The sequence below is a fragment of the Peromyscus maniculatus genome, chromosome 10 (assembly GCF_049852395.1).
Source record: "Peromyscus maniculatus bairdii isolate BWxNUB_F1_BW_parent chromosome 10, HU_Pman_BW_mat_3.1, whole genome shotgun sequence".
NCBI lineage: Eukaryota > Metazoa > Chordata > Mammalia > Rodentia > Cricetidae > Peromyscus > Peromyscus maniculatus.
Window position 1 is genome coordinate 16,420,161 of NC_134861.1, and position 72,089 is coordinate 16,492,249.

Below are 72,089 nucleotides of genomic sequence, written 5' to 3' on the forward strand. Positions count from 1 at the left end.
CTTGAACAATGCATGTTAATCTAAAACAGGCACCTCTGAGCAGTGTTTCTCTTCTTTGTTGTTGTACAAGGGAAATTCTTGTTTGCTTCTTCATGTGTTTGCTTTTACTTTAGACTATAGCTATACTATTTTATATCAATTTCTTAATAAGATTCACTTAATTCCTCCACAAAGTACTAAAATTACTATCAGAAGTTTGGCTAGACATTTCTTTTCTTAATGATGCTAATAATTCCAGAGTTAGTTTCAATTGCTATTAGCCAGCTAAGTAGTAACAGAGATAGCCTATAATGTAATTGAAATGGGATTAGTACCTCAAAGAACATAGACATTATTTAGTTGTAAGGGGTTGAAAATAGCACTCTAAGGAGGAAGAAGTGCTATTATAGAATTTTGTGGTCTACTGGGATATATATATATACAGTCTTGTATATATTGATGGTGAGGGTGGACTCCATCAGTGGTGGTACCTGAGTGGAGATAACTATGGAAACAAGAGGCACTGCAGAAAAAAAGATGAGCCAATCAGCTGCTAGGTGGGAAGCCGGAGAAGTTAATGGAGGACAGTTCAGTGAACAACATGGCAAAGAAGGTGTTCAGACCTATGAATAAGTCAAGTCCTGGCTCATGGACCAAACTTTATCCATCAAAAATGATTAAATTTTGTACTTCACGTGGAAGAAAGAATGACAAGATCCACCTTTTATTTTAAGTTCGCAGTTGCTGCTCTGTGAGTTAATTGTAAGGTAGAAAATTTAGAAATAGAAATTCAAGACAGAAGAGGATGCAGTATAGAAAACTACACTTGTAAAAGAGAAGTAATATAGGGAGAGGAGAGAAGAGAAACATGCCAGGTCAGAAGGTATATTGCCAATATGAACTCATGAGTGAAAGTGGAAAGGTAAGTATTAATTGCTTTGTGATGGAAACTTAGCTTTTAAAAATAATTCAAGAGTAAATTAGTTAGTATTTTAGCAAAATAAAAACTGTAAAAATTACTTTGGAAATATCACAGTTAACCATAACAAAGTAGAGAATGATACTGGAGGAAAAGTATACAATACCAACAGCTCTTTATAGCTGAGCCAACATAAATGATACTGGTGTTTTCTCAGTTTTTCATGGTTGGGGAGAACAGCTTTGGTGTTCTTATTCTCAGTGACGTACATGGAAAAAGACATGATGTTGACATGCAAGCAAGTCTGTAATGCCACAGAAATCAAATTAGGATCTAGATTTCAACCACTGGTAATAATTTTAAACATAATTTTAGTAGAGCTCATCAGCACACAGTCCTCCAACAACTCACAGATGCAAAAACCAGGGAGAAACAAACAAAAATATAGTACTCCTAATAAGAGGAGGAAAAAAAAAAAGGATTATCTTAAATGTTGAGCAAGTTCCTTGGGAAGATCAATATGTATACTTTTTAAAAATTATTAATAAAAAAGGTAAATTCATAGACACACACATCTAGATTCAGAGTCTCATTTTAGCCTTCCTCCATGTTTAGAGTTTCATACTTTCTTGTTAACCTTTCAGTATTACATATGGCCTTTTATAACTCAAATGTCTATCTCAGATATGTAGAATACATACATTTTCTAATTAAAATGGTATGAAAACATTACTACTAGTGTTACAGACAAGCAAAGAACACAGGAACAAAACAAAGCAGGTTGGCAAAGCAATCTCTTTTTGTAAAAAGTGTGAGCCATGACCCAAACTAGGCTAGCAAGTCCACCTGGGAGGAGTTTGTTGTCACTCAACCTTACAGTCTTTCATAATTGGCTATTAATAAAAGCATAAGTACAAAAGAAATGAAGGATAGGGGAATGGACTCAGCTACCCGAGGCCATCAAATCCAGGGAATGCAGAGGGGCCATTGTGTAATGAAAAGTTTGAGCAGGTGAGGGAGATTAAAGGAAGTAATTAAAAGTTTTACAGTCAGGGAGGTTAATGGTTAAAAGTGGGGGAAATTTATAGAATTTTGACCCCTGCCAGGAATGTTAATTAGAAGCTACATTACATAAGATAAAAATTCTCACGCTCTAAGTATGAAATTGTTTAAATTATCCAAATGGAAGAATGTGATTGTTTTCTCATGACACAAATGTCAAAAACAATCCAATGTCAATAAGTTTATCATGTAAAAATGTAATGCAATTGAGGCAAATAATTGGTCAGTTACCCTTTAAAATTTAAAATAATGAACTATGAAGCTTTTGAATGTTTAATTGGAGCTAAAATTGCAAGTTTCCTGATTAATAAGGTTATAGACAATAAGAAGCAAGAGTTCAGCACAAGAGGCTAGAAGCATAAACAATAGCTTACAAAAATTTATAAATGCCCTATTAAATATGAAAATAGCAGCTATAACATTCATAACAAGAGAAATGCAAATTATGGCTTTAATGAGATACTAATTTGCAAGTGTCTGTTTGGCAAATAACTGCATGCTAATCGGAAGGTAGGCAGAGGGGTCTTGGGTGAGGGCAGTTTCACGTATTTATCAAAATCAAAAACAATCATCTTAAAACTGAAATGTATTCCACCAAGAGGATTTAAATGTGTAAAACTCACAATTTTTCTAAAATACTGATTTCATAAAGCAATGAACAAGAAAGGACATGAATTTTATCAATACAGAATTATCAAATGGCCACATTTAAAAGTTAAGTTAATTCTTAAGAGGAGATATAAGGATGTATCACTCTATCCTTTGGGGTAGTATGCAATTATCATTGAGAGTTTTATATTTTTATGAACCAGTAAAATATAAGATAGACAGTAGTGCAAAGGCTATTTACATAAAAAAAACTAATTTTCTAGCTTTTCCATGTGAGTGTTTATCTACACAGGCCAATGGGTAGTCAGGAACACCTTCTAGGAAGGTCTAAAGCATGAGTAGTTAATCCTAGCCAAGGAAGCAGAGGCCTTTGCTGTAGCCAAAGTTGAATTTAAACTCTGAGCTGCTGTAGTGAGATATCATTCTCTATATGCTAGAATTGGACTGGAGGTGTCTAATACAAGCAAAAAAGAGGCAAGAAGGCCCCTGTCTTTCCTTTTGTGACAGATTAGAGCTCAAGGCCTTTGTATGAATAGAAAAAGCCAAGATGATTCATCATGTGGCTGCTCTGTATTCCACGTTTCTTAAGTGGCTTTATTCCTACCCCACCTCCCTCCTCATGGTGAGGATAATATATCCTTTGCTGTGGGAACCGAGCTAAGAGAATATTTTTCTGTGAGCATGGCAAGCTTGGCATCTAAGAGGAGGCTGACAATGAAGCTGGCTATCTTGGGATATCACTCAGCTAGTTTGTGGGTCTGCAGGTGAATGGCAGAAGCGAATGAGTGATTGAGAATATTGCAATCTACCTGCAAAAAAGGGAAGGCAATCATCAGTGCCTCAGCAGGCTCGGTCCAGGAGGTAGGGCAGGGGGTGGGGCACAGGCTCATGGCAGGAGCACCTGTTGTGGATAAAAGCTTGGAATAAATGAGTGTGCATACTTAGAGCTGTAGAGTTTTCTCTTGCTAAGTGTTTTTGCTTTGCTTCATGCAGAGAAGGATTGCTTATAGTACCGAAAAAGGAATCCTATTAAAAAATAAATCTATGGAAGATTAGAAAGGGCCAAAATTTGAATTAATAGAAGTATCACTATTTCAAACAGGCCAGTAAAATTGAAATATACATTTTATGTTAATTTTTCAACCAAACTTTCAGTAGCAGGACTTTTTCTGTCCTGGAAAAAAATAAAAGCATGTGAACAGTAAATATTTGAGTAGTCATGAAATATTGACAATGGGGTATAGTGTAGACTCCAAGAGACAAGATAATGTAAATCCAATATCCGGCTAACTTCAGAAATAAAGTAGATTTGGGCTAGAGAAATTGTCCCGCAGTTAAGAGCATGTATTGCTCTGGCAGAAGCCTTGAGTTCAGTTCCCAACACTCACAACTGCCAATAACTTCAGCTCCAGGGCGAACTGTCACCTTTGTTCTCCACAGGGATCAGTATTCATGTACACATAACCCTTGCAAAAACACACACACACACACACACACACACACACACACACACACTCACATCACCACACTTAAAAATAAAAGCCTAAAAATCATAAACTAGATTAGACAATCCCTAGGTAAAACATATGGGGCGGAAGAATTTACATATTTGACTCAAAAGCAAAAAGGAAGACTGGGAGAATGAAGGAGAGGAAGGAAGGGGAGGGGGCATAGATAAAAGAGAGGTTAACTGGATGAACTGTCAAAATACATGAGATGCATAAAACAAGTTGTCTTGATAAAACTCAGAACCATGAATGATGGAAACACACTAATAAAACAAAGGAATTATATATATATATATATATATATATATATATATATATATATGTGTGTGTGTGTGTGTGTTTTGATGTTTTTAAAAGTATGAAAGTTAATATTATATGCAGTTATTAAATAAAAGTAGGTATGCTATTTATGTTTTCTGTTATTCATATTTCTTCTGTGACTTTCTGTTATTCATATTTTCTTCTGTGATTTTCTGTTATTCATATTTTCTTCTGTGACACAAGTTTGTGTGTGTGTGTGTGTGTGTGTGTGTGTGTGTGTGTGTGTGTGTGTGTACAGGAAGGAGGTGGGGGAACAGAAGAGACAGATGGGCATTCATTTCACATAGAACCGAAAAAAACCTGCTTTGTGGCATGTTGTAATTTTTCATGTATATACCCAGAGTTGGTGCAGCTGCATCATATGGTAGTTCTATTTTTGGACTGTGAAAAATGTCCACACTGATTTCCACAGTAGTCAGATTAAGTACACTCCCTCCCAGAGTCTATAAATGCCCTGAATCCCCACACATTTGGAGTTATTGGTTTTCTTGAAGGTACCTATGTTAACTGGAGCTGAATGCGATACAATGTCTTCAAAATATTTTAGTTTTAGTTTGCATTTCCTCTTTGGCCAAGGATTTTGAACATTTTCACAGCTGTTTCGTGGTCAGGTATACTTTATCTTTTAAGTACTATCTGTGAATTTCATTTTCTCACTTAGGAAGGAAGGAGATCAGTAAGAAAGGGGAATTAATGATTGGGTTGTTTCTTGAAGGAGGTGTTCACTTTTATTGAGTTCTTTATGTATTCTGGTTATTAATTCTCTGTCCCAGGTATAGCTGCCAAGGTTTTCAGCTAATCTGTAGGTTGTGTCTATGTTTAAATTAACAATAGTTTCATTCTCTGTGCAGAATCTTTTCAATTTCAGGCAATCTCATCTGTCAATCTTGTTTATATTTCTGATATACTGGAATCCTTTTTAGAACATCCTTCTTTATGCCCTATCTTAAAGTATTAGTCCCAATTTCCCCTCTAACAGTTTCAGAGATTCAGGTATGACATTAAAGTCTGTGATCCACTTTGAGTTAATTTTTATATAGGGAGAGAAATAAGGATCTGGGTTCACATGTAGTTATCAGTATTCCATTGTGGTACTAATAGCTTTTCTCCAAAGCATGCTTTTGGTATCTTTGTCAAAACTCAGAGGGGTGAGGTTGACTAGATTAAATACCAAGCCTTGTATACTATCAGCTGATATACATGACTGCTTTTGTGTGAACATCTGCTGTCCTCCTTACTTTGGATCTGTAATATAACTTGAAATGATTACTATAGTATAATATAGTATTAACATACCATGTTAATATAGCATAAAGTATTAGAAGTTGGGTATGGTGATTCCATTATCATTACATATTCCCTCTGGATTGCTTTCAATATTTGTGTTTTTTTATAATCCCAGATGAATTTTAGGGATGAGTTTCTACTTCTGCAACAGTTTTACTGCAAGTTTGAATGGATTGCATTGAATCTATGTATCACTTCTGGCAATACACTCATTTTTCACTGCATGATTTTGAAGACCCACGAGCATAGAAAATCTTTCTATCTTCTAGTGTCTTCTTCAATTACTTTCCTCAGTGTTTGGAAATTTTCATTAAAGAAGACTTTCACTTCTTTGGCTAGGTTTCATTTTAGGCATTTTATTTTTGAAGCTGTTGTGAATTCAGATAGCTTTTGTGATTTCTTTTGCAAAAATTTAATTACTGATGAGTAGATAGGAACTGGTTTTGTATGTTGATTTTCTATCCTGCCTCTTTGCCAAAAGTATTTATCAGCTTTAAAAATTTTAATGGAATCTCTAGGGACTTTTATAATCATTTCTGAAACAGCGATAAATTAACTTCTTCCTTTCTTACGTGTATCCATTTCTTTCCTTTTCTTACTGTTCTTGTTAATAGTTCAAAGACTTTTAAATGTATTTCCATTGCCGGGCAGAAGCTCTTTTAATTTTATGAAACCTTATTTGTATCTTTATGGAGAACTGGGAAACTCTTCATCTCTTTCCTGATTTTAGTGGAAGCAGTGTCGGTTTTTCTTCATTTATTAAAATGTTGGCTCTAGGTTCATCATGTAAATTCATTGGTATGTCTCTTTTATCTCTATTCCTTTAGGAATTGTAACATGAAGTAGTGTTAGACTTTGTAAAGGGTGCTTTTCGGCTTCTGTTGAGCTGATCTTGTGATTTTTGTCCTTGACTCTTCTCATGAGATGGATTGCCTTTATTGACAAACATATATTGAACCATCCTGGCATCTATGAAATGAAGTCAGCATGATCATAGTGAATGATTTTTTGATGTGTTGTTGAATTGGGTTTTCAAGTGTTTTATTGACAACTCATGCTTGTCAAGGGCATTGGGTTATAATATTCTATTTGTATGTCCTTATGCAATTTTGCATGAGGAAGAATAATGGCTTTGTAGAGTCAGCTTAGTATTTCTTTCCTTTGTAGTCAATGGAAAAGTTTTAGAAGCATTGGTGTTAATTCTTTAAGTATCTGGTAGAATTTAGCAGTAACTCCCTTTAAATCTTGTCTTTTAATTTCCATCTTAGAACTGCTTTGTGTACTATAGTTTCATGTTATTTCCGCATTTTTGATCACATGAATTTTTTTAAATTTCCCACTTGATTTCTTTGGATGCCCGTTTATCATTCAGTAGTGTATTATTCAGTTTCCACGACTCCATTATAAACTCTTTTTTTGCTATTGTTTCACCCTGAGCAAATGAGACACAAAAAAATTATTTCAATTTTCTGGTAGTGGCAAGTGCAGGGCCTATATGATGGTATCTGCATGTGGTTCATTCTAGCCTATATATCTGATACAGTATGTTTTTCTCCTCTATCAAATAAAATTCTGATGGCCACATTGACCAATACTCTTTTATGCTACTACTCTGAATTTCCAAATTGAGTCACACAGGAGGAACCTTGGCCTTTAGAGTTACTGAGCCCCAGGCTAGTGCCAAGAAGAGAACATTTGTCGAGCTCTCCCCCTTCCCTCACTCCCGCCCCTGTCTCTTCTGTCTCCCTCTCTCTCCCTCTTCCTTCTCCTCCTCTCTTATTTCTATTACTAAATGTTATGTAAATTTGGGGGATGTTTTATCTGAAGCCATGGTCCTACTTTCCTATAGCAATGCTGCCACATGCCCTTTCACTGGTAGGAGAGCTTTCCACAACTGAATGCACTCTGCAGTTCTCCCATGCTTTCTTCTTTGCTACTGAAACTAATGATTCTGACACCTACCTTGTAAGATGTTTGTTCCCCAATATTGGCTAGTTTATTCACCACAAATTTTATAGTCAGTGTTTGAGTAGCAACCATATTCCATATTTGAGTCTTTAGAAAACATTTGCAATATCCATTAATATTAAAATTCCAAACAAGAAGCAAGAAAATTCTCAATAGAAAGATAGACAAAGAAATTTTATACAATTTGCAAAACAAAAGAGAAATTAATGCTGATATTTTAATGTTCTTGGATTTATATGCATCTGAACATGCATAAATGTTTTTAGAGGAGTTAGTTTGACGTTAACATTAAAATTTGTAAATTGCCCATTTTCCCTGCCTTAACAGTTGCACTTTCGCAGTCTAGTCATAAACAAGTCTCTGGGTAAGGATGAAGATTTATCTGCCAGGCTTTTAACACTGTTTGTTGTCTACAATAGCTTTTCTCTTTTAAAGAAAATAACCCAAATGTCTTTAAAAACTGTATGTTAATTAAAGAAGTGATGATGTTATGATTATACCAACACAACTGTAAAAATGTAATATATATGACAAATTACAGACTTTAATTACTTTTAGTAGGAAATTATGGAAATTTGTATCTTCTCTTTTTGCACTTAATTCATATAGTTAAATAGGAAATTGAATACCATTCAGAAAAGACTTCACCAAGTGATATCTACATTACAGTCACAAACATGTACATACTTCTCTGAAAGGTACACATTTCAACCTTAATGTGAACACTAGACAGGCAAACTTACTCTTTGAGGATTTGTCATATTTGTTCTTATTGTAATGATGTTCGGTCTTCACTTTGCTATACAATGCTAAGAAGACATAAGACTGCTTAGAATCATACCTTGAAATTGAAATTTCTTTCTTACTAGGTTTTCATAGGTTTGTATATATAATGTAACCTGCATATTAGAAATTAAATCATATGAAAATTTAAAGTACTCTCTAAATGAACAGTTGACTTAATTGTCTTACGTTACAAGGTGTTGTCATGATTACCACAAAAATCACAGTGTTTTAATTGTTCCCTCTAAAATTATCTTCATTTGGAAACATTAATTTTTAGATAAAAGTATGTTAGAAATATATTCAACAGAAAACTATTATTATGAAAGCTTGATATTTATTTTATAATGGTATATTTTCTTCCATGTGGTAGATTTCATTTTCTTTTTACACAGGGAGTCTACAAATTATGTTAGATGTTATATAGAATAGTACTGGTTACATATTTGTAACTATATATGTTTTATATAAGTATTATTTATATATCATATATAATTTTTATATTTTAATTTGTAGCATAATGTAAATTATTTATTTTTAAATGTGATTATGAGTTATTATATAGTATTCTCTGTTTTCTCAATCAGTATACAAATCCATTCTAATCATAATGTTTTGAAAAACTTTTATTTTACTTTGGAAATATGGCGTAAGAGGAAAGCACAAATTATTTACTGACAAGGTAAGTAGATAGGAAATCCATAGAGATCTCCTGGTGAACCATGGGTCAGGTTCTTGGCTGGCAGTGCTGTATAAAATCAATAATTCTCACAAGCACCAGGTCTTCTCAGTCAATAATACCACTGTGGAATCAAAATAATACTATGTTTCCTTTGCTTCCTGATAAAACACTGTATCTTGAATTAGTTTCGTCTCCAATTACTGCAAGTTTAATGGCTTGGAACATACAAGCATATTTTCTTACATTTCTGTAAATCAAAAGTCACCCACAGATACCCAAGATGGGGTTCAGAGCTGGCAGAGGACTGCAACTTGTTACAGTTGCTATGCTCCTCTGAGTCTTAGACACCACAAAAATCTCATCTTTGCTATCATTCTTACCCTTTCTTCCACGTTCAAGACTATTTGCTGATACATTAGACTTATCTTGATAAAGAAGAATAGTTTGTCCACTTTAAAGTCAATTGTCAGAAATTTTAGTTCTATTTTCAACTTTACTTACTTTCTGTCATGTAATCCAATACAGTCACAGGTTCTGACAACTGGTATGAGGTCTTCTTGTTGCTGGAGGGCTTCTCTCCAGGTTCCCCAAGCCCCGCAGTCCCACAATCCACGTATAAAATAATCACTCAGACGCTTATATCACTTATAAACTGTATGGCCGTGGCAGGCTTCTTGCTAACTGTTCTTTTATCTTAAATTAACCCATTTTTATAAATCTATACCTTGCCACGTGGCTGGTGGCTTACCGGAGTCTTTACATGCTGCTTCTCCTCGCGGTGGCTGCAGTGTCTCCCCCCTCAGCCTTCCACTTCCCAGAATTCTCCTCTCTCCTTGTCCCACCTACTTCCTGCCAGGCAACCTACTTCCTGCCTGGTCACTGGCCATCAGTGTTTTATTTATATAGAATGATATCCACAGCATTTCCCCTTTTTTTCTTTTTTTTAAAAAGTAAGGTTTTAACTTTAACATGGTAAAATTACATATAACAAAACAATTATCGAGCAAGAATTACAGTTACAATATTAAAGAAGATGTCCTATCTATCTTATATTTGTGAATTTAAGGTTTTATATCTAACTTATCTTTTATCATAACTGAGGAAATTACAACTATCTAGTTTTCAACCACATCAAAGACCTGAGAAGGAACATAATGGTACCTGAGAAATGGTAGATGGATGCAAGCAACTTTCGGGAATCTTGCAAAAGTAGACCAAGACAACTGGCAGCCTGGACAGTCACCTAATGTTTTTTCAGCATTGTTGGTGCATTTAAATTGGCTACAGGCCTATAGAGTATCTGACAGACCATTTTCAGAAGCAGGATTTCTGAAAGACCATCTTACCCTGTCTTGGCAGAGTACAGTGGTCGCTTTCCTTGTGTCCCACTTGTCCAGAAAGGACAGCATTGCATTTGTACTGTCAGCCATCAAGGCAAGGGCAGTTCTTTGCCCAGTAGGCCATTTTGTGCCAAAAAGACAAACTTCCAAATGGAAATGTCTTAGAAGCCCAACATTCTCTCGGGATCAATTGGTGTAGCCAGGAGCAATTGTGTCTCATGTCAACAGAATTTTAAGTTATTTAAATGCCATATTCTCTAGGTCTATGAAGTGTTTGAAGATTACCTATCTATCTGAAATATATCTATGTATACCTAGAAAACTTAACTAACATGGCTACAGATATGATTATCATAGATGACTAATTATTAATCTATTATTTAATTATCCATTACAATTTTAAATGAGTTACATAAACATAATACGTCAAACAAGAATAGAAATATATATATATATATATAGTATAACAAAATTAACTTCAAGTTTGTATCAATAAACTAAAATTTATACCAATGTAAAACATTTTAAACATAAACTAAAATCTTTACCAATGTAAAACATTTTAAACAAGTTGTTCTTTAAAAGTAGGTTCATTAATCTACCCTTTTATCTTATCATCTCCATATCCTCCTATATATCTATATCATATCCCCTTTTCTTTTTTAGAAAGAGATCACATTTATAATCAACCTGTTTTAAATAAAAATATTGGTTTTTCTCTGTCCCACACCAGAGGGCTCTTCTGATTTGGGACACAAGAATCTCTTAACCATTTTTTTTTTAAAGCAATATGTCTGGGTTTAGAGGGGGAGTGAGCCAATTCCACCTCTAAAGCCAGCTTGGTATATTTGGGAATTTGGGCGTAGCATCTCTTACTACTTCCTGGTGGAGGGGGGCGCTGTATCTTATGGGGATGCAAAGAAAATTTTAGACCTATGAGGTAGTCCGTGAGGCTGTATTGTGTGAACCAGTTGCCTTGAAACCGCTCTGGATGTTGGATCATCTGGGCCATGGTGTCATCGGAGACCTTTCAGGGGGTCTTGGCTGGTGAAACCTGATGTATCTTAATCTGGAACAAATCCACAGCCTCTGACTTTCTGTGGAAACAAAAGCAGAACCTCTTTTCCAAAACAACATATCCTTAAATCCAAATTTTGAAGTCAAGGTAACTTTAAAATATACATTTTGGCATAACTCAACAGCTTTTGTAATCAAATGTTTTTCTTCAGTTACAAATATCAAAGACAACATAATCCAGATTCTCTGTGTGGTAGCCATCATTACGTGACTTATGTTTTATATTACCTTGAGCCTGTTGATTTAAACTGTACCATTCTAAAACTGAAACAGCGCTGTGCCTGCTGGCTCCGCCCACTTCAGCTTCCCAACATGGCAGTGGGACATTTTCCGCCAGCTCTGGGAGTCATCAAGTCTCAGAAATAGTGGGTCTAAACTTTTATCAAAGCAGCGTGTAGCCCAGAAACCTCTTTAAAAAAAAAAAATACTAGTAAAGACTAAATCTACAACACAGCGTAATGTGCCGCTGGCAGACGCCTCATTTCCTCCATACTGCCGGTCAAACGCACACGCCAGGAACCTGCCAGTGTTCAAACCTGCGTTTTGCAGCGTCTAGCTGCCTGTATGAGACAAGAAGCAGGAACCTGGTTTTGGCTCTGTTTAGAATTGGTTATTAAATATTGTCAGGTTTAAGGTGGAAACTCGAGCCGTTGGGCGCCATTTGTTGCTGGAGAGCTTCTCTCCAGGTTCCCCAAGCCCCGCAGTCCCACAATCTACATATAAAATAATCACTCAGACGCTTATATCACTTATAAACTGTATGGCCGTGGCAGGCTTCTTGCTAACTGTTCTTTTATCTTAAATTAACCCATTTTTATAAATCTATACCTTGCCACGTGGCTGGTGGCTTACCAGAGTCTTTACGTGCTGCTTGTCCTGGCGGTGGCTGCAGTGTCTCCCCCCTCAGCCTTCCACTTCCCAGAATTCTCCTCTCTCCTTGTCCCACCTACTTCCTGCCAGGCAACCTACTTCCTGCCTGGTCACTGGCCATTAGTGTTTTATTTATATAGAATGATATCCACAGCACTTCCCATGACATACTCTGAATCATTCCTATAATTCCTTAAGATCCAACTTCTGGACTTTCCTTGATAGAAATATCACACAACTAAAACTATGAGATACTACCAAAAATATAAAATAGTAAAAAATAGAATTAGAGAAAGCTCTTTTCATATTATTGAAACTGTGGTAATTCAATAGAAATAAATTCATTTATACACGTCTATCTCCTGAAACAGGAAATTTCTATATGATATGAGTTAAGGCTATATTACAACAAGGGCTGGATGAAAGACCAAGCACACAGCAGCTCGAAGAAGGAAGATGAGATGTCCCAGGCTGTTAAATCACCACACTACATTTTTTGTGTCTGGGCACTTGAAAATCTGCACTCTAACTGTGAATTTCTCTGTATGGGGAATTTCTCTGTTTGTGTCAGATCTATTTGTAGTGAAGGAGGAAGGGTCAAGAGAGAAGTTAACAAATGTGGCAAAGGAAAAATACCACAGGGCAAAGCATAGAATTATTACTCACTGTCTAGTAAGAAAATGACTCTGTGGATGGTTTACTTCTGTTTTTAAAATTCTAACAGTATTAACAATGATACAAATTATTCCATAGTTCATAAGTTGGTAAATTTATGCTGTAGGACAAAATAAAAAATAACAGAAATGAGTCACTGAATTGGGATCCACACTCAGATCATGATCACCGTTCCTTAGGCTGTGCTTCGTCTATGACTGAGGCCACGACAGTGAAAGTCCAGTCATTATTTCTCTGTTGCTGTGTGCACTTGTTATCTGGAAATCCTCTCAAATGATCAAAAGTTAAAGGAAATGAAAATGTACTTCAACCCTAAGACCCCTAAGAGCAGAACCTGCAGTCCATGGGCTAGATGACATTTTATAGGTATAAAATGCTGGAGATTTCTATAAAAACTCAGAGATTTCTTTTTATTATTACTCAGTGGGAACCATGCAGCACTTAAAGATCAGGACATCCAAAGCAGTGGATAGCATTGCTGAGAATCTAAGCAGGTCTTTGTGAAGCAGCTGCTCACTGCTGCAGACTCTTAAGTTAGTCCAGGCAATCTTTCCTCATTCTATTAGAAGAACAGCAACTATCAGTGTCCTCATTTTCCATGAGACAGAAGGTATGCTCCTAAAAGAAGGCAAGACAGGCGCTAGAGTGATGCAGATTCTAAGCAGGAAGGGTTTGCAGGACATTTTTCAACATCAATTGCAATTTTCAAGAACCTGCTTAGAATGAACTATCCTTAGCATCTCCATTGTCATCTGTTTGCTGAGGTTGATGAACAATGCTTTTCTTGTTTCTTGATGAACCATACTTTTCTGTCATAGTAACATTTGCCTTTAAATGTCGTTTGCCCTGCATTTATTTATAGTGCTGTAATAAAATGCTCTGACAAAAGCAACTTAGGAGAGACAGCGTTGTTTTTACCTCATAATTCCAGGTTAGAGTCCATCAGATCAGGGAAGTTTAGGTAGCAGGAATGTAATCACATCATATCCACAGTCAAAAGGAGCGGACAAAAATGAAAGCATGTATGCCTACAGCTCAGCTCACTTTCTCTACTTTTATACAGTCTAGAACTAATGCTGCCCACAATGGCTTGGGTCTTTTCAAATCAATTAATGCAATTAAGACACTCCTCAACATGTAAACCTTATCGAAAGGGTCCCTCATTGAGATTCTAGATCAGCTGTTCTTAGCCTTCTCACAGGGTCTCATATCCGATATCCTGTATATCAGATATTTGCATGATGACTCATAATAGTAGCAAAATTACAGTTACAATGTAGCAATGAAAATAATTTTATGGTTGAGAGTCCACACAACTTGAGGAATTGTATTAAAGGGTCACATATCAGGAAAGTCGAGAATTGCTGCTCTAGATTGTCTCAAACTGACAATCAAAACTAACTTATAAAGACATTCCCTAAAATTAATAAAATGAAGAAAGCTGTTGTATAATGGTGGCTATAGTATATTCACTATTATATATTTACTACCCTTTATGAGAGAACTGAGATGTTTGAAATATTGGATTTCTATGTGCAATTCTATGTACAAAACAGTTCTTTCTATGAGTAAGCCGATTTTCATAACAGGAGGAAAACCCCTGAAGAGTCCAGTGTTCTGTTGAGCTGATGTAACAATTTATTCTCTGGTTCTGCTGATACTCTGCAGTGCTATGTGAAAATGGCTTCATCAAATTCATAGCTGCAAGTTTAGCACTCTGTAAACATGACCATAGCCCTGCATTTGTCACCACTGCTTCAGCTCAGTTCAGCGGATGTTGATTTGTACAGTTCAGGACTCGCTATAGTATTCATGATTCCTTGCATCCCACACACCGGTTAAAATTTTGCTTTCCCTGCAGCAGCACTGCCTATAGATGTTTGCGTATTTGAAATGCTGACCGCTTCCTAGACTTCACAAATTTACTTTCAGCTTGTTCAAGATGGCATGCATTAGTCATGAAGACCTCAGCCTCCGAGCTATCAAACGCTCTTAAAATCTTACTCCTGTGAGGCCAAGCAGTCAGAGACTCCCAAATGGGCTATGAGTCATGACTGTAGACCAAATGCCTTATTATCCTAAAAAGAAGCTTAGGCATTCCCAGAGACAGTCCCTTTGAGATTTCTGATTTCTGCCTTGAGAATTGCCCTGCAATGATCTTCATTTGATGAGTTGCCTTCAGCTACAAATCATGCACTTGCAGAGTACAGCAGCAGGAGACAGTGCCCAATATTCACTATTCCATTAAGCTGACTTCAGAATGGATATTGAGAGGGAAGTGAGTCAGGGAGAGAAGGCTGTTTAAAAACTTCATCCTCCTTAACTTCACAAGCCCAGAGCCTATTGTCTGCTAGCTCTACAATCCTGTGTATCTTTCCTTGTTATTTGTTTCACACCATCTCTTTCAACTCTCCCATTCTTTTACTCTCTGCTGTCCAAGTGATTCCTAATTTTTCACCAACTTTGTGTTTTTAGCTTTGATCTAATTTCTTAGACCTATTAATATAGAGTCACCCCCACATTCTGATGCTTTATAATCTCTTCCACTATATCTCTTGCTCAACTTGAACAATGTTAACCAAGTCATTTCTCAGGAATACTTTGTGTGTGTGTGTGTGTGTGTGTGTGTGTGTGTGTGTGTGTGTGTGTGTATGTGTGTATAAAACACAAGATGCTCCTTTTTCTAATGATTAAAAAATCCTTTTGATTGAGGCACATAGTTGCCTTTGAAATTATCCCTGTCTTTCAGTGACAAACTTGGAAGTATTATTTTTCTTTGTAGAGATAACCCCTCACTGAGCCAGGAGAAGGACAAAAGAAGGTATCCTGGAAGTAAGACAAGCTAAGCTAGCCTTATGGCTCCTTCTGAGAAAAAAAATGGCTTATTGAGGCACAGCTATAAGGGATAAAGATCCACAGATAGCATAAAATTGTGGATTGGTAAAAATTGAAATAATTAGATAGAAACTAATGAAATAGTAATTTTAATTTACTACCTTAGAAAGTGAAAGATACCCGAGTGTGCAGTTATCCCTTGACATCTATGGAACATGACTTCTAAGATACTAACAGATGTATAAGTGTCTTCGTGCTCCTGTCATTTATATGAATGTTCTATGAATACTTTAACTTATCTAACACTCATAATACCTGATACAATAGAAAAGCTATGCACATATTAGTGGCACTGTGTATTTATGGAATAATAAGAATAACGGGATGTGTTTATCTTGAATATATATACACATTTTTCTAATACTGCTTGAAGTCATAAAATGTTACCCATGAATAAAAAGTTCTGAGTATATGTGTCAAAGCAACAATTTTGCAAATCTCCTCTGTCTCTTTATCTCACATTCATTTCTTCTGTGTCTGTTTGTCCCCTTTCTGATACATGTGTATTTGGTTTTTTCTAATCACATTTTCCCCACTCTTCTCGCTGTCTCAAACATACAGCTATCCAAACATTCCAGCAAATACTGCTTCAATTTCTTTCTGAACCACTTACTTGTTTCTCCAATGATGCAGAGGTACTTGCTTTTGAATTATCAATTGTGCTCTAACCTTTCAACAAATGAAAGAAAAAAATCTCTTTAATGTAGGCCTGATTTCCAATCCAATAACTAAAAAGCAATGTCATGCTTAAATCGACTCTCTGTAATCCTCCAAATGAGGTAGAGAGATTAGAGAGGACAGGAATTAATAGATCATGATATCGAAGGAGTGAGTGTTCTTTAACTTAATTCATAGCTCTGCTCTGATTGACTCTGATAGCATTTGAAAGCTTAAGAATGGAAAAGTGCACAGGGTGAAAATAGAATTGATAACAGCTTTGAAGTCGAACAGAATAGAGGTAAAAATGATGAATCTGATGAGAGACAGCATAACTACTAGAATAAAGGCAAAAATCACATCTTAAAACATGAGTTAAGAAAGCCAACTGACTGCAGCGCAGAATATGAGCAAAAGTGAAATACATAGTGCAAATTATTAAATGTTTAACTGAGATTTCAAATGTAAAAGAAATGATGCACATTAGGAAATTCAGAAGGGTATACAATATTAATTTAATGTAGCTCCACATTTCTCTAGAGAAATAGTTAATGCTAGTAGGCAGAATCTTATAAACTCAAAGTTAAGAATTGGGGCCTAATTTGAAATTAAGTTCATACTAAAGAATAATGGTTTCTGAATAAAGAAATCCTAAAAAAGGGAAATACTTTCTTAATAAGCCTCTGTGTTAGCTATTTATGTATCCTTGTAAGCAAATTCCTGACAGAAATCACTTAAGGAAGTATGTATTTATTTTGGCTCATTGATTCAATCCATCATAGATAGAAGATTTAGGGGAATGGTTCAGTTAATGTGTGGAGACAGCATCATGGAACAGAAACCGCTCAAATGATATGGACCAAGAATTACAACTGACAGGCTCAGATTCGGGAATCCCATATAACTTTCAAAAGCTTACCTCTAGAAATTTACTTCCACCAGCTATGGCCTACCTCCAAAATGTTAACCACAGTGTTGAAGATCCCAGGGACATGGGTCATCTAGCATGGAAAATTACAGGCAATGAGTAGAGTCACCCCAAGAGAAAAGTCATGTGAGCTGCATAAGGCAAGGTTGTTTAATGCTATAGGAGCTCATCTTGTAATGCTGCAATACCCAGATGCCTGACATGAAGTAACAGGGTTTAGTGTTGCTTTGCAGAGTTTTACTCCTGCTTTGGCCCAGTTCCTTACTTATCTTCTCCTGGTTCTTTTGGAGTGGTAATTCTTCCCTTTTGACATCACACAATGAAAGTATAATTTTTTAAAAAAATTTTATTTTACAGGGCCTCACAGTTTAAAGATTGCTTTGAATCTCAAAAGGTACTTTGAATCTTGGACTTTTGAAGAGTTGGAGCTGTCAAGACTTGAAGGATTCTTGGTGTCATCTAAGTGCATTTTCTTTTATATGATGCATATAAGTCTCTGAGGACTAGGAGTGTAATATGGGTTTAAAACCTCATGTATCATTGCTTTTCCATATGATGATGCTGTTTTAGAAGGCTGTGAAACATTTTGGAGGACCATTACTTTTGAATTCACATTCACATTCTAGGTTGTGTACCAGGTTCAATTCTTGCCTCCAAACAGGCACATGGATGCTGACCTCAGAGCATTATGCTGTATTAGGTCATAGGCATATGCACCAGGGGTTCAGCTCCAGGAAACAAAGGACTTCAGGAATCATTAGCATTGCCACTATGTGGCTGGAAGTCTGTACTCTACTCTTCTGGCTTTAGGTATTTTCTTCATTATGACTTAAGTTGCATTAAGGAATCACAGATTTTTTTTATGTTCAAATGGCAATAATCAGCCCATTTATTTAGACTAATATGAAATTTGAGTGTGATATATGTATAAATTTTAAGTTATTCCCTGTCATATAATAAATACAAACAATGGAGCAATTGCTATTCAAAATTAAATGAGTAAAGGAACTTCCCAAATATAATAGCCACATCTACTCCAATTTGAACATCAATGTGAGTTCCAGTAAACAAATTATGTTCATACCAATCTAATGCCATAACACTGGGTTATCTTGTAATATTTCACTTACAGTGGAAGAGATTTGGACTCGATTTTTTTTTTATTCTCTGCTTTGTTCTGCACTGCACTCTAGCATCCTGTGAGTCACTAAGAAAGGACAAAGGAAGCCTGGCTTCAAGAGAAGTTCATTAGGTTAGCTTGGGCCTTCTTACACATTTTCTTTTTACAAATCCGGGAATCTCTGGTTTCAAATTTGAGAGCCGTACAAGCTGCCTACTCAAAAAGCTTTAAATGTGTTGAAGGATGTATTTGCCTTCAAGGCAATACTGTAGTAGGTAAACATTCAGTAACAAAGCCCTTTTGATACATGGAAGATCGTGTTCTAAGAAAATCTTAATCCAGAAATGTTGAAAAGGAAATCTATCATTTCAACTAAATATTTCTGCACTTGTGTAGCATAAAATATTAGAGTATTTAATAATGTAGTAAATTTTTCTAAAAACAAGAGCTAATGTGTGCATTCCAATATTTGTGCCCCATCTTAGAGTATTCCATCATACTTACCATTTATGGTCCAGATCAAATTTATTTTTATTTTTCACTGTAAATACAAATCTGCTTGCTTACAATTCTCTGTATTGAGAAATCATGCAACATATATTTTGAGATATAACCACTTTATTGCAAATTAACTTGTTTTAAAATGTTCCCTACTAAATCCTCATTGTCTTATATTTTGTATTTAATTGTTATAAAATATATTTTATCATATTCTTTCCCATCACTATCTCTTCACATATTGTCTCCATCTCCCTAGCCACCAACTTTATGTTCTTTCTCTCTCAAATAAAAAAATGAAAATAAAAACAAACAAACAAACAAAACCCATTAAGACAAAAAATAACAAAATAATTTTTTAAAAAAACACATAAAAATATGGAGTCAGTTTTGTTTTGGCCAGCTACTCCTGGCCATGGAGCTTGTCTATTTTATTTTACTATTCTATTTTACTATTTTTAAAGGGACTTGGTGATAAAATAACTCCGAATGACATAGTGTTATAGTCACGCATCAGAGTATGACTCATGAGAGAAGCTTCCTCTTGCAGTAGACCATAATTAATACAAGGACCCACAACTGAACAAAGTACAGAGAGTGAGACACACTCAGCCCTACATAGAACATTTTATTAAACCTAAAGGCACAGGAATCTATACAGAAGAGGATAAAGGAAGATCATAAAAGCTAGAGGTGGAGGATGTCTCCAAGGAAACAGCATCTTCCAGACTCATTAGGACTAATACATACATAAAGTCATAGAGACTGTGACAGCATACACAAGATGTGAAAATCCCAACATGGAGAAGGGAAAATGTCCACAAAGCCCCATGCCTAATCAAGAGAAACTATTTATAACTGACAACTGCTAGGAAAGGGGAAAGCAATTTTCTCCAATGGAGTGACATTGGGTGTAACAAAAGTCATATCTTCAACAGATCATATTGATATCAATACCTATGCAGATATGCAAAATGTCCCTGCTCGTTTATGATGTGATCATCAGTACCTACTTTCTCAAAATGACTGTCCACTGGCTTATTGATCTGGCTTATTTCAGTTCTTGACTGACTTGCTTTGCCTTCCCATCAGCAGGAGTCACAGGTTGTATTTCATATTTTGTGAAAGCTATGTCCTACCAAATTCATATACTGAAACTCAACCCACCCAGAGTTGAGGTTGATAGTGATGGGGTCATGAGGGTGGAATCATGTGAGCTTTTGTGCTGTGATAGAAGAGGCCAAGGGGAGTTCACTTGCTTCTCCTAAAATGTCAATACAAATAAAAAAGCATTCTTCACAAAGAAGAATTTAACAAGTACCAAATTGAACCTGAATTTTGTAGTCTTCAGGATTATGAAAATAAAATATGTCCCGATAAGCCACCAATTCACTGTATCAGTTCATTACATTCCCCAGTCCATTATAGCAATATAAGCAGATTACAATATATAGAATGACAAAATTAATATTCACTGGATAAAGAAGAAACCTAGTGAACTAGGAGTGCCTTATCACATGTTGTATGTATGTATGAATGTCTGTATGCATGTATGTATGTGTGCACATATTTATATGTGTATAAAATACAGAGTAGTCACTATCTTTAAAATCATATGGCTAAGTGCACTCACATGCACACACACACATTCTAATTATTCTTTCCATTTTTACAACAAAATATCTGTGGTAATCAACTGAAAAAATAGAAAAGATTGGTTTTGACTCACTATTTTGGAGACTTCAGTTTCTGTTCAGTTAATGACTTCCTTTTGGGCCTCTGATGAGTCAAGGCATCATGTTAGAAATGCATTGAGACAGAAGACCTGACCTTGGCTACAGGAAAAACAAAAAGCATAAGACCATGAGGATTCAATATTTCTTCTAGGGCATATCCTCCAAGGCCTCTCTCTAAAACCCTATCTCTGGTGCATACCATCATCTCCCATTAGTTACATAGTTTGGTGATCAAGCTTTTGAAAGACAGTTAACCAACACATAATGTCCCATGCACAAAGTTAAGCAAGCCAGAAAGACATCCCACACATACTGCAGAGGGAGAGGGAGGGCGGGGGGATGGGTTACTTAGGAAAGTAACTTCTGTCAAGTTCTAAGACTATAACTAAAATATTACAATGATTCTACTGTTCTGTTCTCTATTCCTATTGTGGTTACTCCATCCCAACAGGATCTTAATTATACTTTAGATATAAATATACTTTTAAATAGTATACATTTGTATAATAGTGTATAATATCTATTCATACCCGGTAAGCTTTACTGAGAATTCTCAACAATTTTGAACATTTGCTCTCCCTTTGTCTCTGTCTATCATCTCTCTGTCTCTATCTATCCTCTATCTATCTATCTATCTATCTATCTATCTATCTATCTATCTATCTATCTATCTATCTATCTATCTATCTATCTATCATCTATCTATCTAACTATCTATCTATTTCCCTGTCTGTCTATCTAAACATATAAGTCTTATGAAGCAACTGAGGGTGATTTGGGAGATGATAGACATCCTTTCTTTGAAATTTTGTCCTATATTTTCTAAGAACAAGTGCATTAGTTTAAATACATTAATAATAATCTAAGAGTACCAAAAGTGTCTTAGTGTTACATCAAGGAAAATGAAGTGTAAGGCACTTCCCCATGGGGCAATTTAAGCAAGAGCAAACCCGCATTTGAATTCTCTACTTCTCTTTCCCTGTGTCTTGCATCAGTTCTGTCTGTAGCTTATATGAACCTGAATTTGTGCCTGCCTGAATGCTGCCTAGGAATCTAGCTGTCCCTGACTCTGTGTTTGGGGGCACACACCTTTGTCTGTGGCTCTAAAAAGGGCTTTACTCTATTTATTGAACCACATAGAAACTATCATATGGAGAATGAATGGGGGATACATTATAGACAACCTTAAAAAATTTTTACAAGGGATTGAGTCGCTGTTTCTTATTGACCCTAATTGATCCAGATAACAAACAATCAAAAGCTGTGAAGCAATATTCATATGTTGCATCCAGCAACTATGGTGGATATTCATTTTATAAAGTCACTTGTATTCTATTTTCTGTTTTTAGCAAATTATTAACACAGCATACACGTGCATTACTGACAGGTCAGTGGAATAGAAGAGCACTTAAAATTACAACTATGATTACCTTCAGTTATAAAGGTTGATCACAGAGGAAAACCAAGGCAAGAAAATTTTCATTGCTACATTATTCTCTTAATGGCAAGTTTAACAAAAAACAAAAACAAACAAACAAACAAAAAAAACCAGAATACACAGCTGGATGTCAGTCTTAAGTCTCACGTGACCTTAAAGTTTATTATTAACTTTGGCTGTAAAGTACAGCAAAAGTTCCAGTCTCTTTGAATATAAGATATATTTTCATCATAATGCATTGCTACGAAAAGAGTACAGCTTCTTTGGTACTTTTCCTTAAGTGAGTGCTTGAAAATTTGTGCTCAGTGTTCCCTTTGCTTTAGATTTAGTTGAAGAGAATGGAGTGATACAGTATGTAGATTTCGGACCCTACTCTATGCTGCTGTCAGAATCACCAATGATGCGGCTCAATAATTTTAATGTATCTTAAATATGAGATGTACTCTGTGGCATTTAACATAAAGAGTCAAAATAGGTACTTATAGCTTAAATGGTATATACAATATAGGAAGGTCTGTTAAAGCTGCAGGCACAAACAGAAATAAATCAAAGTATTATATGAAGTGTAGTTGAGAGCCATTGGATTAAATTTGTTACATCAAAAGTTTTAAACCTCCCCTTCTCTCTCTCACACACACTACATTATACTACTTTCAAGTTTTCAAACAGAAGAAAAAATGTATAAAAACATAAAGGCATGCAAAATACTTCAGAATACTAAGCCTTATGAGTGTCCATGTACTTTCATGAATCATCCTTTTCTTCCTGAAACTTGTGAGATTTTTATCTGCACCTGTCATTTCTGTGGTGGATTTTGTAGTTATGATGATATCATTAACAACTGTGAGCACATGAAGCACCTTCTTATTCTGTTTTTTTTTTCCAGACTGTACAATGCTTTTGCAAGAAAACAACTGAGAAGGGAATTTTGGCTGCCATTTTCAGTATTAAAATGGTTCACATTACTCTGATGCCTAATATAAGATTGGTTTATAAAGAAAAGTACCATCTGTAAGAACTGTCAATCAAAGGCTTAGCCCATCTCTTCATTCTGGGAACATTCTTATCTAATGATGCAGAAACATGTTATAGAGGAAGATTTCACAATTGCTTTCATTTTCCCTGATGTCTTTGAAACAATGCAAATCTCCTTGTACACATTCATAGGGCTCTTTCTTTGAAGGGGAAGAAACAGGCATTTTTCCAGATTTTACAGAAACCGACATGGGGCATCCAAAAGATATCTACTGAACCAAAATGATAAAACCAAAATATTTGAGTTTCCAACCAGGTTTATGATTTGAAATGATTTATAGCAGAAAAGAATTTCCTGAGCAGTTGTCTTATAGTGTCATGGACACTTCTGTGATCTGGATTCATTCTTCCTGAGCATGAAAGGAGATTCTCAGTGTAGCCATATCTAACCTGCTTTCCTTCCCAATAACCTTTGGGTGCATTCTTATTTTCATTTATAATGTACAACCATTTGGATATGAAAGTGTATAGAAAATAAATATATCAGGTTTTACTTGAACTGATGAGCCGCCCCTTTGGACTGTGACTGTGTTATGAACCTCCTCTCATTGCTGGTATGTGCTGTTTAAAGCATGCTTGCCCTGATTCCATGAAACAACCCCATCAGAAATGGGTACTAATTTTTTTTTTCTGATAGAGTCCACCTGAAACAATTTTCATTCATTATCAGCTCCTTTTGGAATTAGATTATTTCTACTTTTTTCATGAAACAATAGGTAAAGTAACAACATATATTGACCATTTTAGGTATTTACTGAAGTTATTTGTATAGTTAGTAATTCTACTTTTTTTTTGCATAGAATAAGAAATGTATGCTGCCCAGTTGCTAACACCACACTTCAAACAGAGATAGTCAAAGCCGTGGCTGTTGGCCCATCTGTAAAGTCTATGGTGGTAATGGTGTGGTATGTGTTCTGTGTCTGAATTGACAGTGAAACAGGATATTAATCATTGTTGAAAGGTAACAGGGTGATTACATTTCAAAGGGCCAGCCTGAGTTTCACTTCACAATGCAGTTATGTCCTATTCAAACCATTGACAAAAAAGTGGTCCAACAATGGCAAGCAAATGACAGAGAGATGCACTTGGTCTTAATTAATCAGAACGTAGAGAAGGCAAGCAGTGGAATGAATTAAAGGTGCCATCAATAGTCTCAGAAACATATTCTTATATCACTTTCCCAGCTATCTCTTTTATAGGCAGTATTCAGAAGTGATTGATCATTGGAAATATAACAAATAAGCCTAAGGAATAAAATTCCAAGTTGTGAGATATAAATCATTTAGGTACAAAGTGCACTAAAAACATTAGACACTGACTTTGACTAAATTACTTATAATTTATTTATAATAACAATAAATAATAATAAATGTAAATGATTATGCCATGTCTAGTGTTAATTTGAACATTCTTTCGTCAATAAACTGTACGAATCTGGTCATGGTGTCACCACAAAGTTCTACAGACTGGGTAGATTAATAAATAGGAATTTATTTTTCACAGTCTGGAATATAATTTCCCATGCTGAGGTCTGGTAGTGCTTGGTTTCTAATGTGGAATCTTTTCCTGGTTAGTGGTCAGGAATGTTGTTGTCACATGTCCATTCCCTAGGGTACACTCAGTGTGAAGGAGTGGATAGCTCTGGTGTTATTTATCATAAGTACTTGAGTCCTGGGAAAGGATGGTCTTGCCTTTTCCACTTTATTTACTCTGGTCTGCACTTTGTTACGGCTTTAACATACGATTTTGGTGGGCAAAAGGGAACAAATATTGATATTGTGTTCTACTCTACCTTCCAAAATGTACATGTTTTTGCATGTGAAATCTATTCTGTACATTTCTACAGTCACCAAATTCATAATTCTTTCTAGTGCCAACTCCAAAGCTTCAAGATTTTTTTAAGATTAGACATTGGTAAAACTCAAGGTAGAGTGCACCTGAGACAAATTTCCATCTGCTGAACTCACCAAGCCAGACAAACTTTTTTCTTTGAAAAAGATAGTAAGTCAGAGAGCAGAAGTCAGCAGTAAGAAAGGACAGAGGCTTCCAATCCAGACCAAACTCTACAGAGTCAACATCCATCATCTCTCAGGTTTAGAGAATTATCTTTTTTAGCTTACTGTCCCAACCTGCACCTAGCAGATGTTGTTCCTGTCCTCCAGAGTCTGTGGTCAAAATGGTGGCCCTGATGGCCCCTGGGTTGACTTTAGTGTTCTTCTCCTTCCCTGAAGAATAAGCCATGCTCCCCAGTAACTGTCCCTTCAGTCCAAACTTGTGTTTTCCTGCTGTTACGATGCCATCCATAGTTCTGCCTTCTATGCAAATGACTGGCTGAGAATCAAGGCATTCTCTTTAAGGAGTGACTGTCCAAAAACAATTTTGGTTTTGCCTCCAAAACAACCTTTCCAATTTTATTGCAAAAAGGTTTTTAAGGACCTATATGATAAGAACTTTAAGACCCTGAAAAAAGAAATTGAAGAAGGTATCAGAAAATGGAAAGATCTCCCATGCTCATGGATACGCAGGATCAACATAGTAAAAATGGCAATTTTACAAAAAGCAATCTACAGATTCAATGCAATCCCCATCAAAATACCAACACAATTCTTCACAGACCTGGAAAAAATAATACTCAACTTCATATGGAAAAACAAAAACCCAGGATAGCTAAAAAAATCCTGTACAATAAAACAACCTCTGGAGGCATCACAATCCCTGACTTCAAGCTTTACTATAGAGCTACAGTAATAAAAAACAGCTTGGTACTGGCATAAAAACTGACATATGGACTAATGGAATGGAATTGAAGACCCTGACATTAACCCGCACACCTATGAACATATAATTTTTGACAAATAAGCCAAAAGTGTACAATGGAAAAAAGAAAGCATCTTCAACAAATGGTGCTGGCATAACTGGATATCAACGTGTAGAAGGCTGCAAATAGATCCATATCTGTCACCGTGCACAAAACTTAAGTCCAAGTGGATCAAGGACCTCAACATAAATCCAGCTACTCTGAACCTGCTAGAACAGAAAGTAGAAATGTTTAAAATCAAGTTCCTTTTGAATTAAGAATCTACCATTTTAATCTCTCATAATTACTATAAAGAAACAAGGATAAACCCAGGTTTTCTTTATACATCTTACACAGTAATCACCTTATCTAAGATCATAGTTTGTTATTTTAACTTTCCAATACTAGGAGTAAGTTTATCCAAGTCTTCTGTCACTTTATACAGTGGTTGTAGTCACTGATGTGTCTTCATTCCCTTCCACTGCCCTCCTTTCTGTCCTCTTCCGTCCCCCCTCCTGCTCCCTTTTCTTGTTTGCTCTCTCAATCTCACCCTTGCTTTCTTGCTCTTGCATTCCCTCTTTCTCTCTCCCAAGTTCAAGGACTTACTATAAACCAATACTATTGCTATTATTGTTAAACATTTACTCTGTAACAAATTCATGTAGCACCATGCAGTGAACTTAAGTTTAAATTTCTTTTTAAAGCTTTACCACTCAATCTCTGGTTAATAAGAAAAAAAATCTCACTGGAAAGAATCATAGGTTTCATACAAAGCATCATGTGACACAAACTATTAAGACTCCTAATAATGGGGGATACAGAAACTGAAATGGCCACCTTCTGTAACCAGTGGGACTGGGGCATCATCCAAGCCACACAACCTTTGACATGCCATTTGGCCTGCCTGCAAGTTGTGCTAGGATGATGGTATTACAGAATTTGTGGGAGTGGCTAAACAATGACTACTCTAACTTGAGGCTCATGTCAGGAGAGGGAGCCCACACTGGACATTGCCTGGACAGCTAGAATCTGGAGGCTAGATAGCCCAGAGACCCAAGATAGAACCAAACATGACTGGCCAACAAAAAAAATCGTGAAATGATACTTAATGATATTCTGCTATACTAGTAGGCCAGACCCTAGAATAATCAACTTCAGAGGGGATTCATCTAGCAACCAAGGGTAGCAGATGAAGACACCCACAACCAAACACTAGGCAGAAGTAGAGGAACTGGGCAAAGAGGGTAGGAAAGATTAGAGCCAGATGGTTTGAAGGACCACAAAATGCAGCCCACAGAATCAACTAAGCAGAGCTCATATGAGCTCACAGAGACCTAGGTATGAGTCAGACCTAGGTCCTCTGCATATATGTTATGGTTGTGAAGCTTGGTGTACTTGTGGGACTCCTGAAAGTGGGAGTTGTCTCTGACTCTTTTGCCTGTTTTAGGATCCTTTTCCTTCTACTGGGTTGCTTTATCCAGCCTCACTACAAGGGTAAATGTTTAGTCTTATTGTAACTTGTTATGCTGTGTTTGATTGATAGCCCTGGGAGGCCTGCTCTTTTCTGAAAGGAACCGGAAGAGAAGTATATCTGGAAGAGAGGGGAGGTAGAGAGTCTCAGACGAACGGATGGAGGAGAAACTGAGGTCATAATGTAATGTAATTCTCAAGAAGAATTAATAAAAAGTAAAAACATTTATAATGAATTTAATTGTTAATAATGTGATAGAAAAATGCACCTGTCTCCATTGTGAAGTAAAAGTAGACTAGAAGAGGGTCATATCACTTACAGGAAGCTGCAGAGGAGTTTCCCACATAGATGAAGCATTTTTGACACAGCCCATGTCTTGAGAAGGGAAAATAGCAGGTGGTCGAAAGTTAGATCAGCTCTGTCCTGGAATCAAGGAAACAAGGACATTAGGGTTGGTTTCTCATGAAAGGTCAGTTTCATTGTGGCCCAGAAAAGTGAAAGCTTAATGGAAAACAATGTGTTATGTTAAACAAGGACAATTATGTAAGCTTTCCTAAATGACCAGACAAACAAATATATGAAGAAAGTTTGGAGTCACTGGGACAAGTAAGCTACACTTGATCATTGGTGATTCCTGCTATATTTCATTTTTCAAAGTATGAAGTAATTATTCTGCTATCTACAAACTATATGCTTTGGTTGTTTGCTCTTTAGATGACTCATCAAAATATTAAAGAGGCACTATAATAAAATGGTATAGTCAGCTTGTTGTACTCATTTTGTGTAACAGGCTAATATATAATAACATAGAACGGGAACAAATATACTTGATACTCTTGCCATATTCATTGGTCTAAGTATGAACTAGATAAATTCATTATCTAAAGGACAGAAAGAAAATGTAAGTCAGTCTTCCTCTTCACAACTGACCTTTCAAATCTATTTTAATCTTTAATTATCAGTCTGTGCTCAGAATGCAGGCCAACATTACCAAGAATTACACTATATTTCACTTATTATTGTTTCTTATGTAGGGGTGTTTTGCATGCATGTATGTCTGTGCACAATGTGCATTCCTCATGCCCATGGAAGCCAGAGGATGGTCTCATATCCCCTGACTAGAGTCACTATCTAGCAACCCTTAGGGGGTCCTCTTGTCTCTGTCTTCCCAATGCTGAGATTATAAGTACAGCCTAGAAGTTTTACATTGAATATAGAAAGCTGACTTAGGTCCTCATGCTTGCAAAACCAGAGTTTTCCCAGTGAGCTATCCCCAACCCCCTATATTTCACTTTAAATTTTATTTTATATTGCATGAACCCTTCATGATTATGTAAACTTAAGAATGAGCACAGACAATGTCTTTTCTTGAAATTTCTATACTAAAATTCTATCCTCTTCTGGATGACCACACTTGACCAGTTAGTACAACTGAGAACTTGATCAGCTTAGTAAAATTGTAGACCAAAGATCCCTAAGTTGTCAATAATTATCCTACAATTCACAGCTATATACAAAGGTATGAAAACTGAACCTCAAGAAATGACTAGTTTGCTGGGGGGTGGGGGTGGCGCACGCCTTTAATCCCAGCACTCGGAAGGCAGAGGCAGGCACACCTTTGTGAGTTCAAGGCCAGCCTGGGCTACCGAGTGAGTGCCAGGAAAAGGCACAAAGCTACACAGAGAAACCCTGTCTTGAAAAACCAAAGGAAAAGAAAAAGAAATGACTAGTTTATATGACCACATTCTCCCCAACTGACTACTACTAGAATTAATCCCTCCACTATAATTGTCCGGGACTATGTGTCTGCTAGAATGACATAAAACCTTCCAATATTATTTCAGATTTTTAAATGGAAATTCCTAAATTTCTCATTTTGCAAAATCTTTCCATTCCCTGTACTTGTTCCTGGAGAGGTTAATGATGTCTCCAATGTTACAATCTCAAGTTTAATAGGATTTGTGTAAGAGGCATTGGGTGCAATTTATTATCACTTTCTTGATAAAAGAAACACAGAATTTCAATTTTAAAACCCAAAGGTCCTATGAAAGCTGTATACTCAATTATTTTAAAAAGTCAAATTATTTGACTTAGGTGTGGGTATATGCATGCAAGTGTAGGTGTCTGTAGAGGTCAGAGGTATTGGATCTTCCTGAAGTTATTTCCTGGAGTAGCATTTAGTTGTAAAATGTCTGACACGGATCATGAAACCACACCTGTACACTTTTTTTTCTATTTTAAATATTCACACAATTTGCCTAAGTTACCTAGACTTGACCCAAACTCACAGTCCTACATCAGTCCCTTTAATGAATGTTACTATAACTGGGAAAGCAGGCATATATGTATCTCTTAGCTATCTTTGTTGTTTTGAATGAGTCATATTATGAATTCAATGTGACACATTGTGACAGGCACATGTGTAGGAGGGAGGGTATTTCTTTTAAGGAATACTCTAGAACAGTGGTTCTCAACTTTCCTAAAGCTTTGACCCTTTAATACAGTTCATCATGTTGTGGTGACCCAAACCATAAAATTATTTTCGTTGCTACCTCATAATTGTAATTTTGTTACTGTTATGAATCATAATGTAAGTATTTGTGAAAAGGTTGTTCCAAACCCCAAAGGGGTTGTGACCCATAGGTTGCGAACTGCTGCTTGAGATGATCTAACAGAGTATGTAGTTCTTTTTGATGGGAGAATTAACTGTGTATATAATCTCTCAATAACTGTAATAAATAGAAACAAACTTAACTGCTGCTGGAACAAAAAAAATTATCAGTGCTAAAAAGCAGGTCAGTAAAGGTTGCTCAAAAATGTAGTTAGTGCTTACTGCCAACTTCACACATGTAGTCTTGAAGCTGCTGCAACTTCAGCAGTGGAAGAGAGAGAGAGGAGAGAGACAGAGAAGGGGTACAGAGAGAAGCTTCCTCCGTTTAGGCATCAAGTCTTCTGAAATGAACACTAAACTCGATCACCATAATTGCTATTTCCTTCTGATCTCTTTGTGAGGAATTCCAGTGTCTAGGTTTAGACAATGCATACTGGCCATAAGATTTCTCCCTTCTTTATTAGGCAATCAGAAGTGGTAGAGTCATGCCTTGAGAGGCATTCTGGCTCCTCAATTCCATAGGAATAACCTTCTGATGGGAAGGTTATCAGAAAGGCAGCACAGCTTTGATGTTACCCCCAGTCCTTAGTGAGAAGGAGCTATGCTGTCTTACTGTCTCCTCACTAATATACATGTCTCATCCCATTGGAGAATTGTGGAACTTGTTTTATTTTCCCCTTAATTAAACAAACGCTATTGAACTGAAAAATTAAAAACTTGATAAGTTGAATTATGAATATTGATTACCTGACTGTTATTCAAAGGCCCTTAAATTGTTTTCTCTTGCTTCAACAGGGTTGAGAAAATTTTGTTAACTAATGGAAATGTATGTGTCCCTTTTGGAGACTACTTTTCCTATACTTAGCTGGAAAACATCATTTAATTATAATCAAGGTATATAATTTTCTTAAAGAATAAAAATCTGACTCCGTTAACTATGTGAGAACACTGTAGGATTAAATATAAAAATTTGAGTGAAAATTTATACATTTGAGAGTGAAAGCAAGAAGAATAACTGCAGGCTATTGTAATAACAGTAAAAGTTACATTTGGAGTAAAAACTATCATATATATCTGGCTTACTTTCTAAGTCTGCTAATTAATTTGGTGATTTAATATCAATACATCACTTAAAGTCAGTTACATAAGAGTATGAATCACCATGACAAATATCTTAGAATAGAAACAGCTTAATATAACATAGGTATTCCATATATTTTCCATTTTTCCTTTATTTCCTTGAGATAAAATTCCTTCAGAAAATAGATAAATGAAAATGAAACAAGACAAGTTGTATCAATAGTAAACATTTGGAAGCAATTGCAACAAAAATTAATTAAATTGAATAATAAAATTATAATCATATAGCTTTGGCTACCATATGTTTTATGGCCAATTAGAGAGAGAAATTCTATAAGAATAATTACAAACAAGTATTTAAGGAAAATGCCAGGAACAATAAAACCAAATCAGGGAGATTCTAAGCAGACTATGCCTTTGCATTGACATTCTTAAATAAGTGAGAAATATCCTTAGGAATTGAGACTATGCAAATTGCAACAGGATATGAATTTTTGATCCTAGAAAATAAAAGGGCATAAAGACTCAAATTAGGGACAATGTTAAATTTGGTAACCTAAAAATCCAGCTTTTCCTGAATAAGTTAGGAGAAAAAAATTGAAAAAGATTCATGATGTCAGATGTGTGAGGCAAGGTTGGAAAACATGGGAAATATTGTTTGTCAGGGTGACTATGTGGCTCTCCTTCATCTGGGACTTCCCTGAACTCATTCACTTGAGTGCAGTTTGTCTATTGCCAACGATAAACTTCGTCTGTTGCAGGAGCTAGTAGAATGGAGAGGCACAAACAGCATCTTCACCTGTGCCACAGTAAGTTCTGCATCTTTCCTGCTGTACTCTGTGTTTATGCTAAAATCCTAAGAAAGCCTTTGGTATACATGGATGAAGGTGTGTGTTGGGAAGTAGAAGTTTCTCAACTGGGTGATACCTGCTGAGTTACCTTAGAGAAGCCCACCTATAAAAGACTCTGGCATACTGATGATGCCCAAAGGGAAGTTGCTCACTGGTATAAATATGAGCAAAATGAATCAGCTCAATGGAGTCCATCCAGCCAATACACATGTAAGTACCACAGGGATATAGGAAGTGTATTTATCCTTCTCCAGTACTGAGACAGCCTGAAGGCATAGTTTGCAGCAAAAGCTAACATTCAAGGTATAACACTGAAGGCCTTGAATCCAAACAAATACAAATATTTTTAACTTTTGCGGAATAAATTTTAGTACAATTTGCAGCTAAAACACAGAAAGACTAGAAAAGAAGATAATGCAATCAGTTGTTAATCTGTGGTCAAGGACAGCATGGATTTCATTGAACATAGAGTTATAGAGACCCAAGCAAGGACTTGAGGAGCATCTGAGAGTTACAGCAGTCATATCTTGGCCTAATTTGTGTATGATGTATTGTCATATACAAAGTATGTCAGCTGTGGGTTATTCACTGTGGAAGCTGGGGTGTGATTGTGGTGAACGAATACTGGAGTCATAAATGTAGGCAGTAGAAGGAAGAACTATTTGTAGATAATTCTCAAAGATAGGCATATATTAAATTATTCTGGCACAGTTATCCCAATGACTTTAATAAAAATGTGTGGCTTTAAAACAAATCTGAAAATCATTCATTCAAGTTTAAAGAATGAAATTTTAGATCTCTTTCAAGTCATTTATAAAGCTGAGTCAAATTATGCCATAATTCCTGTAGCACCATCATCAGGGATACAATTTGAGAACTATTCCAGATACATGTGTGTCCAACAGCAGGTAGACATCCTTGTACATTAACAATATAAAAGCCTAAAGTAGATTTATGAGGGCGGTGGGTTAGTTGACTTTCCATCACTATAACAGAATTCTTGAAACAACCTACACAAAGAAATTGTTTATTTTGGTTCACAGATCATAAAAGTTGGGCCACTTCACAGGGCTGCTACTTTGGGGATTAAACTGTTAAAATATGGAACTCTGGGAACATTTAATATCTAAACTATAAAACTTGTTCTAGAAGTGTCATGTGCATATTTAGTTTCTAAAGTTATCTTAAGCAATTTCTGTGTTAGATTAAAAAAATATCAACATAAGGACTAATTTTGTCCTTGTCAAATCATTTTCAGATGATTAATTGCTATCTTTAAGAATAGATTTTTTTTTATTGTCCACATCATTAATATTTGGGGTTGACAATTCTTTCTTGGAATAAAAATGTAATCTTATATATTATAGGATGCTTAACAGCACCCTTGTTCTCTACTAATTAGGACCCCAATAGTATTGCTGTGGTTGCTATAGCCCCAAATATTCCCATCCTTTGCCAAAATTAACTCTGCAGGGTGAAATTACATTAAATGAGAAAGACTTACTTTAAAGAGTAAGTGATTCTTTTTCCATACAGTATTGATTTAACAAATATTTAATGACAATGCTGCATGTTGTTCTTGAATCATGAGTTAATTTTATTTCTTTTTTCTTTTTCTTTTTATTTTCCTTTTTTTTTTGGCTTTTTTCAAGACAGGGTTTCTCTGTGTAGTTTTGGTGCCTGTCCTGGATCTTGCTCTGTAGACCAGGCTGGCCTTGAACTCACAGAGATCTGCTTGGCTCTGCCTTCTGAGTGCTGGGATTAAAGGCATGCACCACAACTGCTGGGCCTAATTTTATTTCTTTAAGGAGCTTAATACAGGATGACATTCTGGGGTTTAAAAAGTGTTTTCTGTCTCTTTTGGTGCTTATATTACCTTTGCCAAAGTCTTACTAACATGAATGTATTTGAGCCATTTATTTCAATGTATATAGAGTTTACTTTATAAAAATCAAAATAAGTAAATCATATTACACTTACAAATGCTACTTAAGTGCTTTTGAAAATTAAGGGGTTGCATATATAAGTTTATTTTGTTATTCATGTGATATGAATAATAAGAATAGCTAAATTTATAACGATAGTTCAATAAATTAAAGAAATTTAGTTACCACATTTGACACGTCTCTAAAGGTAATTTGGTATGTCCGTCTAGGGTTAATTGAGCATTATTATGAGCAATATAAAGATGCCTTTTCTTCCTTGACTCGATTTAAATAAAATGATAGAGCAATTTCAAATTTCAAACTTTAGAAAGCTAAATGGCTTTATATATTTTTTACATTTATAAACTTCATAAATTAAAAATCAATGATAATCCAGTAATTCTAAATAATCGTTTATCTATGTATGGAAAGTATAACTCAATAGCAGAATTGTAAATTAATATTAACAGAGACTCAATAGTGGTTACAGAAGACATGTAGTCAGAAAGTCAAGCCCAAGCGAAAGAACTTCCAGGTTATGAAGGGCGTGGTCTACAGCAGTGGTTCTCAACCTTCCTAATGTTACAACATTTTAATATATTTCCTCATGTTGTAGTGACCTCCAACCATAAAATCATTTCATTGTTACTTCATAACTGTAATTTTGCTACTCTTACAAATCATAATGAATATTTAATATACAGGATATCTGATATACAACTCCCAAGGCACCACAACCCACAGATTGAGAACCATTGGTCCACAGGAATCATAGGAGGGTTGGGAGGACAGAGCACGAGGCAGAGAGAGACACCCCAGGATGGCTAATAGAGTGCCATAGTAGCAGCAGATAAGGCAATGTGGAAGAGCTTGGAATCAGACACAGGACCAATTATATTCCAAGCCATTTATAGGCATTTTCTGCTTTCACTAAATATTTTCTCAGGTGAACCATACTCTACTATAAACAACAGCAAATTTTATAATCCCAAGTGATTAAATGATAATCATCCTGTAAAAGTTCTGTGAATTCCAGAACAAGATTGTTTGGGACAGAACTGAGGGTAAGCTCTCATAACTCTCATCCACTAATAGCTACTGTGACTGAACTGAAAACTGAAAGTCTCTAGTAAAACCTTGGGATTCAAAGAAAATATTCAGTCCTATACACACAATTACAAATGAAATGAAAGCAGATTCACTTAGGCTTTCTGTTGCTGTAAACCACCACGGTGGAGAGCAACTTGGGAGGAAATGGTTGAGTCCATTGTCCAGGGAAGTCAGTGCAGGAATTCAAATAGATCTGGAACCCAGAAGTAAAGACTGAAGCAGAAACAATGGAGGAGTGCTGCTTACTGGATCATTTCCTTATGAATTGCTCAGCATGGTTCCTATATCATTTAGGATCACCTGCCCAAAGGTAGCACCAGTCAAAATGGACTGGACATTCCCACTTTTATCATTAATTAAGAAATTACCCCCAGCCGGGCGTTGGTGGCGCACGCCTTTAATCCCAGCACTCGGGAGGCAGAGGCAGGCGGATCTCTGTGAGTTCGAGGCCAGCCTGGGCTACCAAGTGAGCTCCAGGAAAAGCGCAAAGCTACACAGAGAAACCCTGTCTCGAAAAACCAAAAAAAAAAAAAAAAAAAAAAAAAAAAAGAAATTACCCCCACAGACCTGTCTACAGAAAAATCTTATAGAGGAATTTTCTCAATTAAGATCCCTCTTCACAGATATATTTAGGTTTATGTCAAGTTAACAGCAACCAAAAAAGCACAATGACTGCTTGTCAACTTTATATACAAACACGATGCTTATTAATTCATATCCTCTCCTTCCTTGTTCATTCCTCAAAGCTCAAAAACACAGGTAACTTTGAAAATCCCACAGTCTCTCAACTGTGGGTTCCTATAAAACAAATAATCTTGCATACTCTATTATTCCACAATAAAATAAAATAAAAACCAAAACCCAACAATGTAAAAGTTCAGTGATTGAACTCTGGGACCCACTCACAATCCTTTCCTCTGGGCTCTGAAGTATTCTATTTTTCCAGCTCTGCTCTTCACAGAGCAACAACTTATTTCATAGGCCCCCACTGGTTGTACTCCATCACTACTGCTGTCACTGATGGTCACCCCCTGGTACTGGCATCCCTGAAATGTTGGGATCTCCACTCCAGCTAGGCTGCACCTTCACCAATGGCTTCTCTTGGGCTCTCTTCTGAAACTCTTGTCACATGATGCCAAGTCTCAACTTCTCTTCATAACCTATCTAATCCTGGGGCTTCTATTTTGACTGAGGCCATACTTCACTAGTGGCCTTTCCTGATCTGTCATGAGGCCATGCCTCATCTCCTCTCCATGATCACTTTATGCCTTCAAAGCCAATAGCACGTAGGAAACTCTTACACAATACAAAGTCTGGCTGCCAACACAAGGTACAGCCTTGGCCCACTCTGTATGAAAGTTTCTGTGTGCTGACTCTGAAGAAACACTTTCCAGAAGATTTCACTTCAATTAAGCTGGTATCTTTTTAATCACTGTTGATTTTTCAGCTCCAGCTGACCAGCACTGATTGTCCCAGCAAAGCAAAGGTTTCACATTAATGGTCCTGGCCTCTTGTTAATCATAGCCAATTCTTCAGCCCCAGCTGATCAGAACCACAGATTCTTAATTCAAAATATCGAACAGCCCTCAAAGGTATTTATCTCTTTCTGAAACTTTACAAACAAGGCCTCTGTCTTCTGCACAACTGTCAGCATTATCTTCTAAGTTCTCACAACTGCCCATAAAGCTCTGAATACTCAATGACTTTTCTAGCAAAAAGTTCCAAACACTTCAAAATTCTCCCCTCAACCAATGTGGTCAGAGCAATGGTTGCAGCATTGTCTCTCATAGTTAGGGTTCCTATTTCTTTCATCAAACACCATGATGGAAAGGAACTTGGGAAGGGAAGGAATGACTTCATCTTACATTTTGGAGTTCATTACCCAGTGAAGCCCGGGCAGGAATTCAAGCACAGCAGGAACCTGGAAGTAGAAACCATGGAGAACTGCTTACTGATTAGGCTCTTGGGACTTGAACAGCCTATATACTTAAACATCCAAGACCAGACCTGCCCAGGGCAGAGTCCCTCTTTCCAGGTAGGTCCAAGTCTGCGTCAAATTGACAACAAAACAAGCACAAAGATAAATAAAGTAACGGCAGCCTCATAAACAATTTCTTAACTTAGATCCTCCATCAGAGAAGGAGGATCTATTACTCTGTCTAACTCTACCTCTGCTTATTGTACTTAAACTGTTTATGTATTTATTTATTCATTATGTGTCTATTAAAATTATAAACGTAATCAGTATATACACATGGCTGACATATTCAGCCTCCTCGGTACTTTATCTTGCTGAAATAGTCTTCTGTCATTTGATTGGAATAACTTCCTATCAATGGATATATGACTCTGATCACATGGCTTCCACTCTGTACCTGTACACTCCAGCATCTTAATTGTAAAACTTTGCTTATGAGAATGTAAGGACTAAGTGTCATAGTATGGTGCATGCTCAAGGTAGGACTGGATTCTCTGCAGCATAATTTTTTTTTTTTTTTTTTGGTTTTTCAAGACAGGGTTTCTCTGTGTAGCTTTGCGCCTTTCCTGGGATTCACTTGGTAGCCCAGGCTGGCCTCGAACTCACAGAGATCTGCCTGACTCTACCTCCTGAGTGCTCGGATTAAAGGCGTGCGCCACCACTGCCTGGCACTCTCTCTGCAGCATAATTAATCATGCTCTTAAAGTACAAGTGCCTGTTAGTCTCTGGCAGAATTGGGTATATGCCTTGTTTTAAGATTTAGCTCCTAGTTTAATACAATCAGTTGAGGAAACACAGAAGAAAGATCAGTAATTCTAGATTCTGAAAGGGGGACTGCATTGTATCATTGTTATAATTACTATCAGGCATATGACAGGACTTTTTTAAAGAAAATATATTATTTATTTTGGCATCCAAAAGGAAAATACAAAAGATTACAAAATAACCATTGATTTTTTTTTAAAGTGCTATTAACTTTCTACTACAAATGAAATCTGTGTTCTGTGTACTGTTATAGTTAATATGGATTACAGCTGCATTTATTATCACAGTCTGAACTTTTTGTGCAGAGAACATATCAAATTTTATCTCTCCAGGTGACTGATGATTATAAAAATTCAAGACCATACAACTTCAATTAAATTTAACCTTTTGAAAGTGTTGTGTTTTATACAAGGAATATTAGATAACATTTCTCAAGAGTGTCAATTATTTTGAAATATTGGTAGCTAATGACAAAAGTTTTATTTCAGCCAGAAAAGAAATCAAGACATGAGCCTTGTTTCCTGCTGTTTGTAGAGATTTGTGTACACATGTTCCCAATGGGAAGAGCATGCAGTACTCTGGGCTGTGTTACAACTGTCATTTATAAGTTAGGGACATGTAAAGACCAGAAAAGTAATGTTTTCAGTTCAGCAAAACAGTGAACTTCATTGCGAAGTACATGAATTATTAATCATTTTTGGATTATCATTGCCCTGGGTCTCTCAAATTTGCTGAACATTCTCATGCTTTATAAATCCTCAAGTCTTCATTTGCAAAATGTGGCATTTCAGATAAACCTCTCCTACAGTACCTACCCTGGGATGGCACAGATGCTGCACTAATCCTGTGCACTTTTCTCTATCAATGAGAACACTTGACATTTCATCAACACAGTGTTTGAGGGCCAGATAGATGCTCACTGGGTATGTAAGTGCCATCAGAGGCCGAGGAGACCACTCACCATTGATTGGCCTCCTAAGCAACTCTTGTAGGCTTCCGACTGGATCTGGGCACTTCGCATTGCTCCCTTCCTTTCAGATTTGCTCTGTAGTGCTGGAAGGAATAACTTTCTTAGATTAACACATATATTTCTCAATTTAGTATAGCCTTTCAGCTACTACAAGTCACTCAAATTTGTCTGTTTAGTAACAAGGAGGAGACAGCTTCATGGTTTCTGATGCTATTAGGAGTCATTGAAAAGACCATGCCATAAAACTCTGCCTAATACTAATGTACAGGGGCTGAAGTCCAGTGTTCTTCCCAGCCACCACACTCAACGTAGCTTCCCACAGTTCACTTATTCTCAGTGTTTCACTTGCTAGATAACAGACATAAATAAATAATACTGTATGTTATTTAAATATCGCATCAGTCAATATAACACTTAAATCGAGGAATTAAAATTAGTGTATTTCTAAAATAATAAGACGTTTCTTTTGGTTTGGTTTTGCTCATCATTAAAACAAGAAAATACTCAGTTTAGGATACAAAGAAATGCTTGAAGATTTTTGGAGTAGCTCAGTAATCAGGTAGTGATGGTATGAACCTTTTAGTCCAGTGCCTCCAGGACTACATAGTTAACTAATCCCCAAATTAGGAAGATGTAATGTTATTTTCTTCATTTAGTTTCAGAATGAATCAAACCCATCTGAAGTTGTGTAAATCTGGAATTTAAGAAATAATTGACATGCACTTACCATGTAGCATCAGCAACAAATCCAGACCCCTCATTACTGAGGCAGCTTCTTCAGCGGGATTGGAACGTGGGGTTCCTCTTAATCCAAAGACAGTATTTCCTCTTTAACAAAATGTGTGTGTGTGTGTGTGTGTGTGTGTGTGTGTGTGTGTGTTTAAGTGTTTCTTATGCACTCACACATGTGTGTGGGGGGCACGTGAGTGTGTGTGCACATGTATATGTGAAAGTCAAGGAAAACCTCAGGTGTTGTTCTCAAGTGGTGTCCACCTTTTTATGATTTCCACCCTTTGGTTTTCACTGTTCTGATCTCACCAAGTAGTCTAGGCTACTATGTCTCAGGTTCATCATAAGACCAAAATAAGCTGAGAAAATCAGAAACTACCAAATCACCTCTCACTAGGGGTTATCCACGGGAATAATCCAAGGAATGCTTTGACTTTAAACAATCAAAAGTTTGATCTTGTCTCCTCAAATAAAATTCAAAACTTATGTTTTAAAACACAGCATCCCTCATTTTGTAGCCTTTTTAGACAAGTTGAAATCAAGTTTTGTAGTGGAACATTGTTCATTGGACAAGTACTCAATTTCTGATATATGTTTATTTCCATCATTTTATTTTATGACTGTGTTTTCAATATTTTCATATTTTAAATGGACATATAATTCATGAAGTTCACTTTATAATTCATTGAAGCATTTTTTGGTTTCTATTTTTTTGAGACAGGGTTTCTCTTGTGTAACCTTTGAGCCTTTCCTGGAACTCACTCTGTAGCCCAGGCTGGCCTCTAACTCACAGAGATCTGCCTGTCTCTGCCTCCTGGGTGCTGGGATTAAGGGTGTGCATCACCACTGCCCAGGTTTTGAAGCATTTTTTAAAACATGAAGTTTGGCAAAACTTTACAACTATTTTACAAATATATAGAACAATCATGTGCATGCTATATTTAAAAATAGTAGAGGTTTTGGGGCATAGTGGCTTACACCTTTAATTCTAAGTAAAGCAGATCTCTATATTTGCGGTCTTTACAGCAAGTTTAATATTGGTCAAGGCTGTACAGAGAGATCCTTGTCTCAAAAAACAAAACAAAACACAGTCTCAATAACAACAACAAAAACACACATAGCAGGGGCTGTTGAGCTTGCTCATCTATTAGAGCACTGACTACTCTTCCCAAGGACCAGGGTTCTATTCCCAGTACCCACATTACAGTTTACAACTGACTGTAACTCCAGTTCTAGGAAACCCAGTGCCCTCTTCTGACCTCCACAGACATTCAACTGGTGCACAAATATGTATTCTAAAACAAACAAGCACACACACACACACACACACACACACACGCACGCACGCACGCACGCACACGCACACGCACATGCACACACGTGCACATGCACATGCACACGTACACTCATATACACATATATGCATGTAAAAAAATAAGTCTTCGAAAGTTAAGAAAAAGAGTTATTTGTTACTCCTAAGCAAAACATTTTCCCATTACTAAAATTGTCTTTTTTTTTTTTTTTCTGTCTTGTGTTACAATTTGGTCTCTAAAAGGACTGAAGTGTAGTTTACTTGTAAGCTTTGTAATATTAAGGAAATCATTATTATTAATTTTGTGTCTTTAGCTTATGTTCTCAAAAATAGATTAAGAAATAGCTTTCTCCTAGCTGTGCTAGGGATTTTAATTAAATTGTAAAATGTCAGGCTTAGATGAGGGGCTGGACTATAGAGCATATACTGACTGAGTCATTGTCATGGCAATCCTTGGTAGGTATACCAGATGTCACTGAATTTTGATGTGTGGAATGGAAAAAATAATAATATCTCCACTATGAATGGGATGTTCTTGGAACATTATGTAATCATTTGCCTTGATTATTTTTAAATTCTAAGGCAAATATAGTCACATTAGGTGCTCTAGAGATGGCTCAGAGTTTAAAGAACCCTGTCTGCTCTTCCAAGGTAAGGGAGTTGGATTCCCAACACCCACAGAGCAGCTCTCAACTGTCGCTCTAGTTGGATCTTTTGTACTTCTCTAACTTTTGTGGGTGTGAAATACACATGTGGTTCACAGACATAGAGACAGGAATATCCATACATATGAAATTAAAAACAAATAAAAATTAAAATTAAGTGGCAAGTCAATGTAAAGTAGCAATAAACTTAAGAAAGTATTTTAGAACCGGGCAGTGGTGATACACACCTTTAATCCCAGCACTTGGGAGGCAGAGGCAAGTGGATCTCTGTGAGTTCGAGGCCAGTCTGGTCTCCAAAGCAAGTTCCAGGAAAGGTGCAAAGCTACACAGAGAAGTCCTATCTCCAAAAACAAAAACAAAAACAAACAAAAAAAAAAGTAGTTTAGTGTTTTTTGTTTGTTTGGTTTTGAGTTTTTATTTTATTTTATTTTATTATTATTATTATTATTTTTTGGTTTTTCGAGACAGGGTTTCTCTGTGTAGCTTTGTGCCTTTCCTGGAACTCACTTGGTAGCCCAGGCTGGCCTCGAACTCACAGAGATCTGCCTGGCTCTGCCTCCCGAGTGCTGGGATTAAAAGAGTGCACCACCACCGCCCGGCTGAGTTTTTTTTAATAGTCACATAAGTGCCAACTTTGTTCTCCATTGAGCTGTAGAGGGGCATAGAGTACTCTGGGAAAATGGCACTCTCCATGTATTACCCTCATTTTAGCAATACTGACATAGTTATTTAGGTGGTGATTTAACAACATATGTGAAAGTCACAATTCTCATACAAATGTGGGAGTGGAACAGTAAATGAAGCCTGTGTGATACCCTTGATGCTCATTAAACCTGTGTTCTATTTGGAGACAACAAAGAAGGGGGATAAATAAATCTGAATATGGCAGACTGCAGTATCTGCAATGAATACCATTAAACCATGAGGTGTCAGGGCTTGGGATGATGGTGGATGAATAGACTCTGACAGTTTTCCTTCTACTGCTGTAAGAATCTGCCAAAAACAAACAACTGATAAAGTGAATAGGTTTATCTTGGCTGGTGAGTTCAGAGATTTCAGTCTATGATTTGATTTATTCCATGCTTTATGACTGTACCTAAAGCATGCAACAGGCAAAACTACTCACTACATGGCTTGTAAGCAGAAAGGACAGGAAGCAAAAGTGGCTGCTATCTTATCATCGTTTGTGAAAACATGACCTCAATGCTCTAAGGACCTCCCATTAGACTATACCACTTCCCAATAGACCCCAGTGTAGATGTAACCAACCGTCTTATTAAATAAGAAACACAGAGCCAATGCAAAGAAGAAAGCCAAGAGATCAGAGCTAAGAGCCTTACCACCTGATGCAGCTAGCCTCTTCAGCCAAGAGACCTCTCCGAAAAAGACCTACTTCCTGTGTGTTTGTCTTTATATAGCCTTTCTGTTCTGCCTTCTCATTGGTTGTAAACCCAACCACATGACTGCCTCATCACTGCCTGTCTGTAGAGACTTCCAGGTCTTCTATGGTTGGTATTGAGATTAAAGGTGTGTGTCTCCATTGCTGGCTATATCCTTGAACACACAGAGATCTACCTAGCTCTGCCTACCAAGTGTTGGGATTAAAGGCATGCTTCACAAATGCCCAGCTCTGCTATGGCTTGCTATTAGCTCTGACCTCCAGGCAACTTTATTTATTAACATACAAATAAAATCAAATTTTAGTACAAATAAAATATCACCATACCCCAGATATAGACCATGCTTTTAACATGTGAGCTTTTGAGGGGAAGATCCAGATCCCAACTACAGTAGGATTATTTAGGTCTGGGAAATACAGTTCCTACTATGTTGTCTGCTGGCCAGAGCATCTTGTTTCCTGAGAGTTCTCTAGAGTGAACTAGAGTCCAAGTTACTCATTCCTTTTACCACCCCAAACCACTTGTTAAACTGGAGCTCAGTGAAGAAATTTCTTTATGTTGAAGTGAATAAGAAGGACCACATTTTGCTATGAACCAAATCCTGCTAAAACTGTCCTCAGGTCTCCAGTGTCCCTGACACAGGTCAGGAAGTCAGATCTAATCCTCCTTGCTTGTGTACCTGTACAGTAGTCTCATATGTTCCCTCTCTAGGACAATATGTTTAATTACATTTGAAATCTAGAAAAATCTGAGTGAGGAAACCATTGTAATCTCCTGTGCTTTCAATGCTGACTAGCCATATAGCACTCACAGAGGAACAAGCTACTCCAGCTCAAGGATGATCTACATATAATAATTCTGCTCTCTGACTCTGGGAAATTGTTCACAGAACTACATGTTTAATATGCAAAAAATAATCAACACCCAGTATTGTAAGTATTAGAGCATGAAATATATACACAAGGTTCAGAATAACTCACAGTTTAGAGGGAAAGAAATCTTTCCTGGAATTAGTCTTTCTCGAGGAAAGATTTCTTTGACATCCTGATTCAGATAATGATGGAAACAAATGAAGAAATAACTAAGCTCCATGTGTGTTCATAAGTAACCTAGAATTACAATTATGCCCGACACCATAATAATCTACATATGTTTCGTGAATGTTGTATTCATTCAGCTCCAACAATCTTCTGTAGTTTTTGGAGGTTTCTAAATTAATGTCACTGTCCACTGACAATTGATGGGTAGTATTAGAAGTGTATCTGGGGTCTCAAGAATGACCACATAATCCAAAGTATTTTGGTAAGGCAAAAAAGATTTTTTTCTACAGAAGAGTGTGTAGATATACTTAAGCAAGTGCACCCTTTGAGTGCCCTGCTGTTTTTTCTTTTTTCTTTTTATTTATTCTTCCCTTATACAATACATCCCAACCACACTCTCTTCTTCCTCCATTCTTTCCAGTGCTCCTGCTCCCTCCCCTCTTCCCCAGATCCACTGCTCCTCTGGTTCCCTTCAGAAAAGATCAGGCCTCCCTGAGATAGCAACTGAGCATGGTATAACAAGATACATTAAGACTAGGCACAAACCCTCATATCAAGACTGGACAAGCCAACCCAGTAGGAGGAAGAGGGTCCAAAGAGTATGGAAAAGAGTCAGAGACATCTCCACTCCCACTGTTAGGAGTCCAACAAAAACCCCAAGCTAAGCAACCACAGCATATTTACAGAGGAATTTGAATTTCTTCCTAGAGACTTGTTTCTATCTTTGACAGGAGTTTTTTTTTTCTTCTTATTTAATCCTTTGCTAGAAAAAAACCCTATAATTTGTTCATATATCCCACAGTAGCTGCAAAACATATTTCTGGTAGCTGAGCATGATGGTGTACATTTTACTCAATGCATTTCAAAAGCAAATCAAAATACTTATTTTTATCTATACTTATCTATAGTTGAAGTTTTCTACCTCTGTGTCATATGGACAGAAACAAAAGCCTCACAGTAACCAAGAAATATTTTTAAAAGAATAGGAAAAGACTATATGTTCTAAAGTAAAGCAATAAGATTATTAATGCATAGTTATACTAAATAGTATACATATAATACACAAAATGGAAACACTTTAGTAAGTACAAAAGAAAGAAAAATACATATAGAAGAATACTCTTTGCATAGGGGACAATGAGAATGGGGATTCTTTGGAGAAAAAGCCAGGAGGTTTCATGGGCTCCAAAACATAATCTGTGTAAGATTACACTGAAGAGGACATCGAATCTGAATAGAGAATGAAACAGCACACCCAGAAAAGGAGTTTATATTTTAAATTTGACAGGAGGGTTCTACTGGTGAAATTATTAAGGCCACTCCATGTAGTTAAAAGGGAGGTTTATTTAGTGGCATAACTTACAAATAAAGAGATAGGTTAGGTTGCAGGGTCTGGGAAAGGTGTATTGCAGTCTGGCGGTGTTCTCTGGAGAACTCTGATCTACCTCCAGCATCCACAGTCCAGGAACCAAGAGAGCCAGCACATCCAAGGGTCTTCAGGGTCCTCTCTTGGCTCTGCCTTGTGGGTGTTACCGGAGCCTCAATGGGGGTTGGAACTTCCAGATCAAAGCTCAAATGGCTACCCACTACATCTCCCCCTTTTGTCTAAATAAGAAGGTTCTAACCTAACACAAAACTATATACAAAGGAATGGTTATCAAATATTATCCAGGAGTAATGAGGGATAATGACCTAGATGAGATGGAACTACAACCAATGCGAACAATATCAAGCAAGAAACACATACTAAAATCCAGAGAAGCCTAGAACATAGGTAAATGGCATGTTACAAAGATCATTTCAAAAGGTGTTCTATCCTAAAGAACCTGAATCTAATACTTAATATGTTCTATCTAAGATTATATATATATATATATATATATATATATATATATATATATATATATATTAAGTTGTAACTATAACTGAAGTGCTGTGGATATCATCACTGATTGGCCAGTAGCCAGGCAGGAAGTATAGGTGGACAAGGAGAGAGGAGAATTATGGGAAGTGGAAGGTGGAGGCAGAGAGACACTGCCAGCTGCTGGCATGAAAAGCAAGGTGTAAGGTACTGGTAAGCCATGAGCCATGTGGCAATTTATAGATTAATAGAAATGTGTTAATTTAAGATATAAGAACAGTTAGGAAGAAGCCTGCCATGGCCCTCCAGTTTGTAAGCAATATAAGTCTCTGTGTGTTTACTTGCTTGGGTCTGAGGGCCATGGGCCTGGGCAAGAACAGGATAACTTCAGCTACAAATGGTGCCCAATGAGTTGGCGAGAGTTTCCACCTAAAACCTGAGAAAAAAAATCTAAAATGGAGCTAAAAACAGTTCCTAGTTGTCTCTCTCAGGTTAGTGGCAGCCTGCATGTTTGACCTGCAGTATGGTGGGAATGAGGCCTCTGCAAGTGGCACATTATGCTGTGTGGTGGATTTAGCCTTTGCTAGTACAAAAGAAAAAAAAAGGTTTCTGGGCTACACGCTGCTTTGATAGAAGCATAGACCCACTGTTTATAAGAGCTGCTGGCTCCCAGAGCTGGCAGAAAACGTACTACTGCCATGTTGGGAAGCTGAAGTGGGCAGAGCCAGTAGCCACAGTACAGTTTCAGTCTTAAAATGCTGCAGTTTAAAGCAATAGGTTCACAATAAGACTAATTCAGATGGAATAGTTTACAATGTATGCAAAAATGTATGTAGGCTTAAACTTTACAAGAAAACTTTAGATGACTGTCCAGGCTGCCAGCTGTCTCTGTCTATCCTACAAGACTCCTGAAAGCTGCTTGCATCCTTCTCCCATTTCTCAGGTAGTATTATATTCTTCTGGGGTCTTTGATGTGTTTAAAGACTAGATAGTTATAATTTCCTCAGTTATGATAAAAGATGGATTAGCTATAAAACCATAGACTCACAAATATTAGATAGGATATCTTCTTTAATATTGTAACTGTAATTCTTGCTTGATAATTGTTTTGTTATATGTAATTTTACAATGTTAAAGTTAAAACCTTCCTTTTTGAAAAAGAAGAAAAGGGGAAGTGCTGTGGATATCACTCTGTATAAATAAAACACTGATTGGCCAGTAGCCAGGCAGGAGGTATAGGCGGGACTAGCAGAAGGGAGAGAGGAAAAGAAGAGGAAGGCAGAGGAAAGGAGACACCAGTTGCCATTCAGGGAGCATCAGGTAGAGGCAACAGGTAAAGCCACGGAACACGTGGCAACATATAGATTAACAGAAATGGGCTTAGTATAAGAGTAAGAGCTAGACAATGGTAGGCCTGAGCTAATGGCCAAGCAGTTTAAATAATATAAGAGTCGGTGTGTTTATTTTATAAGTGGGCTCCAGGACTGGCGGGAGCTGGAGAGAAATTCTCAAGCTACAGAGTTCTTTGTCTCATTTGACAAATACATGTGCTACAGCACCCACAGTACCGACAAACATTTGCTTCTGCATGACAAGTTTGAGTATCTGAGCTTTTTGTCTAAAAGACAAAGCCTGGGTCCTTATTTTATACACTCTGTGGTCTAAAGGCAAGGTGTCTGAGTCAGCCTGGATTGTGTGCTTAGAATGCTTGGCCTTCTGCTGGATTAGCATGAATGCCTTCCTTAGGACACATTGTTTGGTTGTATAGGACTTAAGTTTGTTAATGTTGAAGAACACAGGATGAACACTAAAATTTGGAAAATAGGCAATATTTTCATGCATTTCAACACTCTAGTTCATTGCCTAATGATAGTTTCCCTATGTACATAGGTCAAAACTTATTTTATTCTAAAACATCTTCTTTTATATTAATACTTATACCTTATTGGTAAGATATGTCATATTTAAGCACCAAGCTAGCATATGGCAGCAAACACTACACCTCATTCTTGTGCGCATCTTACATTTAGTCTGTTGTTTGGCTATATGATTCTTTAAAAGTATTGCCAAATACATTTCAGAGAAGGGTAGCTATGGGGGAAGATGGAGTTCTGTTTTAAGCTCCTCAGTTTCAGAGCTTTCATCTTCCAAGAACAGACTCTGAAGGTCAAGAACTCTGCTCCGTGGGCTTTCTGTATTTTGCAGAATACTGGCATCCCAAAAAGAAAATAAAACCACATACTCATCATCAGAAACTGTCAGCTATGAAAAGAACTCTATTTTGGAATTCATCATAAAATAAATGAGTTTTCATGAATGAATAAACATCCACTTGCCCTTCGCATTCCAAGGATAGTAAATGAAGGCACACTGAGCAGTGCACTTCTTAATGCCATTCATTACTATTTGTGGAGAGGCACTTATGGATTGGATGTTCTTGGGCAGACACCTTCAGTGACTGCTTTTGATGAAGACTCCATCAGTCAAAAATGACTAGTTAAAGGACAGCTGCGAAAGTCTCTTTGCCGAATACTTCTATCAAACCATGTAGTGAAAAGGGAAAAGAAAAATCCTGTAACTGAAGACTGCAGGCTATGTCCCCTGTGTTTATCATTTTATATCAGTAAAGTCAGTGGAAAATAAGATGTAGACCTTGAGTATGACACAGAATCACATGTTTGTGATAATTCGCAGCTCTGGTTCCTCTCCAATACCCTTCTCAAGGCTCAGACACTAGTGTTGAACTTAAATTTCTCTGAATTTCTTGCTATTGTCAGCTCTCTGCAGTCTCCAGTCACCTGTATTGTTGTATTGTTATTGCTCTGTCTTCTTCTTCTTCTTCTTCTTCTTCTTCTTCTTCTTCTTCTTCTTCTTCTTCTTCTTCTTCTTCTTCTTCTTCGTTGTCTTCTTCTGCTTCTTTTTTCTCATCCTTATCGTTATTATTATTATTATTATCTTATTCTTATTCTTTGCCTTTTTTCCTTTACTTTGTTCTTTTCTTTCCAAAACTGTTCTGTTTCTCTGTGTTTGGTATCACCACTCAGTTAATCAAAACAAAGCCTGAATGGGAAATGCCATTCCTTCTTATCCTCTGATACTTCCTGTAAATTCTGTCAGTAGGCATCTCTCCAACACTTATCTGGCATGAAAAGAATCTCTGGATTCACCTAGGCCTTCCTAAATTTTCCTCTAAATTTCTGAAGTTCCATTCTTGAGTCTTCCAATACATTACCAATACATCAGACTGATAGTACTCATTTAAACTTCTGTTGTTTAATATCTTTCAAATGACTTTTGTTTGCCTTTAGGGTCCCTTTTAAAAATCACTTTTTTCTATAAGCATTGAAAATTTTACATGTCACATCTAGACCCTCATGACCTCTGAAATGTATATAGACTCAACTATAACAGATTCTCCATGTGTCAGATTTCCTATGAATTGCACAGTTTCAAAGTAGGCTACACTTTTCTTTTCCTATTCTTCCTTGGAAACCTCTTGTCCATTGTCCACAGCAAAGCCATCATAGGGTATTTATTGCCTCCCTCTATTTAAGTTGGCTCTCTTTCCCAATTTTTCTCTAATGCAATGCTATCTGTCTTCCTTGAGGCCTGCTGAAGCTGTTTCTTGCTTTTCTGTTAAATATGTTGACTTCACTTTTGTTCTGTCTTACTCCTTAGGTATTCTAGAAGAACAGATCCTTAGTCAATTTTTCCCCAAAGCCTAATAAATATCAACAACAAAAAAAATCTGTTCATATTTGCCACCGTGGATCTTTCTTTGACAAAATTTGTATTAGCATGTTATAGTATCAAGAGTGCTGTTTTTATAATTCATTTATAGTATCAATATTATAAGTGTGGCACAGTTTTAAGTAACTAAATCATCACAAAGAAGAAACAAAACTAGAAAGGAGAAAATAGGAAATGACCCAAAGGTGATTTCACCATCAGAAATATCCATAATTTACATTTGTTAAATGACTTCCATAACCCATTTTTTTTAATCCTTAACTTTAAAGCCAGAATCAAGTGGCTGAAGCTGCCAAGTTCTGCTGCTTACTGAGACTGGAACATGACCCCCTTGTTCAATTGCATCTTGTCCAGTTTTCAGGACAGCCACACTTTGGTAATGAAGGACAGCCTCTGCTTCCTGACTGCTGGGTTTAAAGGTGTGCATCACCATACCCAGCTCTAAGCTTTTCTTTAGTTCATTTTCACAAGTTGGCACCACTTGTGAAAAACACTCCCTTTATTACGTTTCTTAATTTGTTTATCTCCTTGAACACAGGACTTAGCTCCATTCCACTTCCTGGTACTCTTTTTCTCCTCAAAATTTACATTTTATAATTTACCTTGCTCAGCTTGCTCCTTTTCTTTAAAGATCTAAATAAGCATGAACACTAGTAACCACATGACAGAGTCTAGGCTGTTTTGAGATTTCTTCTGCCAAGGGAATGTATCCAAAACTCACTTTAGCCTCAGGCAGACTCTTTGAACAGGGACACTTTCTTCACCAAAATTTCACAAAAACAGTCTCTAGGCAACATATTAATATTCTTCTCCTCTGAAACTCTTGATTCCCACAGTTTATCCAATCACCCGCAACACTACTGTCTTCCATGCTCCTACTAGTGTGGCCTATTTAACTTGTTAAATTGCTTTTCTAATCCACAATTCCAAAGTCCATATTCCTTCAAACAAAAGCACGGTCAGGCCTGTTATAGCAATATCCCAAGACCTTGTACAAACTTCTGACTTTGTTAGGGTTTCTATTGCTGTGAGGAGACACGATGACCAAGGCAACTCTTATGTAGGAAAAAATTTAGTTGGGGGGTGCCTTGATTATAGTTTCAGAGGTTCAGCCCATTATCATCATGATGGAGAGCTTGGTGGCGTGCAGGCAGATGTGGTGCTGGAGTAGCAGCTGAGAGTACTACATAATTCAGGGAACAGAAATTAGACTGAGAAACTGGGTGGTATCCTGAGCATAGGAAAACTCAAAGCCACCCCCACAGGGACACACTTCCTCTATAAGTGACATACCCACTCCAACAAAGCCCCGCCTCCTAATAGTGCCACTCCCTATGAGCTTATGGGGGCCAATTACTTTCAAACTACCATACATGGTGACACATTGGGAGAAATTTTATTATAAAACAAGGAGATTCTGGCTTTGGATCTGTACCTGTTAAAAGAAGTCTACTTTATTCCTTGTTTTATATATTGGACTCTGTATATAATTTCATTTTTAATATGCTTCATTACATAACAAAAAGTTCAAACCACTATTATGGGTGGTTTACACAATATATTTCCTTGGTAATAATAATTTCAATGGAAGCATTTTGAACACAAGACACAAATGTATACCTTATAACATGAAGAGAACTTGCATAAATATTTCCTGGGGCTGGTACATTTTAAGAGGAGCATATTGAATTTCATTCCTAGTTAAGTGACAGGAGACTATTTAGAATACTAATTGAAACCACTTGGCAAAGCATTTCCTGAGTTTGGACATAAAGAGAGGAGTGTCTTTGAGACATATTGGGGCCCTACCTCTTCCTGTGCAGCAGAATGGTAAAAGCCCTGTTAAAACACTGTTTAAAATAGCAGAGTATGATAATGATAAATTACATAGGTTTCTATTATAATTGCTCCTTCTAACGTTCAATTCTCTATAAGTAAGCAAGAATGCAGGAAGAGAGAATTTTACTGGTTTTTAGCTGGTCTTTGTCCATCACGTGCTGCTGGAGCAGCCTTGAACAAAGGAATTTGCAGACAAACAGGCCCCTGAACCATCTTAATGCCAGCAACAGTAGTCTGGAACCCAAATGGTGCCTTGAAATAGTTCTGCAAGACTGTAACTGGTTGCCCTATTTACTCAGGAACAACCCAACCAGGAGGACTGCTCAGAATAATACCTAACACCAAGATTTTTGCAGATTCAGAACCATCCCTACCCTGGCCAGAGGGGGAGCACTTCCTCTGGTGAAGGAGAAGCTTTAGTAGGTGGCACAGCTATGACTTCACCAAAGAAATGTCTTAATGACTGTGATTGGAGCTAGAAGAAAAACTGAGACTGGCCAAACAAATGAGTGTTGTAGCAGGAATCTTAAAAGTTCTTATTAATAAAATCAAACCTGAGGCCAGTTATTGGAGTGAACGCTGCTGGAAGATCAGAGAAGCAGAACAAGTCACAGCCACCTCACCTTGCCAGTTCCTCAGCTGATCCTGTTTCCTCAGACTGGAAGCTTCTGAGTCCTCATCCAGAATGAATCTCAGCTGAACTGCTGTTCAAAGCCTGAAAGCTTAACCAGCTCAGTTCCTGGTTATCACACCTTATATACCTTTCTGCTTTCCGCCTTCACTTCCTGGGATTAAAGGAGTGTGTCACCATGCCTGGCTGTTTCCCATGTGGCTTTGAACTCACAGAGATCCAGAGGGATTTCTGCCTCTGGAATGCTAGGATTAAAGGTGTGAGTGCCACCATTTTCTAGCCTCTGTATCTAGTAGCTGTTCTGTCTCTGACCCTAGATAAGTTGATTAGGGTGCACAATATTTGGGAACACAATACCACCACAGACTGCTGTGTAATGGTTCCAAAGCTTCTCAGACTAAATAAGAGGCAGTTCACTGGGTGAATAGCTGGTGACATTCTCCTATGTTGCCTTCCCTAGTGTTCTAGCATTCAGCCCATTAAAAGGTTTTTCTTGAGTGGCCTTTTCTTGTCTATTTTTCACAGTGTGAGCTAAAGGGATGCTAGCAGCCCCTCCTAGCAAGGTGGAAGGCTAGGCAGCTAGACAGCAGAACAAACGCTAGCCTCTGGAAAGTCTACTGTGACGAAAGTCTATCATGTGTTTTCGACACTTAAAAATTCTGCAAGGGGCTTGGCTGTGGATCTTTGCATCAGCTTCCATCAGACACTGCATGAGAGTTCTATCATGATAGCCAGGGTGTTCAGCCATCCAATCACCAGAGCAGGTCAGCTCAGGCACTCTCTCAACCATTGCCAGTAAGCATCTTTGTGGATTTCTGGGGACCTTTCTAGCACTCTGCTTCTTCCTATTCTCCTGGGGTCTACATTCATCATGGTATCTCCCTCTCCATTCTCCCACTCTGCTCCTGATCCAGCTGGGACCTCCTGTTTCCCTAAGCTCTCTTTCCCCTGACCCTTGCCCTCCATTACCCCACCCTCACCCCCAGTTTCCTCATGTAGATCTCATCCATTTCTCTGCCATTGGGTGATCCCTGTGTCTTTCTTAGGGTCCTCTTTACTAGGTAAAAACTGTTTGGGAGGCCCCCAGGCAGTGGAGCCAGGACCTGTCCTTGGTGCATGGGCTGGCTTTTTGGAGCCTGGGGCCTATGCTGGAACACTTTGCTCAGCCTTGGTGTGGGGAGTAGGAGACTGGACCTGCCTAGGCTGAGTCTACCAGGCTGGGCTGACTCCCCAGGGGAGACCTTGCCTTGGAGGAAGTGGGAATGGGGGATGAATGGGGGGATGTAGGCTGGAGGAGGATGGGCGGAGGGAGGATGGGGAAGTCTGTGGCTGATATGTGAAATTAAGTTAATTATAAAATAAAAATATTAAATAAATAAATTCTGCAAGGGAATTCCATATTGTGAGGCAAGACCATTTGTGTCCAAGAATGGGGACAATCAAGCCACTTGACTCTGGACACGGCTTTCTTTTCCCCTTCACATCTACCCGCATTAGATGTCCTTCTGGGATGCCCATCTTGTTTCCTGAGTCCCAGGTTTCCAGATGACAAAGCATCAACAACTGCTTGATGACTGATGAGGTCTCATCACCTCTGTGGCAGTTGCATCCACAATTCTGACATTCAAACTCTGGCTTCCAAACAGCCCTGCTTTGCTACAGCACCTTGATGATGTGCCCCAAGGCTAAGTGTACCAGTACAAAGCACTACCAATCACCTCTTGCAGCTGAAGAAATTGCTGCACAGGAGGCTTCATTTACCCACCACCTGAACCCACAGACCTTAATTGTGTCTATGGTCATATGAGAAGTGAGTGACAATCTCAGTTTCTCCACAACCCTCAATACTTATTATTATGTTCATTCTGTTTAATTTTGCAGGTCAGGAGGTAGGTGCTTGTTTGTGATGTTTTCTTTTTCATTTGCTAAATCTTCAGTGATGTTAAGACTCTCTCCCAGGAATTGGTCTTCCCTATAGCCTCCAGGTGATCATGGCCTGCTTTCTTAGTGGACCATCCCCCTTTGTTGAAAATAGATTTTTTTTCTCAATTATATTCTATTACAGTTTTCCCTCCTTCTACTCTTTTTAATTCCCCACTACTTCCTCTTCCATCTGAATTGACTCCCTTTCTGTCTCTCATAAGAAAACAGTCTTCTAAGTGATAATAATATATAATTTGATATAGTACATTTTAATATAATTAATATAATTAGCTAAAACAAAAACTAACACGTTGGAATTGAATAAAACAACCAAAAGAAGGCAAAAGCCCAAGAGAAGGAACAAAAACAGAGACTCACTTGTTTTTGAACTCAGGAATCCCATAAAGACACTAAATTGGACGCCATAATATATGTGTGGAGGAACTGGTGCAGACCCTTGCAGGCTCTGTGGGTTCATATGTGCATTGATCCTGTTTACCCAGAGGTCCTGGTTTTCTTGGTGTCCTCCAGTCGCTCTGATTCTTATACTCTTCATACCTCCTCTTTTGCAGAGTTCCCTAAGCCCTGACAGGAGGAATTTGATGGAGACATTAAGTTTAGGTCTGAGTGTTCCAAAGTCTCTTATTATCTGAATCATGTCTGACCTTCATTCTCTGTATTTGTTCCCACCTGCTGGAGGAGGAAGCATCTCTGATGCAAAGCAAGGCACTGGTAAATATAATCAAATGTCATCAGCAGTGATTTTATTGTTCCTTAATTATTTGTTCATTCACTTATTCATTCATTCATTCATTCATTCATTCATTCATTCATTCATTCATCTAGAATGGTAGAATTTGGTTTTAATTCCAGGGCCCTAGGCTAGTCTCAGGTCCTGGTCACCCAAGCTGTGTCAGATATGGATTCCATCTCCCGGAGTGGGTCTTCAGTCAAAGCAGATACTGTCTGGTTGCTCTCACAGGTTTGTGCCACCATTATCCTAGCATAGGACAGATTCCATGTAATCAATTCATATTCATAGTCCTTAATGTTTAGTGTATCTTTAGTTAATAAAAAATTCTGAGAGACTGTGTTCTTTGACTCATGGGTGAGTCATTGTTTCATATTTAACCATGGAGAATTACACAGTTATCCTTTTAGTATTTTACTATGATTTGAGAATGTATTTGTTAAGCTTTCTATTCCCCTTAAATGTCTTCACATGTATTTAATATCCCAGGAAGTAGTATGTGCAACAATAGTATAATTTCCACTATTGTTGAATATTAAATATGATAAATGTCAATTAGAACATTGTTAATGAAGTAGATTGTTAATGAAGGTCAGACCATGAACTATTACTGATTTTTCCTTGCCTGGTTCACCAATTACTTGACAAGACTTTTGAAGATTTCAGCTATAACAATAAATTTGACTATTTCTCTTCTCAATTTTCTTAATTTTAGCTCATGGATTTCCATATTCCATTGTTAGGTACATGCATATTTATAATTCCCTAGTTTGCAAGATAATTAATCCTTTACTTTGTCATTATGCTCTGCTAATTTTAACACTAATATTGTTATTTATTCTGAAGTAGTCTAGACTGAAGAGAATGCTGCTGATCTAGTCTCCTTCTAAAAAACACGCTGTTGTTAAGTCTTGACTTTGTCAATGAATATGGAAATCTTTATTTTAAGCTATTATATTTAGACTATTGCTATGAAAAATGACTCTAGTGTAGTAAGATTTGTTTGTGGTTCATAGGTTAGTATCCTAAGCACCTAGTATAAGAACTGTTGTATACACTTCCATTTTCATATAACCAGAAGAGGAATTCTTTACCTCTAGAAGTCTGTACATCTTGTCTCTTATACATATATAGAACCCTTGAATCTGACATGCTTCTTGGTCTCCCTGGCCCATTGAGGTCCAGCCTACCCATTTTCATACACATGTTCTCTGACTCATTTTTCTAAATTTCAGGACCAAGTAACAGTCAGACCTAATATTGAGTTATTATTTTATTTGCTTTGTTTTAACATTTATCATCTATTTATTAAGAAATAGTGAGAAAAATCCATCATTTCTCATTGTCCCTCCACATATATCTACTTTGGGTTTTTTAAGGTATCTTTTTTTTCCAGACTGAAGAGGCTCCACTATGTTGTTAAGCCTTTTCCCTACATTGTAATCATATATCAATTGAATACATGAATCTATTAGGATGAATGCTAGATGCTTCTTCATTTTAATAATTTCATTAATATAATTGAGTTTCACATTTTAAGCCAGTTTTGAATTTCCAAAATGAAATATAATTACAAGGGATAATGTTTGTAAATATCATGAGGCACAGTTGGAAAATATTTTATTTGAAATTTTAGAACTGGGAATAAGCCTGTAATTTATATAATTAGAAATGTCTGTTTTAGAAAGATGATAGTGATGATTGAACATGTTTAGTTATTTACCTTTCCTTAAATATTTAGCATATTCATCATTAATAGCATTCAGGCCTTTTATTTCATGTTTCTAAATTAGCATTTGGTGGTTGACACTTTCTTCTGGAAGAATCAGTTTGATTATTTAAAAGAACTTCTCCATTTCAACTCAATTTTAAAATATATTTATATGTGCAATTATTATATTTGTTCATGCTAGGTATAAGATCTTTAATTGATGTCATGATTTTCATTCTGGATCTTGGTGATTTTTTTATTTATGTTGACACATTTTATAAAAATTTGTCGTTTCTATTTGTTTTGGCATTTTGAATTCAGCTTTTATTGTTATTTAGGTTTTCTTGCATTTTTTCTTCTAGTTACTACAAAATTTGCTCTCAGGACTCTTTTTTTTTAACTTATTGAATGGAATGTGAATGTGTTGAAGTTTATTTAGTAATTAATTGGTTCCTTCAAAATTTCTTGTATCTCTATTTTATATTATTCCTTCAAATATGCTTTTGCTATTCTTTCTATCATTTTATACTATTCTTCATATCTTATAACTCTTAAATTTATCCCAAGTTCTTGATTACTCTGTTCAGTTTTCTAATATCATTTTTTCTTGTTTTTGTGTTTTTAGTTACAAGTTCACTATTTCTTTCCTATGCCACAGTAAGTCTGCTCTAACATAGGCATCCTCTATTTCTCTTCCTCTTGACTCTCCCTTGTAGTTTCTCTATGTGTACATTCCCCATCTCTTTTACATGCTCTCTACTTATTACTTTGGCAATCCTAGCATATGAATAAGCTATTTTTAAGATTCTCCACCTTAAAGATCTAAATTCTCTATCATACGTGAACCTGGGCTTGATGATTGCTTTGTGTTCTGCATTCTTTGGCTTTTAGTAGCCCTCACTATATTTGAGTGAAAGTTAAGCATGAGGTATCTACTGGGTTCTAGAAGAGTTTGAGAATTTTTATAACTATTATCACTGGACTATAAATCTTTGAAATATGCTGATGTTCTTTTGATAATGTCTATGGAAGTGTAATGTTGTTCTAGATAGTTTATGTTGTCTGCTGCTGTGGACAATAACATGTGAAAGCCTGATTCTGAGCTGTCCCAAACACTCACCGTTCTTATTGATGAGAGAAGGCTAAGATCAAAGCAGCAATCCTCCCATTAAAAAGAGTATAATCAGGCTGGGCAGCAATGGCACACACCTTTAATCCCAGCACTTGGGAGGCAGAGCCAGGCGGATCTCTGTGAGTTCAAGGCCAGCCTGGTCAGAAGAGCGAGTTCCAGGACAGGATCCAAAGCTACACAGAGAAACCCTGTCTCAAAAAACAACAACAAAAAGCATAATCATTCTCATTCATAGTGATAATCTTTTTTCCTTTTTGTAGAATATTTTATTAACACTGAGAATTTTACATAATGTATTTTGATCATATTTATTCTCAGATTTACTCATAACTTCTCCAAGAATTGCCATCATTCCCAGACCCCCCAACTTCAAGTACTTTTTCTTTTCTCATTTTTACAATAATGCATTGATTCCAACTTGCACTGCCCACAATTTACTGGATGTGGGGCCACCCACTCGAGTATGGCTGACCTATCAGTAGCTAAACTGTTAGAGAAAACTGACTCTCCCTCCCCCAGAAGCCACCTGCTGTCCATAGATCCTCAGTTAGGATTGGAGGTTGGGACTCATGAACCCCTTCCTTGTCCATACTGTAATAATGACTGGCTTCATCTTGCGCATGTAACCACAACTACCATGAATCTATGTGTGCAGTGACCCTGTCAAATTCAAAAGATACTTTTGTAGCCCTCCCTCCTCTGACTCTTACAATATTCCCTCCTTCTCTGTCTTGATGGTTTCTGAGCCTTGAAAAGGGAGTGTAACATAGATACAGATGTCCCATTTGTAGCCAAGTACTCTACTGACACTTAGCCTATGCACTTTACTTAATGGTAAAATAACCCCACATGGTGGATTGCACCACTCTAACTCCAGTTCCAGGAGATCTGTTCCCCTTCTGACCTCTGTAGGCAGTAAGCATGCACATGGAACACGTACCATACATGCAGGCAAAATACATATATTAAAATGAATACATCTAAAAAAAAAGGAATCCCACCTTCATGTGTGTCTGCACCTTGAACTGTACAAAGGCAAAAATTATCAGCTGAACAACTTACATAATGCTTAAAGTTTGTCCTCACTTTAGAGAATCTGCTCATTCCACTTTCTGCTACCTCTTGGTAGATTTTTACTTTAAACTTCCTTCAGCAAGTGTCCACCTCACAAAGATTCCACAACCTCCCCATGCAATGCCACAAATGAAGGCCAAGTGTTCAAAGATGTGAACATATAGGAGAATACCAATTCAAGTATCTCTTAATACTATGTTCTACTAGGGGAGTGTTCACATGAGGTTTTATTAGTTACAGAACAATGAAAGTAATAAATCAGAGCATTTACCAAATGCGTTGGTGGGCATTATAGATAGGTAGATTACAGTAAAACAAAGAACCCAGTCTTATAGGGTTGGATGTTATCTGATGATATTCTTAGCTTTGGGTTATTAAAAATTGATGTTCTGTTAAGAATACATTATAAGCATTCCATAAGGATGTTAGGTCAGACACAGGTATGGGCAATTGCTGTCTTCTAATGTGGTTAAAAACAATCCAAGATAATTTGACTCTGAACTGCAGTATTTTAACTAGCCATAGTCTTGAAGTTCAGTCATTTGTCACTGTCAAACCTTTAACAGGGGTATAGCTTTGTTGTTTCTTTAGTTATTCATTCTCATCCCTTCTTGAGAACTTCAGTTTACAGTTATGTATGCAATTATTCCCCTCTGTTTATGAGACCTCATAGGTACTTTACATTTAAAGATTTAATCTGTGATTTTCAATAAACACTATTTAATTATCTGTTTCAATAATGATTACTTTTAAATTTGGCACTAGCTCCTTTTATCCTAGTAGTTTCAATGTGTTCTTTTATTTCAAACTCCTTGGCTAGTCTATACATTCTGGCTTTTGCAAATAATATTAGCAGTTGCCTCATCCCCCCTTTTGTTAAAATGCAATGATGATGCGTTCCCATAGTGGGTGCCTATGCTTGTTGGTGTGACTATTCCACAGGCATTATCCTACAACATATTTTCTTTCTTTGTCGAACTCTGGGAAGTAAGTTCAGTATGAAAAACTGGAGGAACTTGCTGCATAGCCCAGACCATCAGGTGGCTCCTACATTATTACATGAGGGAAGTTCTGCTTCTGAGTTTGTGTTTTGCAATTGCACACTGATACCCCTTCATTGTTCCACTGTGTGCTTGTCTTTTGCTTGCTGTAGTATAATTAGCAGAGATAAGAATGCCAAAACAGAAGATACTAAACCTTATATGTGAAGGTGTGTGAAAACTGAAGAAGTATGCCTTGTAAAATGGAATCACTTGGTTCTGCAGAAATCATGGGATGCCTATGTATAATTTCGTTACATTGTCTTCACATTTAGAAGATACATAGGCTAAAAAATACACTTATTTCTTTATTGATTTTTAAGTATTTTGTCGAGGAAAATTTATTTCTTTTATTGTCTTTTTTTTCAGGCCTATAAGTCAATGGATTAATTCACTTGATTTTGTTAATAGGTATGTGCTAATTTAATGCCAAGTCTGTATCCACTTGAGTGGATAATGAAACACTTCTCCCTGGAAATAATTTCTGCACAAGCTTGTGAGAGTCCTTCTCCCTGCTGCTGCAACTGCCTGCTAAGGTTGAGGCCCGGTTTCTATATCTGATGTTAGGAAAACAGTGACAAATGGAGTCCTTCCACTCTTCCAGAGTCAGCAGTTGTCTTTAGTTTCTTACTTCTGATATCATTTCTTAGAACCACATGGCATAGTAATATAACCTGTAAGATTAGCTACACTTATTTTTCTATATCCTTATTTGGTCATGAAATGATCCTATATATAAAAGATCATAAAGACTCTACCAGATATCTACTATATCTATGTCTAATAAATATATTCAGCTAAGTCTCAGGACTCAAAATTACCACAATAGTCAAGAATAATCCTATAGACAAAGAAAGAAATCAGGGAAACTATTATATCTACCATAGTTTTTTTTAAGATTACACACACACACACACACACACACACACACAGAGAGAGAGAGAGAGAGAGAGAGAGAGAGAGAGAGAGAGAGAGAGAGGATTAACTACAGTAAAGCGAAGACTGATCCTAATTAGTCTTAACAATAAAAAAAAGTCAGATAGTCAGATATTGGAGGTGAAAGCTGAAAAATCAGAGAAGCAAAGCATCCACAGTCACTTTTTTTATTATTATTATTATTATTATTTTATAACACCATTCAGTTCAACATAATAGCCACAGAATCCCCTGTTCTCCCCCTCTCGCCCACCCCTCCCCCCAGCCCACCCCCCATTCCCACCTCCTCCAGATCAAGGTCTCCCCCGAGGACCGGGGTTGACCTGGTAGACTCAGTCCAGGCAGGTCCATTCCCCCCTCCCAGACCGAGCCAAGTGTCCCTGCATAAGTCCCAGGATTCAAACAGCCAACTCATGCAACGAGCCCAGGACCTGGCACCAATAGTCACTTTTTATCTCTCCACATCCTCCTCCCAAATGGGGATCCTGTCTCTATGAATTCTCAGACTGAATGGGGGAGAGCCTCTCTATGAATCCTCAGACTGAATGGGGCCTGTGAGATTCTGGCTCCACCCACCATATATTTCTGTTTCCACCTACTGAGTGCTGGGTTTAAAGGCATGAGCCTCCACCTCCTGAGTGCTAGGATTAAAGGCATGAGCCTCCAGAGCTCTGTATATCTTTTAGACTGGTTCAATCTCATGTAGCCCAGGGTGGCCTTGAACTCCTGAACTTCTTGCTTCTTCCTCCCAAGGGCTGGGGTTAAAGGTGTGTACCACCAGTGTCTGGCCTCTGTGGTTAACTAGTGGCCAGTTCTGCCCTCTGATCTAGGCAAAAAAGAAATTGAAGAGGATACCAGATGAAAACACTTCCCGTGATCATGGATTGGCAGGACTGATAGTGTCAAAATGGCCATCCTATCAAAAGCAATCTACAGATTCAGTGCAATTCCCATCAAAATTTCACTGGAATTCTTCACAGAAACTGAAAAAAAAGCCTTAAATTTCATTTGTAATGATGAAAGACTCAGGACAGACAAAATAATTCTGAACAATAAAAGAATGGCTAGAGAAAAGATATCCACATACCTTATTCCAAGGTATTATGCAGCACTATAGTAATAAAAATATCATGGTACTGAGGTAAAACCAGACCCATTGATTGATGGGATAAAGGTATTTATCACCAACATATTTGACAAAGGGTAAGTATACAGAATACACAAAGAACTAAAAACCAAATGTTAAGAACACAACCAACCCAATTTAAAAAGGGAGGGGGGCATCTAACTCTCAGAGAGTTTATAAACAATGATACATAAATGACCAAGAAACATTTTTCTTTATAAGTGATAATTTGTACTTTTGTTGTATTGAACTGTTTATCATACCTTAACTCTTTAATATGTCTGTCAATTATTCCTATGATCTTGTCTTTCATTTCTTGGTTAAAGGTATTATTCAGCAGTGTTTTAAAATACTTCAAAAGTTGTGGAGTGAGTGAAAATTTCTTAATAAAGAAAAATGAAAAAAAAATATTTCAAAAGCATTTTCTATTTACTGGACATCTTTAGATATCATGTTCTTTAACACTGTTCCACTACTTGTCTCATTAATATATTCAGAAGCCTACTAATATTTTCAAAAGATTTCCTCTGTGAAACAAAAGTATAGTCATGTCATATAAATTATCTGCTCATATGCACTAGCACATCTTATTATATGTGTATATTCATTCTAACTTTTTCACAATTTCAATCTTATAGTACATTTTAATATTTTATTAATTTTGATTTTAAATGTTTTGAAGCTTATTTTGAAAACTTTCAGTTTATATTATTTTACAGGTTCTTCAAACTTTCCTAATATATTTGCTTATATTTCAAAAGGTATTGTCCTAATTTTAAGTATATACTTTTAGATTCTTTAATAATTTAACATATTTTTATACCCTTATACTTCCTTAATGTTTTACTCCTTCTACTTTTGAATATCTTCAGAGATTTTCCTAGTGCATTTGTGTTTCCTGAGAACTGACTAGACATTCACATATGGTTTATTTTCCAAGTTTTCATTTTGCCTTTAATGCTTATACTTTAAAATATTTATAATGTTTTCTTTTGGAACATATTTTATTGAATTTTATTGAATCAGATCTTCTTCATTTTCCATTTTAGCTATATTCCATTAGAACATTCTATTTAACCCCCTTACACTTAGAGCTGAGTAAAGGTTCATGTTATATTTCCCCTCATTTGGTTGATTTGCTTATGATTGCTTATTGCTCATGGAATATATTTCTAGTTATATTTTCTTGAACTTTCCTTCCTGATCCTGTTTGAAATTTAGTTATATTTTTCATGATCTATATTTTCTTTCTTAGAAGCAGCCACTCCATACTGAAAATGTCATAAAATGATGTGCATTCAAAGTTTGAATGTACACTTGTAATAAGATGTGCCAGTGTGTACGAACATACAATTTATATGACACAAACATACTTGAGATTCCTAGGGGACAGCTTAGAAAAAGATTAGTAAGCTTCTGAATATATTAATGAAACAAGTCGTGGGAAAATAAATGTTTAAATAGTGTTAAAATAAATGATGTCTAAATATTTTTTTTCTGAATTGTGCTGAATCTACTTTCAAAGGCTTATGTTTCTCTGAGTTCTGTGGATACCTCTCTTAGATAATTCTGAAGCGAGCTTTCTTTGTTTCCTGCAGGTTTTGAGTTGTTTTTATGTTTGTTGTTGTTCTTACTTATTTTCAACTGGGAATAACACAACAGATTTTATTTTCTTTTTTGTTTGATTTTAAGGTTGTGTCTTGCTCTGTAGCCAGGTTATCCTCAAACTCAACATAGCCACCTAACTTTGCCTCCTTAGTGCTGAGATTACAGACATTAGCCAGTTTGACTAGCTAAGGCACCATAGTAAGTGCTATACCCAAGAGGCCCCGGCTCCTAGGCACACAAGGAATCATGGGACATCTGTGTTCTGTTAACTTTATTTTTGCACTTTGCATTTTTAACTCGACAGCTAAAGCAAACACATACTTTTCCCCCTGTCTATTACCATGCATCTCATTACGAAGAGTCATTTTACTTTTTATGATAACTTGGCTGTCAATCTATATGCTACATCAACTTACGTTTGATAGGTTATTTTCTATGTCTTAACATACATTTCAGAGGTCTCCTTGGAAACTCTACAAGTAATTGCTTTCTTGGATTAATTTGACCCCAAAGTCTTAGAAATTGTATTTATGAAAATTAATTCAGTGTATATTTAGAAAATAATCTTTGACATATAAAAACCTGGTAGGTTTATTTTATAGTGTTGAAGATTCCAGTGATTTGAAATTAGTGATATATATATATATATATATATATATATATATATATATATATATATTAGTATGGAGTGTAACCTTATGGGGGTTTATACATTGGGCTACTGGGTAGAATACTAATTCAAGGAAAGCTTGGCCCATTCATGAACCAATACTGAAGCATATTATTTAAGAAAATCTAGCTTGTTTGCCTTTAACTTACCAAAGTAGATACTTTGCAATCTGATTACCATATGAAATAAGCTATCAGGACAAAAAAAATGTCAGGGAAAAATCTTTTTTACATATTGTTCAAAACAGTAAGGAATTTCACTGTGGTACATGAAACTCCTCAAACGGAATCCTCAAAATTATTCCAGTTCTGGAACACACTTCCTGTGTCTAATATAATGGATGTTCTTTGGACCATTCCCAAAGGATGGTTTCTCCCTAAACCTTTCATGTAAGCACAAAGCCCAGTTAATACAATCTCCTGAAAAAAGCCATGGCCTGTGAAATATGCTTTCCTTTAAATTTGCCCATGAAGGGTCATTCATGACAGTGGTTGCCTAATTAACAACTTCATGAGATTTGGGGGTGGGGGAATGTCTTCTAAAAACGAGGAAACCAGTAACAGATAAAAGATAGAGGAGGGGGAAGGAGCAAGGGAGAGGAAGAATATTTATGTACATCTTTTATATAAGGTGATGAAAAGGAGAAAGGGAAACACACCTTTCATTGTAGATTGAGACAGTATTTGTACAACTGCAAAAAAAGGACAGAATGATTATTTACCTTTCCCTTTTCTATTCTTTGTTATAAATATCATAAAATTGTAGCACCTTTTGTCCAAGACACTCTAAAGAAACGCGATAGAAACAGAAAGAGGCTGGGAAACAGTTTGTAAGTAAAGAAAGGCGAAAGCAGGTAGTTTCAAAGTCTTCCATAGGGACAGAAAGATTGGCTTTTTTAGAGGTCCAAAAAGAGGAGCCATCTGTCATCTAGGGCTAGCATAACAAAGGAGGGTACATGGTACTACTTACTCTCTGTGATCTCAGGAGACCTTCTCTGTATGCAAAAGGGGAACAAGTAAGAAGAGGGAGAGAGGAGGGAAGGGAAGAGAAGACAGAAGAGGTCAGGAGGGAGGAACAATGGGGAGAAAGGAAGGGCAGGATTGAGATCTAGCTCTATCCAGATCTAACTCTAATTTTTCTTATAAGGACATCAAGCCAGTGGCATAAAGTCTCACTTTAAGACATCATTTAACTCCATTAACTGCTAAAAGTCAGACCTCCAAATTGAGCCATGGTGAAGGCCCTGGCCTTGACAGAAGAAAGTGAACAGAGTAGATTGGTAGGATATAATGTCCTAAGTCAGTTCAGATTAGAAATTCATCAAAAAGGGCCCAGGCAGCTGTGTGGAAGGGTGTCACTGAGATAGTTCATATTTCTGTCACTTTTTGAGCTGCTTCCTAATGCTCAGCTATAGTTCTGTGACCATGCTCAAATCTTACAAAAATGCAACAAGTAATTTACACAGGCTGTGTTGACTTGTAAAGTGAAGGTGGACTTTCAAATTCTGTTTATTCACTTGCAAATCACAGTGAAAGGATGACACAATATGGGAAAATCTATCTTGACTGGGGTGAAAGGTGACATAAGGAGCCAAGAAGAGTTAGTAACCCTCATGAAAAATTAAAAGCTAAGAAATAATTACAATTATGTTTCTGAGATTACCAGAAATATCCCTCATCACTGAGCTATTAAAATTATGTGACACTATCCCAAGGCACCTCAGAAGTGGGTCATAAACTTCAGAAGTGATCGTGCTAAAATTGTGATGTCATCATATCCTCCTGGGATGGTTGTACAACCTAAGAGCACAACAACCACAGAAGATGCACGCCCACTAGAAAATTGTAACAGCAGATAGCTTTTTGAAAATGGCTCCAAATTCAACTGTGTTCTGAAAATCCTTATTATATACCAAGAATTCACTTTAAATGCAACTATAATTTCAATATATTTAAATCTATTCCATATATACATTTGTATACCTAAATATAGCAAGGTTTGACACTCAAGAAACAAATAGATATGCTTTGCTACTTTCTTCAAACTTAACCCCTGGTGCAGCTTTTCAGTGGAGGGTCTCCTTAGGTGGCTCCAGAAACTTGACTGATAATTTCAAGTTTCTTTTCCTAAAGAATATATGTCTCACACAGATTTCAGAAACACAGAATGTGCATAATAAAATAAAATATGAATCAAATGTTATTTTTGTCACCGTTTGGCCAAGAAGATATTCTGAAATGCTACCAATAGCACAGAATCTCAAACATAGTATTACAACTTCACTTTCTGTGTCAGTTAATACTTTAGTGAATTCCACTTAGCTGCTCCTAAAGACATAATCTTCACGTGGGCATTAGAAGAGGAGATAGCTCCCTGAGCTCTCGGGAGACTGACTAATGCCTTCAAAGCACTTACCAGGCATCTGTTGCAACTAAAGTAAGTGACTAATAAATATTGAGCTACTGTTATTACTGTAGACCATGACTGTAGTCACTTCATCTTTGAGCTAGCTGAAATCACAATGATACCAGCTTTATTATGGTTCTGTAGAAAATCTACACTAAATCTTTTTCCACACAAGCATTTTATGTTATATGATTGCAATTTTTTGTGTATGACCATATAATATTAAAACTATATATAATATTGATCTGAATTTTATTTTTGGCCTTTTAATATCAGCTAATAACCTTCAGTTAGTTGTGTGTTCCTTGTTTCAAATCCTTTTCTTCCTATTTAGCATCTCCTCCCTTGGAAGAATGAGTGAGGAACCCTGGTTTCCAATCAGGACACAAGTCTCTTATACCACCTTCTTCTTGCTTGTCTGTCTTCAGTTCCCATATCAGTGCCTTGAACACATTTAATGCCTCTTCTAACATTTTTTCCTTTTGTCTTATATCAAGAGATGAGCTGTAGAAAATGTCCCCTCTGAGGAATCTTCAAACATGACATTTCCTTTAGAGCAGAGCTCTTTTTTCCCCCTGGTTATATTTTTCACAAGTATAGCCTGTCTTTAATCACGGCATGACCTTGACAGGGTTTAGGATCAGAAAACATTATCCTGCACATGGACCTATGGGGATATTCAGTTGACCACAATACAGAATATGTCTCTCCAACAGTTTAGATAAATGGCTGTGCATCCACTGAGAGTATTTCTGTAGAGGTGGGGTACACAGTATCTGACAATCAGGAAAGCCTATTGTTGCTTAGCCCTGAAAACATGCAGGGTCTACCTAATACATAACTCCCTACTGTTTACCCTTAGCAGTGAACTGGGGCTGAGGGTTGAATGGCAGAACATAAGGTGAAAACACTCTCTGAATGTATCTCTAAACACACTGGTGTGATAGGGAGTTTTCATCTCTCAATGTCATGCACTTAAATATGTCAGTGAGAGTGATTCAAACATCCTGCACATCACCAGATATATAGAAGCCTCTAAGACACTTCTTAAGATGGAAATGTCATCCATCAAGGGCTGTTCTTTCAAGCTTCATTGGTTTTTATTATTAATCATTTATTTCATTTACTATCTAATTGCTTTACAGAGTTGTCTGTTAAGCCAATGGCTAATTAAAGTTACTTAGAGCAGACATATAGTTCATTATTTTATAAAATCGGAATGATAGCTCTGGGTCCAACTTTATGTAACAGAAGATATAACTCAAATATAAATGTGCTTAATACGTTCCTATGGTCAAGCCATTATTCAAGATCATATTAACAAATGCTTATATGCTGAATTAGTAAGCAAAAGTTCAATTTTTATAAAAATAAATATCTGGAAATAATATTCAATAGCATTAGCATGTTATGCATATATGGCTTTCATTGTTGAGTACATAAAAATTTACTACAGAGTAACATACTTTTCATTTTCTTAGGAATCAGGAAAACTAATTTTTTAAAGAGAAATGGCAGATATGAAAACCTTTTTTATTTCTAAAAATGTCTGTATTCTTTTTCTTTTTCATTGAAAATTAATTTTATTTTCATACAATATGTTTGGATCACAGTTTCTCCTCCCACATCTTTTTCTGAAACTTCCCCATCTCCCCAGGCATTCAACTCCTTGCATTCTTTCTATCTCTCCTTAGAAAAAACAAAAACCCCACACATAATACAACAAAACAAACAGAAAAAAAAAGAAAAGTCATAATCATCCCACCCCCAGATGCCTAGACACCAGTGCAAAAACATAATCATTAACAAGCAAAGCTTTATGTCTCCACCATAATATTGCAACCAAGTATAATAGGCCTGAGAAATGCAATATAGCTGAAATACAACTACTTCAAAATAACTATTATGAATATGTCAAAAACATTTAGAGAAACTGTGAATAAATCTCATAACAAAGTCTGTGAAAACACAAACAGCAAAATGGAGCAATGAAAACAGTTCCAGACATGAAATTAGAAACAAATCACCATACTGAGATAAAAAACTAGAAACAAAGAGTTTAGGTAGTCAAACCAAAACCTCAGAGGTAAGCTTGGACAACATAATAAAAGACGTGGAAGAGAGAATCTAAGGCATTGGAGACAAGGTAGAAGAAACGGATACACACAAACAAAGACAATATTAATTCTAAAACACCCGGAAAATCTGGTGTACTATGAAAAACTAAATTTTTGAATAATTAGAATAGAAAAAGAGGAAAGCCAGGTCTAAGGCACATAAAAATATTTTCAACAAGGTAAAAAGAAAATTCCCTAACCTAAAGAAGATAGAAGGAGGCAACTACCAAAATACAGGAAGAATGCAGAACAAAATAGACTAGACAAGGAAAAAATGTATTTTAGTTTTACACACACTGTAAGTAACATTTAGCACACCATAGACTAGTCTTGACCTTTGAATTTCCTGCCTCACAGACCCAGTAGCTGGGATTGCAGAAATGTGCTACTGTGCTTACCTAAAAGTTCCCTACTCTTGAGCTTCATATAGATTTCCTTTTTCATTCTAGCAAGCGAACTAATGTGCTCATTAAATAAGGGTGGGAAAGAGAGTTTATGGGTAGGAGCAACTGAGAGATAAGGATATTAAGTACTGAAAAAGAACACTGAGACCGGGAGATTTAGCTGTTCCTGAGAGAATTCTGATTGTTGTCTCTTATACCTTTGTTAGCTACTTGAAGGACTGAGTTTTCTGGTAACTGCTCATAAATCTCTCTTTTATTATATGTTCTTTTGGAACTAAAAAACTTGGATTTCTCGAAGTAAGTTTAATCAAAAATATAAGAATTCAAAACACTGACTGATAGGTATCAGTCAGTGTTTTGAAAAGGAAATTTATCAAAAAATCTTGGGCTTTAAAATGAGAACAGAGAATGAAGTTGTAGTGTTTAAGACATTACTCCTTTTAAAAACATAATTATTAATTAACTAACATTTTTGAGGTTAATTCTCATAGGAGGTCATTTTCAAACTAAGTTAAATACTGTGCATCCTTGTGTAACTATTATAAAACCTAAATATACATTCTAGCTTCATTTGCTTTTTATTGACCTAAAAGTCCCTGTTAGGAGATCATGTGTCTAGGCAACACACGATTAGTCTCCTTCTAGCTTGCTGTAGACAGCATCTTCATTGGGTGAATTATGATAACAGACGGCTAGGCCATTTGTTAAAAACAATGACTCATTAGACTGCGGACGTCTACAGACTTTTTTTTCCCCTTATGCTTTTGTGGTGGTTTGAAAGAAAATGGCCCCCAAAGAGAGTGGGGCACTATAAACAAGTGTGGCATTGTTAGAATAGGTATGGGTTTGTTGAAGAAAGTGTGTCACTGTGGGGACAGAATTTGAGGTCTCATATATGTTCTGAATATTGTCCTGTGTCTCAGTGTACTTCCTGTTTTCTGCATATCAAAATGTAGCAGCTCCTTCTCCAGCACTATATCTACCTACATGCTGCTATACTTCCTGCCATGATGATAGTGGACAAAATCTCTGAAACTGTAAGCAGCCACAAAATTAAATGTTTCCTTTATAAGAGTTGTAGTGGTCACGCAGTCTCTTCACAGCATAGAAATCCTAAATAAGACAGAAGATGGTACCAGGGACTGGGACATTGTTATGATAGGCCTGACCATGTTTTGTTTGGAGGAATTTGGACTTTGGTACTTTGGGCTAGGAAATCAGTGAAATGCCTTATGCACTGCTTAATGGGCCATACCAGGAAGACCATGGAAAATAGTGGTGCTAAGAATGATTTGAACTGTGAGGGGCTCACTCAAGATGTTTCAGAGAATTTTAGCAGGTTGCCTATTGGGATTAATCCACAGAGCCTATTTAATAATCAAAGGAATTTACTTGGGGGTTAACTCACAAGACAAAATAAAGAAATTTCTCACAGGATCCTGGAAGAATGAGGCAAGGTCCAACGTGGTTCTTTGGCAAGCTCTGACCTGGTCCATATTAGCATGAAAAATTAGCGAAGCAAAGAGAGCCGTGCACATCCCAGGTCTTAAGGTCCGTGGTGGCCATCTCCTAGGGTTATGTACCTCAAGGTCATAGATAGGTAGGTATAACAGCTACCTGATACCTTATTGGGGTGGTGCTTCAGGGCATGATTCAAACAACCACCCACTACAGTTGCCTAGAGCTCATTCTTGTGATATATTGGTGAAGAACAGCTACCTATTGATCTTGTCTGAAGAGTCTGCCTGAGGCTAAACTGAAGAGTTTGGAATAAATTCCTTGGCAGAGGAATTCTCAAAACAGCCTGGTATTCCTGTAAAACTGAATTTAGTAAAGAACAAAGAAGGCTTAGAGATGGGAAATTTTTGAGCCCTGGCTACAGAGGGTGCTGCAGGAGGTAGCTGAGACATGCACCAGCCAGCAAAGTGTCTGCAGCTGGCAGACTTCTTTGCTTTCTTCTGCTTGGCTATGTCCCACCTCCCACTCCTACATTGCAACAAATTTACAGATTCATGAGCAGTAACATAAAAGACCAGACATTTACACCATGGGGGTTGGGGAATATTTGTTTAACTATGCAAAGATGTGTTGCATTTATTTAACTCTGTAAAGATGTGCTATATTTGTTTATGTCGTACAATATTTGTTTACCTATGTAAAGATGTGATGCATTTGTTTAATTATATGAAGATATGTTACCTGCCTAAGGCAAAAAAAAAAAAAAAAAAAAAAAAAAAACGCCTGGTATAGACTCTGTCATGTGGTTAGTAGTAGTAACTCGAATGAAGATTTATTTAAAAAAAAAAGGAGCAAGCTGAGCAGGGTAGATTACAAAATGTAAATTTTGAGGAGAAAAAAGATAACCAGGAAGTGGAATGGAGATTATTCCTGTGTTGAAGGAGATAAACAGACTAAGAAATGAAATAAAGGGAGTGGTGATCTCATGCCAAGACCCCATTCAACTAAATTTCCAACTTTGAAAAGGAACTGGAGAAATCTTACAGCTGGATATAGTCATGCATACCTTTAATCCCAGAACTCAGAAGGCAGAGGCTAGTGGATCTCTGAGTTTGAGATTAGCCTGATCTAGAGATCCATTTTCAGAATAGTCAAACTTAAGCATAGGCTTGGAGCATAGTCTTCTGTTACAGCTGAACCTGTTGGGAAGATTCAGCTGTCTGCTCTTGGGCATTAAAACGTCTTTAAAGCCATCTTTACCAGTTTTTGTACAGGGATTTAAGGATCCTCCTCAGTCCTTTTTAATTTCTTTTTAATATCTGTCACAGAATGAGAAATGAAATGGGTGGCCAGGACCATGGCTCCCACTGGGCCTGGGTCAAGGCAAGTATAATGAACCATGGTCTCTTGTAATTGATTTAGAAAAATGGCCAGATTTTCATCAGCTTGCTGCATAACCTCTTAGAACTTATGAAAATTAACAACTTTGTCAGAGACAATTTCATACCTTGAAGGAAGCAGGAATCCATGAGGTTCCTCCTCTGGCAGCTGTTTTGACCCT